This window comes from Lactuca virosa, chromosome 7 (assembly GCF_052849685.1).
Source record: "Lactuca virosa cultivar CGN04683 chromosome 7, Lactuca_virosa_CGN04683_v6, whole genome shotgun sequence".
Lineage (NCBI taxonomy): Eukaryota > Viridiplantae > Streptophyta > Magnoliopsida > Asterales > Asteraceae > Lactuca > Lactuca virosa.
The window spans coordinates 119,134,980-119,207,068 of NC_136432.1; the positions used below are offsets into that span (position 1 = coordinate 119,134,980).

Here is a 72,089-nt window from a genome sequence, read left to right on the forward strand (position 1 = left end):
GTGATCATTCTCTGGCTCTTCTCCGAGCCATCCAGCATTGCCTTGGTTAGGGTAGTACGGGTCGCCGTGGGGATGGAATCCAGCCATGATATCTACGCGAGAAAATGGATATAAGAAGAAATTAATAGACGTACTAACTAAGATAATTATAAGATGATCTTTATCAGTTACTTCAATACTTGTTTAGTGCATACCAGTTATATGTACTCAGGACAGGATAGACCTTCGAATAAGTGACCCTAACTCTAAGCCTACAACCAAACAAGGACAAGAAGTAAAGCAAAGATTTACAGATTCTAAGTCTATGACGTCCTAGATACATATAATCTTAGTGTATCCACTCAGCAACTATTGATCTACTGATAAAGACCTTTTAGTTCTCAAATAAGTAATTATAGTAACACTAAATACCCCTATGGTATTTCATTGTGGTAATGTTGGTAAGTTTTTAGACTGGTTGCCATATCACAACCGTTCTTGGGCATATGCTAATCATTCCTCGGACCAGCAGAGTTGATCAGGCTATGCCACTCCCAGGACTGACCATACATCCCCGAGCTTACCTGTGATATCCAACAATCGTAATACTTTTGTTCTTGTCATTGTGACACTGATTTTAGTATGAATGCAGGCATGTATACTTAGTAAAATATTTTACTATTTAAAAGTATAAACTCTTGGTCAGAGTATTTTTAATCCCAATGTATTTATAGTCTGTATATCTTTTATGGGTTGATATACTCAATTCACTATAAACAAAGCTCTGATACCAATATGTCACACCCCAAAACCAAGAACGGCGGAAACGTTCAGGGGTGGAGGACGTCATGTGAAGTATCATAACAGTGCAAAGTAGTAAACAAGTAACAACATCATCCATTGCATTAAAAGTAAAGTTTTAATACATGAGTGTTCTTTCATAGTAATAAGACACCAAAATATGTAATCAAAATAAAAGACGAGTCTTGTCTGTGCTCCGTCTTCTCAAAACCTGGTCATCGTACCTGTCTACTGGTGACCTGAGAATACAAGTTATTTTGAAAGCGTAGATCAGCATAAAGCTGGTGAATTCATAAGTATTATGGTGTCATTGATTTGAAAAGCTGTTATGAAAGACTTGTAAATATTTGATGAAACATTTAGTATAAGTGTGAAAACCCTAGAAAATCCCATATTTCCTACTAGTATAAAAGGTAGTCTTCTACCAAGACCTGAATGCTTTGAAAGTTTCATTTCTGTATCAATGAAAGTTTTTCCCTTGTGTGACTATTATAATAAATATATAGTCTACCTCATCGTTTATGTGAATGTGTCACAAAATAAAAGTAAAAGGGAAATTATATAATCATTTAAGTATTATCCTTTGGTACTAGGATAAACACGGCATAGTAATTGCCGAATAGTATTAACCGTAGACATCCGTCGATGTGCATTTTCCCTATGTAGCTAACAGCTGGGTGTATAATGGTTAGTCCCGTACATATATAATAGTATCTACACATATAATATGTAATAGTATCTCATCATATAGTATCTATGTAATAGAATCCATGTAAAAGTATCCATGTAATGATATCCATGTAATAGTATCTCTTCATATTGCATGTAATGTATTAGTATAGACTCATGAATGAACTGACTCTTATGCAATTCCTTGTAATAGGAATAGTAGTTTGTATCCCCTAAACTATACCTATAATAGTTTACTGGAATGTAAATTGAATGTCCAAGTAGGTTTATACACCCTTGCTACACAAGAGTCTTGGAACTGAAGAAAGAATGAAAGCTCTCATATCAATACATATGTATATGAAACATAAGTGTATAGATATGGTTTTTAACAATAAGTTGAAAGAGGTTTTGTAAAACATTTAAGAGTTTTGAACAATAAATAATGATGACTTGATGTCAGTTTATGAAAATATTCAAAAGTAAATCATTTGATAACCAAGTATAAAACAGCCGAACACTATTGTATTTATCACATTTTGAAGTATGTGAAATCAGTTGGTTGAAAACACAGTTATAAATCACATGTGATTGATTCTATAACTTCCTGTTTTCTACTTGTATTCCCCCCCCCCCATGAAAGCATTTAAAATCATTTAAAAGATTGATTAAGGGGTATGAACTCACCTGCAGTGGGTGGTTGCGGATGAACTGAATGATGTAGGATCCTAAGTGTCAAGTGAAGACTTGTACACACACAATGATCCTAGTTAACATATAATCCCATATATGTACCCAATTAGTCATAAAAAAACTAATTAACCAACTTAAGACATCCTAAGACATGTAAAACACTTGATTTAAGTGCTATAAGTCATAAGGATTGCATCTAAGGGTGGTAGGACCTTGCTATTGAGTTTGGGGTTCAAGGGTAAACTCCCTTGGAGTTTACGGTTTTGTGACCATAACTCCTTGAGTTTACGGTCGTAAACCCATGAGTTTACGGCCGTAAACTCATGTTTCTTGACCATTTTGTGTTTTGAAGCCTTAAAGATCACAAGAAGCATTCCTACTTCATGTTTAAGCCTTAGGAAGAGATTAGGGCACCATTTTACTCCTTTTTAGGAGTTTACGGTCCTTAGACCATTTCCCTTTGGGTTTACGGCCGTAAACCCAAATGTTTATGGTCTTTGGTTGTTTTGAGTCCTAAGCGCAACAAGGAAGGGGTCTAGACTAGTATTCCAAGGCTTAGAAGGTACTAGGGCACACTTTGGCACCCTTAATAGGGTTTACGGTCCAAGAACATCTTGGACCGTAAACACCTTGATCTTGTGTTTCTTGGTTTTTTTCTTGATGTTTAGAAGTGTAACAAGCTTTATAATACACTAGGGTAGGAGTACTTACTAGGTAGAAGCTTGAAAAGGTGCTAAAAGTCCAAGAACACTAGTGTGTGTTCTTGGTGTTCTTGGTGAAACTTGAAGATCTACACTTTTGGAATGATTTCACGGATGGAATCATGTTAGATCACTAGATTAAGGTAGATATCAACTTATTAGGGCTAGAAATACTTACAAGTTGAAGATCTTGAAGAAATGTTGGATGATACTTGAGAGAGAATTTGATTTTGGATCTTGAAAATGTGAAAAGTGGTAAAATATGACTAAGTGTCATATTTATACCCCCTTTTAGGGTTTACGGCCGTAAACACCCTTGTTTAGGCCGTAAACTCCAAACTCTTGGAGTTTTGGAATATTATTGTTGCACAATAAACCCTAGGGCATCCTCTCTCCTGATATCTCCTGAAGTACTAACTTAAAAACACTCAAACTTATTCCTAAAAGCTTGAAAGTTAGCAGAAACAGTTCTGACTTCTATTGAAGTGAATGGTTGTACAGAATAGAAATTTCGGGTTGTCACATAATAAAACCATATTCATCGAACATCATATACGAATCATAAACAATGTATCTCAAAATATCATAGCAACTGTCAAATATATCAGAGTATAAACATCCCAGGCTGAACAAATGGTGTGTGCACTGCAATCTTCCCGAGCTCCTCTTTTGAAAACTGAGTACCTGAAACCAATACTGAAAACTGTAAGCACAAAGCTTAGTGAGCTCCCCCAAACTACCACATACCATACAATAACACAAATAACACATACTGGGCCCCGCCCACTGTATCGGGCCCCGCCCGGCATTGGACCGAAGTCCGGCATGATCTGGGCCCCGCCCACTACATCGGGCCCCGCCCCGCATCAGACCGAAGTCTGGAATAACTTGGGCCCCGCCCAACATCAGACTGAAGTCCGGAATAACTTGGGCCCCGCCCACTGCATCGGGCCCCGCCCGGCATCAGCTCGAAGTCCGGAATAACTTGGGCCCCGCCCACTGTATCGGGGCCCGCTCGGCATCGGACCGAAGTCCGGAATAAACTGAACATAACATAACATGAACATATAGCATAATCACATACTGTATCGGGCTTGCCCGACATCGGACCGAAGTCCGGATCAGAATACACATATCACAACATGCATGAATCACGAAGACATCAAGCATACATACTACTGTATCGGGCCCCGCCCGGCATCGGACCGAAGTCCGGAACTACTATCATCTAAACGGGCCGGCATTGTGGCCGTAGACCCGTTTCTACTGGAAGGAAACTCACCTCACACTGCTGAAGTCCCGTAGACACAATCTCATACTGCTGAAGTCCCGCAGACTCAACCTTAGCTGCTGGATGACAGATTCCTGAACTGTCAACACCAAAATAACACCCAATTAATAATTGGGTTCTAACACATAACTATAAATACATACTTTGGGTAATTACTACATTACCCCTAGCTTGGCTTACCCAAGCCCAAGGCCCAATCCATAGACCCAAAGTCCAACTATGGCTCAAAGCTCAACCTTTGGCCCAATTTTCCAAATTGGGCCCAAACCTCTACATGGACTTCCCTTAAGGCCCAATTGTTTAGTCCGGTCCAACATGTCTCATTCTAAGGGCCCAATACCATACAACCATCTAGGCCCAACTATGGCCCATCTATGGCCCAATTTTCCAAATTGGGCCAACACCCTCCTATGGGTCTTACCCTAAAGCCCACTAAATTATTCTAGTCCATTTGCTTGTTCTTGGATGGCCCAACACAAAGCCCAAGTGAAATTAGGGTTTCACATAAAATGATAACTAGGGTTAAGTGTTTCTTACTTAACCCATTAAGGACTTAATTCATTAAGTCCTTTACTCTACTAGATAAGTGATATGGTGTAGTTGGGCTTGATACACCATCCAATCCCCATGGCCTAAACGTGGGTCCAATAAGTCTAAGGCCCAATTACTCACAATTAGGGTTTTCTAAACCCTAATTAGGGTTTCCTCTCAAACATGGCCCAATAGGCCCAAAATTAATCTTTAAGCCCATTAGGGTCTTGCTAGGTCCATTAGGGTTTGCCTGTGGGGCACCACCCACTACCACCTCGGGTAGTGGTGGTCAATGGCGGCTCACGGCGGCGGCCACCACCTTACGGTGGTGGTTTAGTTCATTTTCATTATTCCAAATTCAAATTACATTTTACAAGGCTAAATCTTAACTAACCACACACACACTAAACTAATCACACACACACACACACAGCCACCCTAGTGGTGGCCGGCGGTGGCTCGTGGCGGCAGTGGCTTTTCCGGCCAAATAAAACACACCACAAAAACTCAATGGAAAATACACACACACTATATGGTCACCAAACGACCCAACCACCCACCTGGTGGCGCAAGGCGGCGACAGAAGCGGCAGAACGGAAAGGCAACGACGACTGCCACCACCTCACGGTGGTGGCGGCGATTCCCTCGATCCCCAGCCGAGCAAACCCCTGCACACGCTTCGTGGTCACAATCTGAAGAGCGAAACGTCCCCAACTCAGCTACTACGGTTTGCAAGCGACGACCGGAAACCCAGCAACGGCGGCCAAAGCCCACCATCGGTTCCCGTCGACATACACGACGTCAGGCCACAGAAGAACGAGGAATAGGCGGTGGCGGTGTTCCTTCCTCGGCAGTTCCCGGCTTCACCGGCAGTGAAATCATAGCGGCAGTGCTCGACATCGGCTGGCAGCGGCGGCAGCAGCTTCGCTCGCCTAACCCCTCACGGCCCCGTCGCCAAAAGCTTGACTCATTGAACTCTCTCTCGCCGATAGAACACATGGTGGAAGTCCGGTGATGCTAGGCGGTCGGAAATGAGCGAGGTGGATGGTGGCGCCGGAGACGGAAGGAAGAGTGTGGCGGCTGCATTCTAACTCCTAGGGTTAGGGTTTGAAGCGGGAGGGGTGACGGGTTATATACTCCGATCCCCCAAACTTACCTCCATAATGACGAGTTTAGCCCCTTCCTTCCCTTTTTCTTTCAATCTTAATCCAATATTTACCCCTTTAGCCCTTGATCCCATAATTTCCTTTCATAATAAGTCCTGAAATTACCAACCAGCCCCTAAGCCTTCAAATCTTTTCAATTTAAGTCCATTAATTACCAAACGCACCCTAACTTCTGAATTCCTTCTCAAATTAAATCCAAAACTTACACTTTTAACCCCCAACTTCTAAAATTATGACAATTAGCCCTTCGAGACCATCCTTTGATATATAATTATTTATTTTAGGGCTATTAATCGTTCATTAATTAATTTATTTAACTTAATAAATAAACGGGTGTTACAGTGGTTATGAATGTTTACAATATGTTTTTACTAGTTCCATGGTTGGTACCCTAAAGCAACTCCAAGAGCTAATAATAGATAAATGTGGCCGGTAATTGCTAAGGATGCAAAGGTTGTTGTTGAAAAAGTATCTGATGGAAAAAAGAGTTAGGTTATGTTACCTTGTCTCAGGTCCTTAATACTTAGAAAACTTCCATATCTCAAGGGGTTTTGCTTTGCGAAGGAGGATTTTTCATTCCCATTATTGGAAACTTCGACTATGGAGCAGTGCTCGAAGTGTGAGGGTTTTGTAAAGAAGATGAAGATGTATGATTATATTGAGAATTGAGACAGAACGAGGAGGAGAACGAGGAGCAGGAAATTTGAGACTTTTCAAAGTCAACATTGGTTAAGGGAAAATGGGTCTATGTGGCAAAAGGGTAACCGGGTGACCCCTTCATTTTGGCCAAAATGACCAATTAAACCCGACAAAAATAAGTTTATTCCCTTCAAAAACATGAAAATAAGTTAAAGGACCGAATGGGCAAATGTGTAATACATAATAGGACCGTTGCGTCATTTTCCCTAAAATGATTAGCATTCCATTGTTGTTACTACTATTGATGTTCACTAAATTGTTCCTTTATGTTCTTGAGGTGGTGTTGGTGTTAACGTTTAAATTGACTCTATTCATGAATCATTGTAAGAAGTTCTCTTTCCTTCAAGATTTGACAACATATTGGATGAGAATCTTATGACCGTAGACAATCAATATCAATACGACATTTTATTTTATTTAACACAAGGAGTCAAGGACCAATATAACATTAAATACATTAACTACGGAGGGCTAATGTTTTTAATAATAATAACCAAAAGTTTTAATTATATACAAATTGATCACACTCAGGTCGGCTGACATTTTGGTCTTTGGATGGGTAGGAGGGAAACACGCTTGTGTTGATCTTACTAGGGTCTCTTCTCTCTTCGGTTTGAGGAGCGGGGGTTTCACAGCAGGGCATGCCGCTTTGAAAGCCGATGTGTGCAAAGTGGCAAAGCACGAGACGGCACGTATAGAAAATCAACATGTGTTTGTTCCTTTTGCATTTGATACATTTGGTTTTCTCGCACCAGAGGCGGTGGAGCTCCTCAACAGAGTCAAACGGGTCATGCATTCTAATGTTAGATCTCCTAGATCCACAGATGTTTTTAAAAGAATTAGTTTTGTCATCCAGAAAGGGCTAGCGGCGCAGCTTGTGGCCCGTTTGCCTTCCATCGATATGTATTAAACTATATGATATAAGTTTAATATGATTTTAAGCAATTGATCACATATGCTCACCTTTCATATTTACTAAAATTAAATTATATCTTATCGCATTGAGACCAAATTTTATAAACAAAAGATTATACGTGTATTAGTTTACGTTGTATTTTTGTTAATTTGTTCCAAATATCAATTAACTTATAGAAATTAACATATATTTAATAAACATCATATCATATATTGTTAATATAACAAAATAAATGCAATTAATTTGTTCTAACTTTTATTTTAGGCAATTTACTCTTTCAATTAAAAGTAATCAATCACCTACTTTTGATTTCCTCTATTTGGGTCCTATAACACTTTTTTGCAATAATAGAATTCGAACTATCTTGCAATTTTACCAAAATATAAGACGATGGTGCCTAAAATTAAAAAAAATATAGAAGTAAATTATTAACTTTCTTAATAATAAATAAATTTTCTACAACAGATATTTAATGGAATGGTTGATTAAGTTGAAGAGTTTTTAATGTCATCTAGTTGTTATTGATTTGAAGTGGAAAGTATATCCAAAATTTAGTTCGATTGTTATGGTTTCTACTTATCTTTGGTTTCAAATAGAATCGTGATAATTGAGATATTGGGTGTGAACATCCTTCCATTTGGCACAAGGTTTGATCAATACAAGTTAGAAGATCAATATCAAGTGTTACCATTCCATATGCAGCAACAATAAATAACTTGATTAGATATTAGATACCTTTGAGCAAAAAACAAAAAGACCAAGTGACAATGCAATTGATTGTGCTGTTAATGAAAAATATATTGTTACATGTGTAAACTTAAATAAACGATTTATCCTACTGAACAACAGAAGAAGCTTAATTGTTGTTCTTCAGGACGTTGAAATGGGTAGTGAAGTTGGAGTTGTTTATCGTTACTGAAAATTAAAGAGAGCAAGAAGATTCGGTATAGCTTAAGCATAATCATCATATACATCCTAATATAAACCTTTTTGACAGAGCTCTTTTCAATTTTGGGCCATTTGAGATTTGGACTGTTATAAACCTTTTTGGGCTCATTATTTAGGTACATATATGATGGAATTGATGGACTACAATATATCTTATACAATTTTTTTAACTTTAGGTTGCGCCATTGGTTGGAATTTTGCAAATCTGTTATGAACCTTTTTGACAGAATTTTGGGCCATTTATTTGAGATATGGACTAGATAAAATTACATAAGCCATTATGGTTTATCAAGTCCATGTGGTTTTCAAAATTTACTATCTTTTTTTGTTAATACGGTTGGTTTTCATCTGTTAGTAGGAAGGTAATTTGGTCTTTTTAGTAGCAATGATTGAGTTTGTAAACATAGGAACCATTTATGTAATTTTGTTTATATTTTATGTTTATGAGTTTGTGGCTTTTCCACCCTTTTACTTTTGAAAATGTCATTTTAACCCATTCACTTTGAACTTTATTAAAAAATGTTGCTTTTGCCTGTCAATTTTCTAAACTTTTGTTTTTATCCCCTGTATTATATAATTTGATTTTCCTTAATAAATTCAAGGTGGACAACATTTCGACGTGAATTTAGAACTTCCATTCATTTTTATTTTTTAACAAAAATTATTTATTTTTTTATGCAAGTGTCGTTTTAAAAACGAGTTTGTCTACATTTCGACGTAATTTTTTTTTACGTTTTCGTGTTTATTTTTATATGTTTTTCCTACAAATGAGTTGAGTCACATATAATAATTTTCGTTCGTTAACTTAAAAAAAACGTATTATTCGAGTTTGTTTATATTTCGACGTATTTTTTTATGTTTTTGTGCTTAAGTTTATGTACATTTCCTACATATGAGTTAGGTTACATATTATAAGTTCCGTTCGTTAACTAAAAAAAAACTAAATTTTTAAGTGCTTATTTTTATGTATGTATCAGTATAAATTCAAAACAGTCAACGTATTTAACGTAAATTTAAAACTTTCGTTTATTAATTTAAAAAAACAACTTACTTGCTTTTTTAGGGAAAAATGACACAAATTCCCTACGAATTTTCTAGAGTTTACCCGTTGAGTCCTTAAATTTTTTGTTGGGCTTTATGGGTCCCTAAACTAGGATATGACCTGTTTTTTTAGTCTCTGTCGACCTGTAATAGCCGGTTCAGTGACCTTTTAGACCAAAAAAACTCACATTGTGCCCCTATAAAGCCAAAAAAATAAGTTCGGGGATCAATTTGTACAAAAAAAACTCTCATTTTCTTCTAAAGCCGATTCACACTCAATTCGTACCCTCCTGAACCAAATGCTCACCAACATTTTATTCAACCATTACAGCCACCATAACCCACCTTAATCACCATCGAATCAATATCACAACAACCCAATCCAAACACCCTTATTCCTTTCCTTTGTCTCGTGAAATAAACCACCATTGGAGCACCCATAACCCACAAAAACCACCAGTCAGCCAACATAACCAATCACCTGCAAATCAAATAAAAAAAAGATAATTACTCTTGTTTTCTATGTGAACCTCATCAAACTCACACATCCTTCTCAACATCGCATCCATCAAACCTGCAACTCGGAGGGAGATGAGAGGTAGCTTGTGCGATTTTGAACTAGAGAAGAAAGAAAGAGGGGGTCAATTCATTGAAGAGCTGAAATCGAATCAAAGAAAATAGTGGAAGGGGGTTGTGATCGAGAATCGATTAGAAGGGAAAGAGGGTTGTGATCTTCAGTTAGTGTGTGTGACGATCGAGGGTGAAGACGAAAAGAAGAGCATCGATCGATTTCTTGTGAGGGTACGAACTGAGTGTGAATCGACTTTAGAAGAAAATGAGAGATTTTTTTGTACGAATTGATCCTTGAACTTATTTTTTTGGCTTTATAGGGACACAATATGAGTTTTTTTGGTCTAAAAGGTCACTGAACCGGCTATTACAGGTTGACAGGGACTAAAAGAGCAGATCATATCCTACTTTAGGGACCCATAAAGCCCGACAAAAACTTTAGGGACTCAACAGGTAAACCTTATAAAATTCGTAGGGCATTTGTGTCATTTTCCCGCTTTTTTATGTATATGTCGGCATAAATTCGAGTTCGTCTACGTTTTGACATAATTTTCTTTTAGGTTTTCATGCGTATTTTTATGTATGAAAAAATAAGAAGGTAGATAAAAATAAGCATGAAAACATTAAAAAAAATACATCGAAACGTAGACGCACTCGAATTTACACTGACGCATACATAAAAAAAGCAAGTAAGTTTTTTTTTTAAATTAATGAACGAAAGTTCTAAATTTACGTCGAAACGTTGACCTCCTTAAATTTATACTGACACATACATACAAATAAGCACGTAAAATAAATAGTTTTTTTAAGTTCATGAACGAAAGTTAATATATGTGACCCGACTCATACGTAGGAAATATGTATACAATTAAGCACAAAAATGTAAAAAAAAGGTTATGTTGAAACATACATAAACTCAAATGTCATACGTTTTTTTAAGTTAACGAACGGAAGTTATTATATGTGACCCGACTAATACGTAGGAAACATACAAAAATTAAGCACAAAAACATAAAATAAAAAAAATATATGTCGAAATGTAGACAAACTCGAATTAAACTGACACATGCATAAAAAAGTAGGTTTTAAAAAAAAAGAATAAATAAATAACGAACTAAAGTTCTAAATTTGCCTCGAAATGTTAACTACATTGAATTTATACCGACATATACATGAAAACATACATAAAATTAAGCACAAAAATATAAAAAATAAATAATTAAAAATAAAAATAAAATAAAAATTATATCGAAACTTAGACAAACTCGAATATAATATGTTGTTTTAAGTTAACAAATAAAAGTTATTATATGTAACCCAACTCATATATACAAAATGTACATAAAAATTAAGCACAAAAAACATTTAAAAAAATACGTCGAACCGTAGTCACACTCAAATTTAAACCAACACATACATAAAAAAACAAGTAAATTATATATATATATATATATATATATATATATATATATATATATATATATATATATATATATATATATATATATGAATAGAAGTTCTAGATTCATACCGAAACGTTAACCACTTTGAATTTATATCGATACATATATAACAAATAAGCATGTAAAAAATTAGTTTTTTTTTTGTTAACGGACGAAAGTTATTAAGAAAAATCAAATTATATATACTACTAGAGATAAACACGAAAGTTAAAAAATGAAGTAATGAAAATAACATTTTACACAATTTAAAGTGAAGTGTCAAAGTGACATTTTTAAAAGTAAAAGCGTGGAAAAGCCGCAAACCTATAAACATAAAATATAGACAAAATTACATAAATGATCTCAATGATTTACTCATAGTCACAAACTCTGTGTCTGTTACCTGAAAATACTAAATTATCCTCACAGTAACGGACAGAAACTAATGGTGTTATCAAAATGGTCATTCATGTAAGTTTTGGAAAACATATGGACATTAGTCATTGAGTTTGTGACCTAGAAGGTGATCCGCGCTTCGCAACGGTCCAGTTTTTTTTTCATGTTTACATATTTCGGTGTTTCTTTGGGTTTTTTTTCTCGTTTGTTGTTTCTATTTTATGTGTATATAATGTTTTGAGGAAAGTAGTGTCATATAGTAAAATATCGAAGGTGGTTGATTAAAAATGCTAACTCCACAAACTAATGTGGCAAAAACTTAAGGTGTCATATTTGGTACATGTTAGGAACTAAAAGTGTCAACTTCACAAACAAACTAATGTAGTAAAAAATTAAGAAGGGGCCAAACATAGCAAATCATGAAAATTTTATGGCAAAACTTTAAACAGTTCATAATAATAATAATAATAATAATAATAATAAAACATTGATAAAAAAAATAATAATAAAATTAAAAAAGAAAGACCTGAGGTGCAAATAGTAATTAGTTATTATGAGTAATATCAACCACAAATTTTCGAATGCCATGAATCGTTGTTATTATCTTATAATTGCAATTGCAAGTCTTGAAGTCTATGATTATATTTTATCTATAAGTATTATTTAAAAATAACAATCCGCTTTGTAGGTAACCTATGTTCACTTGCCCCACCTTCCTTGACATAAACATGTTGGACACTTTTTTTTCTTCCACAGTATAGTTTTTTCAACAGAAGAGACGACATGTCTAATAATAATTCGACAATGTTAAAGAATGTTATAAAGTAAGATACACTAGCTAGTTTTTATTTTGTTATTTTACTATTTATCTTTTATTTGTATTCGACTATGTTAAACAATGTTATGAAGTAAGATACACTAGCTAGTTTTTATTTTGTTATTTTAATTATTTATCTTTTAATCGTATTTACCAGATCATCAAATCTTTTTTTAGATTGTCATTATATAATCGATACAGATTCCGAGTAAATTGATACTGGTAGCTAAACTTACGTGGTGTCCATTATGGCATCCAATATAACATAAGTGTTGATTTATATCTATCTGGCGTTGCCTGACATCCAATATGACATAATTATCGAACTCATATTTACTCTAATGGTGTAACGAGAATCTAAAAAAAAATTAATGGCATATTGAATACAATTAAAATAAACAAATCGAGTAATGAAATTAAAGTAATAAACAAGTAAATATTGTAACCAAACCATAATAAATGTTTTCTAGTCATAAAAACCATGTATGATAGGTTTTTCAGTTTTAATTTAGATTTTTGAGTTAGATCAGTTTAGTTTCTTAATTTTAAACTTCTTGGTTTGAACTTTAATCAATATATTTATGTTTCGTATTTTTTTTACTAAATTTGAAAATTTTGGTTCTCTAAAAACGTAAAATGTAAACTGACGATTATTAGGATGAACGAAGTCAGATGCGGGTTAACGTAGACAGTCGGAGCTACTGTCGTGGTGATGATTCCGAACATGCATTGGTACTGCTAAGAGAAAATTTTGCGGATTGTACAATTCTTGTTCTCTCTTAATGTCTCTCTTCTTCCACTAAATTACATTACAATTCTCTTTAAATTCCATTCTCCTTTCAATCATTTTTATTTTAAAATGGATGTTATACATAGGCTAGTCGAAAGATGCATATAATGGCAAGTCAAAGTTGTTTTAAAATGGAGGTTATTCTTAGGCTAGTCGAAAAATGCATATAATGGTCCGAACAGAAAGAAGTGAATCATTTTAAACAGCAACTTGGAGGATCGGATCGTGCAAACGCATCAAATTGTTTCCAAATTGAAAGATAAGTAGACAAAAGTTAAAGAGTTTAATGTTATTTTTACCCACAAAATGAATACCTTAGAGCCTGGAGTTTCCGACGAAGAAGTTTTTGATGCAACCAAAAATGAGTATCACGAACACCATAACATGAAATATTTTTGTTACGAGGTGGCATAAAATATTTAAAAAACAATCATTTTTTTGAAAGAATTTAGTAATTGTGGTTGGATTTAATTTGTAATTTTGTTATTTTCATTTAGCTTTTGTAGTATTTAAAGTAGGTATTTTTCATTTTATATGTCGATTTAAGATTTAATTAACTTTTGTTGTAGTGTGTTTTTTAATTAAATTTTAGACAAAACTTCAAAAATGGTCCCTGTGGTTTTCGAAAATATCAAGTTTAATCCCTAAGTTCAAAAAACCTCACAGATGGTCCCTGTGGTTTCAAAACTTTTAACAAACAGTCCCTTGGCCACATAAAAAGACTAATATGCCCTTTCTATTTCTTTTTAGAATTAATTTTACCTAATCCTATTTAAAAAAAATAAAAAGACAAAATAAATAATTCATTGGGCCCACTTGCTCTCTCTCTCTCTCTCTCTCTCTCTCTCAACATAAAAAACACACATCGTCTTCTTCATATGTTTGGGGATTTGGAGGAACGAACAAATCGGAAGCGATGAGAAGTTCCGATGGTGGTCATTCAAATCGCGAGGAGAGACAGAGTCGTCGATCTCCGGCGACCCTCTGAGGCTTTAACTTGCATCATCTCCGATTGAGAGCTAAGGGAACAGGTCTCCGTCTTCGTCTGTTCGGAGAAGCTGAAATCACAAATGGAAGGCTGCGATCAGGAAGCTCCGATGGTGGAGTGTGGTTCTGCAGTAGTTAAGCAGTCACAAGGGGGGAAAAGGCGGAGGCGGCTATAATGGTGGAAGAGGGAAGAGCAGTCGGTTTTTCCGATGAGCTCCTTCTCGGTTGATAGCTCACTCATCCGAGCTGTGGCTTCAAATCACCAACAGTAGGCGGAGAGATAGGAGGTGCTGGAGGTGACGGAGAACCAAGTGAGGATGACTGGGGAGTTGTAACAGCTCGCTAGTTTATCGGTTCTTCTTCCTCTCACTTTATCGAAGCCAAAATTGAGGACCACTGCAAACGAGGGGATGTTTTGAGTTGTTGATCGATATGGAAGAATGTGGGAGGAAGGAGAGAAACTGAAACAGGGGCGGTAGCCTTGGTTCGTCGGATTCTTTCCTCACGAACACCCCCACCTACTGTTGTTTTCCATTCTTGCTTCTCCCTTCTCGATTAGACGAGGATCGAAGAACCTCCCTCGATTTCTGCCTTCGCTCGATTTCTGATGGTGTTATTGCTTTTAGGATTGATTGTCGGAGCAGGAGAGGGAAAAGGGGGGTTGTTGGTTGACAAACGGTGGCCAACGTTGGTGATTCACATTTGATACAGGTGGTTCTATGGCGGAGTAGTGGTGGAGCAGTGGTGATGTTTAAAAATCAAGATGCTGGGGCTATGAACTGATGTAAATGAAGTGCCCGTTTTTTTTATCAGTCAAAGGGTGTTGGGGATTGAGTAGAAGAAGATGACAAAGACTTTCACGAGAGAGAGAGAGAGAGAGAGAGAGAGGTGGGCCCAATGAATTATTTATTTTGTCTTTTTATTTTTTTTTAAATATGATTAGGTAAAATTAATTCTAAAAAGAAATAGAAAGGGCATATTAGTCTTTTTATGTGGCTAAGGGACTGTTTGTTAAAAGTTTTGAAACCACATGGACCATCTGTGAGATTTTTTGAACTTAGGGATTAAACTTGATATTTTCGAAAACCACAGGGACCATTTTTGAAGTTTTGTCTAAATTTTATTTTTGTTTTAAATTAGTAAAATTTGAATTTATAAAATAAAAAAATGAACGAAGTCGAGTGATGATAAAGATGAGTTTATGTTTTAGATTGCACAATGTCATGATGTTTTTGCCAATGTGGAGCTCTTTGTCGGCGACAAACAGCGCCCCCGTTTGGTTTTTTTGTCGACGACAACCTTCTGCAGATGGTTCTTGTCTCTGTAGTGCTTCTTTCTTTTCCTTTTACATTCTTTTAATTGGTAGGCACCTGTAAGTCTGTAACACCCGGTTTCATGATATTATAATTCTGACTTTAAATCGAACAAGTGAGGGTCTTGGGCCTTAAGGGATGGAATGTGGGCCTTAAAGGAAGGAGTTCGTTGGGCTAGGAGTTTAAGAAAATGGTTATGAAGATGGGTTTTTGGGTTGTATGGCGTTTGGGCCTTGTTGGGTTTGAGCTTTGTTGGACCAGGTAGCTCGCAGTGTGGTGTGTAGAAGGTCGCAACACAGCATCGGTTGCAGTCCAAACACAATATTTTAGGGTTTGCTTCATATTTAAAGACATTTACCTGGGATTTAGGTCATTTTGATCAGTTTCCTTCTTCTCCAAGCATCCTTTACCCTAAACCTTAGCCTCAATGTTGTCCATCCTTCATTTATTACAAGTCTTGTTGATCTTTGAAGCTTTCAATGGAAGATTGAGGAAGAGGAAGAATCTTGTGATGTTTGTGAGATGTTTTCTCTAAATTCCATCTCCTCTCATGCAACTTATAGACCTTGGGTATAATGCAAGTTTCCATCTTTACGCTTATAAGTTGCTAGATCTAGATTCTAAGATTGTTTTTACTCTAATGGATGAATTTGTGTTGTTAGATGTGATAGAGTTTGCAACTTTATTATCCCACGTTGCCCCAAAAGTATTTTGGTCCATAGATCTTGTCTTTCATGGTCTTTAGGTGCCATGCTTGGAGTTAGGATCTCAATTTGGTCGTTTTGACCTAGAATGGTATGATACATGCATGTCCATTAAGTTATGATTTTTATGAGCCTTGGGAGTGTATTAAGGCCTTATGGAATGTGGCATCCCCATTTTTACGGCCAGAAAAAACCAATTTCGTTTATGATTTTTAATAAAAATCAGAGTAACTTCGTAAGAAAAGTGTTGCGGAATTTGTTCCCAAAACAAAGTATGATAAAAATTTATCAAAACATTTCTTAAAGAAATGTATTTTCATTACATTACAAAAACCTGGGATGTCAATCATCGATACAAACCATAAGCATAAACCAAAAACATCATAGGCCACAAAACACAATCTGGCCTCAAAACAACATAGGCCTTACAATATTCCATTTATTATCTACTGGCCTAAGGTGCACAATCTCTCGTCAAGTCATCCAACTATGCTTTTGCCACTACCTGTAATACAAGAAACTGAGTGGGTCAGACTGGGGAGCCTGGTGAGCATATAGGGTTTTCAACCCACAATAAATAAGTTTATTATTTTCAACAATCATTAAACCCGATTACCCGTTCCCGTTATCCTCACCTTACGTCCCTAAAGCATCTCTCATAAGGGACCTATCCTAGGGAATTTCATCGGGATGGACACTACTGCTAAGGGGATTCCTCAGCCATATATGTCCTTAAGGCAACCATAGGGGGATGGAGTACACCGGTGAACACTTCGTTCACAAACACCTACAGGTTGCGAGTCTGCTAGCGTTCCACTGGACTTCCTAGAAAAGTTTGTGGTCGTCATCCATACTCCGCTAGATGACTGGAACAACGTCAACATTGAGGCCTCTCATCATTTTATTTCACCACACACCAACTATTTTATCTACCCATGTTCTACCCAACATATTTGTAGATATAAAATACATACATGGTCCAGATCTATAAAACAAAGTTTACATCTTTTATCCAGCATAACTTTCAAAGCATAGAATATATATACAGTCTAGATCTGAAGAAAAAGTCCAGATCTGAAGGAAAGAAGTTCAGATCTTTCATCCAACATAGATCTCAAAGTATACAGTTTAGATCTGAAGAAAAGTTTAGATCTGAGATGAGGAAGTGTAGATCTGAAGGAAAAAGTTTCAGATCTGAAAGAAAGAAGTATAGATCTTTCATCCAACAAACATCTCAAGTAAACAGATAACATATATATACACATAGCATATAATTTATATAAAATACTCCATATCTATGTGTAAGATGAAAGTGACTATACACTCACCTGATACAGAGTGATTCGGACAACACTTCGCTTCTTAAAATCACCTTCTTTGACGAAACCGGGAAGTTTGCTTGAAAACCAGGCTCCGCGCGGGCAGAGTTTCAAACCGAAAAACTCTTTTTCTTGGAGCCTTCGGGATCTCCGGGGCTTCCTTCGGGGGCTAGGGGGTTTTCCTAGGCTTTAGGGGGGGGGGGGTTAGGGGGCTTAGAGAGAGAAAGTAGTGAGAGAAATATGGGAGAAATGAGTGAAGAAGCCGGCTGCCTTCGCTCCCCTTTTATAGGCCGAACCTCGGACGTACGCTGGGCGTACCGAGGCCCTACGCGGGGCGTTCCCTTCGCTTCGTAGAACGCGTGTCACAAGGGTGCTGGGGCGACGTGGAGCTTCCGAGACCAAGCGATTCCGAACGTGGGGCGTACCTTCTACGCGGCGCGTATGCGAGGCCAGGTGTCTCCATCCGAAGTGAGTCCGTGATCAGCAAGCGACGGTCCAGATCGAGCCACGTCATCACCCCTCGCAGATTTCGCAATTTTCCTTTCCGACTTCTAAAATTCATAACTTTCGCATACGAGCTCCGTTTTCGACGTTCTTTATATCCACGCGTAGGTGAGATCGTACTCTACAACTTTCGTTTAGACTCCGTCGGCTAATTTTGACTTTATTTTTAAAGTTATATTTTTAACAGAACGAGACAGGATTGGTCCGTTAAAAATTCATAACTTCTTCATCCGACGTCCGTTTCCGTCTGTCTTTTTATCTTGCGCTACTATTAACGAGATCTTCGATTCTCGTTTGGGTTATGTCGGCCAACAATCGACCGATCTACTATTCAAACTTCGGGTTGTGCACTGCCGATCTGAAACTTGGAAAAATCATAACTTGCCCATACGAAGTCAGATTTGGGAGTTCTTTTTATGCACACTCTCGGTTTAACAAATACTACGACTTTCGTTTAGATCGCTAGAGCTAAAAAGTCTATCGTAAATTCACTATTTACGTCACGCAGTGTCGTGCCGGTTCTGTCGTGAAACTTCGACAGGCCATAACTTCTTTGTTATAACTCGGATTTCGACGCTCTTTATATGTCCGGAATCCTTGCCACGACCACTACAACTTTCTTTGTCGGTATCGGGCTTATCTAACATTTTATTTTTGACGCTTATTTTTATCCTTTATTTATTATATTATTATAAACAAGTAATAAGCACACAAAAGCACATAATTCACATAACATTCAAGTAATTCATCTTTATTACTTTAAAATGGTTTACAATGGTTGACCTAGACTATTACATCGTCGTATCAACGCTTAGCCTCGAAACACGGGCGTTACATGGAAAGTATGAGACTTTAACTTGTCCGATTAAGCCCTTAATAGATTAAGTGGTTCATTAGTGGGACCACACCGCGACATATGTCTAGTCGCGACGTGGTGGCAAGGAAGCCATCACGATCTAATGTCGGGACCACAACACGGTCAAGGGGCTTGGTCGCGACACGGTGGTCAGTGCTGGTTGACCTTTGGCCATTGACTTTTTTACCAATTTGACTTTTGGTCAAACCTTGGTAGAATTGAGTGTTTAGCTAAGGACTAGTTCTGGTTTGGCTTTATGTAGCTTGCGTTAGTTGTTTCTGTTGTTGAGGTTGTTGTTGAACTTCTGTTGTTTAGTTCAGGTGAGTATTCTCACTGTGTTACTTACATCATAAGTTGTATGTGAGTTGTTGATAGCTCGAGGTTGCAGATAACCCAAATTATTGTATGTGGGTTGTTGATAGCTCAAGGTTGCTAATAACCCAAATTATTGTACGTGAGCTACTAACAGCTCAGGGTTGTTGATAACCTAAATTGTTGTATTTGAGTTGTTGATAACTCGGGGTTGCTGATAGCACTAATATGTAGTATTTGAGCCGTTGATGACTCATGGTTGCTGATAACCCATAATTGTTATATATGTTTAGCTATGGTGTGTTGTATGTGATACTTTGAGGAACTCACTAATATTTGGATTACAGTTGTGGATTAAACATTTTTCAAGTACTTTAGATGATCGTGGGAAGGCGAAGGTGTGACTGTACACACATATACATCAACAGTTTTATGATTTGATATTTCACGCTACTTTTCATTATAACTCTAATTTAGGGATTTCAATTTATTGACAAATGGTTTTGTTTTGATTGTACTTTTGTAGAAATGAGTGTTTATGCTAGTTTAAAAATATAAAATTTACTCTGAAAATTAGGACGTTACAACATCACACACCATTAATAGGAAAAAATGACAAAAATGTGAAATGCTTATGTGTCACCAGATTTTGGTAGGCAAAAACATCACCATGCCATTTAGCCTTATGAAATTCAAAGGATGAAATAGAGAGGAGATTGAAAGCTCGTGTGGTAATTGACTTTAGGGACAGATTTAATATAGAGCCTGGGTAGCCCGAGATACCCCTCAAAAAAATTTCAATAGTGTAATTTTTTTTTGGAAAATTTCGTTTTATGTTGTGGTACGTTGATACACTAGAAAAATTTTTGGGGCTACCCTAAAAAAATTTAGGTTATTTCTAAATTGTAAATGCAAATGCAAACTAACCCAATAAGTGGTCCAAACTTGTTAAGCCCAGGTGGCCAAGTGCCTAACACACAAAAGAGTTTTATGAAACAAAAATTAGCTCAAATATTGCAAAATCAATAGAAAGAAATCAGAAACGCAATCAACGGACATACTCCCCTTCGACTGGACTGATCTCGTTGCCTTCCTTCCTTCTGTTATGTCGGCGATTTATTGTTGTCGTGGGTTTATTCCGGTGAAATCCTCCGATGGTGAATGATCAACGATCAAAGTGAACAATGAAACAAGTAAGTACAAAAAAAAAACTCAATCCTATTATTTATTGTTACGTTAATTTAAATTCATTTTTTTGGCATTGTGTTGAAAAATTAGAAATTACCAATTAGGTTTGTTAGATTAGGGACTTACATAATATAGTTAGTGGTTATTTGTTGTTGAAACATGAAATCAAGTTTATAGTTGTAATAATTTTGAATTTTTTATTGTAGGTTGCTATTTGCTGTTGAAACTTGAGTCTGGAAACCAATTTTATAGGTGATATACTTTGATAATTTGATTGTGGGTTGCTATTTGTTGTTCAAACTTGAAATCAAGTTTATAGTTGATATCTTTTGATAATTTGATTGTAGGTTGCTATTAACATTTTTTTCAAAAGACAATTACATGTTGGAGACAACAATAGTGAAGGAACTTCCAAAAAATAGGGTAATATTGAAAGTATACAAGTTCCACAACTTAATCAACCTACACCAAAACCACAAGAACCACAATCTAATAAACCTACTCCAAAACCACACGAACCACAATCTAATGAACATACTCAAAAACCAAAAGTGACACAATCTTTTGATTTGAATGATCTTCCTTCGGACCTAGGGGATAGGCCAAAGATTACATCTTATAATCCTAATCAAAGGGATGAAATAAGGAGGGCATATTTGATTAAATGATCATGTCAACCAAAGGGGTATAATTTTGAATTTATATTATTTGGTAAGAAACTAAGACGTTTTGTTATGGAATGGTTTACTGAATTTCCATGGTTAGAGTATAGCGTTAAAAAAGAAGAAGGCATATTGTTTGTGTTGCTACTTGTTTAGACATGGTAGGGGAACAAGGTGGAAGAGATGCATATATAATTGAAGGCTTTGACACTTTGAGTAAAAAAATCATTCTGGAAACCTATGGGTAATATTCAAAGTCATCACCATAAGGCACAAGAAAAGTGTGATTTTCTATTGATAAAAAAAATCAATCTATTGGTGAAGTCTTTCATAAGCAAACATAACTTGAGAAAAGTAATTATGAAATTCGATTACGTGCTACAACTCGTAGTTGTAGATTTTTACTGAAAAATATATTACAATTTTGTGGACATGATTAGACGGAAACTTCTAATAATAAAGGACTTTTCATTGAAATCTTATTATTGATTAGAGAAGATAATGAGAAGATTTTTAACGTTACTTTAGAAAATGCTCCAAAAAATGAAAAGTTGACTTCTCCAAAGATTTAAAAAGATATTGTCAATTGCTTTTCAATAGAGATAATCAAGTCTACTTGTGATGAAATTGGAAATACATGTTTGTTATATTAGTTGATGAGTCTAGTGATATTTCCAAAAAAGAACAGATGGCTATAGTTTTGAGATATGATGATAGACTTGGGATTGTCAAGGAAAGATTTATTGGAGTTGTTCAGGTGTTGGATACATCTTATTTGACTCTTAAACCTGCCATTGATACCGTATTTACCGACCACAATGTGAGTATGGCTCAGGTGAGAAAACATAAAATGTTTATTTCTTTAATACGTTATTAATTTTATTTTTATGTCTTATATCTTTTTATTAATTTTTTGAAATAAATAAGTGAGGGGGCAAGGTTATGATGGAGCAAGTAATATGGGTGATGCATTCAACAGTTTGAAATCTTTGATACTAAAATAAAATAGTTTTGCACATTATATACATTGTTTTGCATACCAACTTCAGTTAGTGGTTGTGGTGATAGTAAAGAAACATGATGATGTTGAAGAATTCTTTGAAAAACTAGCTTTGGTGGTTATTGTCATTTGTGGTTCTTGTAAGAGAAAAAATATGATACGAGAGATGCAAAAAGAAAGTGTTGAAGCCGAAATTGGTATTGGTGAAACTGAAACAGGAAGATGGTTGAATCAAGAGATTTCTCTTGTTCGAGTTGGAGATACTAGATGGGGTTCACATTATAGAACAATTGTAAGTTTGTTGAATTTGTTTGCAGAAGTTGTCGCGGTCCTTAAATATGTCAAAGATGAAGGGTCTACTTTATCTAATTGTAATCAAGAAATGATATTTTTGTCATATTTCAAGACACTTGATTTGTGTTTCTTTTACACTTGATGTTGGAAATTCTAGGTCTCGCGGATACCTTGTCAAAGCACCTTAAAAAAAGATTTGGAAGCGACTTTGTTAGTAAAAGGGACAAGGAAAGCATTGTCAGTCTTTAGAAAAGATGGGTTTCCACAAATTTGAAAAAATGTATGTGCTTTTTGTGAAAACATATTATTAGAATTGTGGACATGTCAGAATATTATGTTACCCCACGAAAGCGTAGGACCAATATGACCAATCAACATCATTTTGAAGTTGTGATTTTTAACATGGTTTTTGATATGCAAATTCGAGAATTCGGGGATTAATTTATTGAAGTTGGCACGAAATTAATGGAGAACATGGTGGCTTTGAGTCTCTGTGACTCATTTTCTAGTTTTGATAAAGCAAAGTTGTTGAAGTTAAGCGATATATACAAAAATGATTTTGACGATTCAGAAAGGGTGCATCTTAATGGACAACTTGATATCTATTATCACTATTTTCTCCATGATAAAATTTTCAACTTGGAGGGAATTGCAGACATTTCTCGTTTGTTGGTGGAAACTGGGAAACACCTCTCTTTTCCTTTGGTGTATAGATTATTAAAACTAACTTTGGTTTTGTCCGTCGCAACCGCAACCGTTGAACGGTGTTTTCTGCAATAAAGTTGTTGAAGACCGATTTACGTAATAGATTAGGTGATAATTTTATGAATGATGTTTTGATTTGTAGTGTAAAAAGGAAGCATTTGAGAATGTTAAAACTGAAAATGTACTTATTCATTTTCGGAAAATGAAAGAACGAAGAGATGAGCTTTTAAATGTAACTTCCTTATAGAAGTTGAACTTTATGTCTAATGAAATTATGATTTTTATTTTTTTTCTTATTGTATATCACACGATTTTTTTTTTATGTTACCATTACTTTGACAATGGCTCCACCACCAAGATCTTCACTCTTAGAAAAAAAATAGTTTTCAAATTTGAATAGTTTAGATATTTTTTTGGTTTTTTTTTTAAATCCAAATAATTATTATAGTTTATAACAAAAACAAAATGTGACATATACATATTTTTTTTTCCCTAAAAAGTATTTCAAGTAGATTGAGTTTGAGTGTTTTTTACTATATTTAAACGTAAAAACTTGAGATATAAAGAAGTGGTTGAGTGAATGCCATTGATTATATGAATTCCCATTTATAAACGAAAATTCTTTTTGAAAGTTTCTTGCTTGTCGTTTTCCACCCTTTTCTAGCATCATTCCCCCGGTTTCCCTTCACAAAATTACACAAACAGAGCCTACCAATCACCTCATTTTTCACCTTCTTTTACACCTTCAAATACCAAATACCAAATACAAAATATCAACTATCCAGCCCCACACTACTTCATTTTCAACTCACTTTTCTCTCGCTGATCACTCTTAATCATCATCATCAATACCTACTTGATAGAATCTAGGGTTTCAAGAACTTGGTATTCAGCTCTTTTAGACAAAACTCAGGTGAGAATCTTGTTTTCTTTCGATTTTTTCCCAAAATATATGAGTTTTTTCTTTTCTTTTCTTTTTTGTTTTAGGGTTCTGTCTAGTTGAAGTTATTAGCTTTTCAATACCCTTACTCAATAAAGACTCCACCCTTTTGTTTCTTTGCAATAAATATTCAAAGTACCGAATCTTTTTCATATGGGTTTTTGTTAATTTAAAGAATTCGAATTTGACAATCGTTGAAATTTAGTGTTGATTGTGTAATTGTGTTTGTTTGCGTATGGGTTTTGGTTAACTTGAAACGAAAACATGGTTATATGTGTGGGTTGAGTTTATTAATGGGAGTTATTGAAGTCGTCGGTATTTGTTTGTATACATGGAGATATGCTACGAAGGTTGATGATGTGTGGGAAAAGCTGAACTCATGTAAAGAAAAACAATAATCGTTCTGAAATTCCACAAGGTTTCATGTGTTTTCTTTTGTTATAATTTGTTCGTGTCTTGCAATCTGAAGTTTATAAACTCAAATTAAAAGTTATCTATAAGTAGAAATATCGTTACTGATTTCTAGTTGGTATATGATAGTTTACTTTTTATGTTTTATTAGGCCTATTTGTTGCATAGGACATGACATGACATAGTAAAACATTTGTACTGTGTTTGACATGCATTTGAAAGGGGTTGATATTGTCATGTCCAAAGTGAAAAAGACGTAATTACCCTCCTCATTCTTGCCATAGGAAATAGCCCTAAAAAGTTTGTTTGGTCCTATGTCTTGATTCACAATTTGGATGATTGTAAATGACCATTTTACCCTTGTGTCAAGAATTATGCTTTTTTTTCTTTCATCCCATTATAACAATCACTCTAATAATTGCAGTTATAGCTCTTTAACTTCCAACAAAAAATGAAGAACTTTTGATCTTTTACAACTCCAAGTTGTCAAAAAAACGTGTCAAAATGGCGACAGAAAGTCCGATTCGAATAATTGAAGCAAATAGAAAATGGGCTTCACACAATGATATAAATATGGGAATTGAGGACATGGGATTGGGATCAAAGGGCCAAAGATTTAATGAAAGAAAGACTAATATACCCCCAAATAGAAGTGGAAGTGCTCCTCCAAGTATTGAAGGTTCATTTGCAGCAATTGAGAACCTCATGTTTAGGCAACACTTTGTTACAGATGTTACTAATGTTCCTGAATCTGAAGAGCAACTTAGAGCTGATCCATCTTATTTTGCATATTATTGGGCTCATGTTAATTTGAATCCTAGGCTTCCTCCACCATTGGTTTCGGGTGAAAATCGAAATATTTTTCGGAATATAAGAAATACAGGAAATAATAGGAAATTGACTTCTTTTGATGATTCTTATAGTGGCTCATTGCAATTGGATCATAGTAATCTTTCTACTCATAAGGAAGAATCTGATGATGATGAGAGATCACCTAAACAGGTAATGTTCTTCCTCATGAAAAAAAAAAATCAAAATGAATGAAGCTTTCTATGGGTAAGATTTTTCAAAGTACATTATCCTAATAACAAAAAAATTGAATGTATAATGCTATAATTGAGTAATATTTTCAAAGTACATTATCTTAATTATAAAAGAATTGAAAGTACAATGTTGTAATATAAAGAAATGAAAGTAGACATAAAGCAATCTAGTTACTAAAAGTACATTTTCATACAGGAAGATCTTCCTCAACCTGAGTCACCTCAATACAATCAATCTCACTCATTTACACACAAACCAAATGAAGAAGAAGAAGAAGAAGATAACCACAATGACTCCAACCCTACAACTGCTACAATTTCAATTTCAAGTTCAGAAACCGATGTTTCCACTTTAAGAAACCGAATAGCATCTCTCAACATCTCCAACATTCCAAAATTAGAAACTGAAAGAAACCAAGAACATCCACACCACCAACAACAAAGAAACATGTCTCATGTTCATGCTCATGGGGCCCACCCTCAAATCGTCTCATTACCTCAAACATACATTGGAATGAATATGAATCAATTTCTTCAAAATCCCACCAATTTTGTGTCTGAAGTGCAACCGATTTTACAATCCTCCGGGTTCACCCCACCATATGCCCCTGATCCAGCATATATTTACCCGAATGTAATACCCACGGGTTACTTTCATGGATACGGGTTTAACCCATCACCATTTTCACCACATGCAACCGGATATCTTCCTAATAGTCCTCTTCCAACGCCTTTCAGTGGTCAAAGTCAAACCCCAGGGGTAAATTTGTCACATTTCAACAATTTTTATGGACATCTTGGGGTACCCTTTCAACTTCCGGTTCGTGGGGAGGATCCGAAACTACAATCTTTAGGGTTTGACTCGAGAAGGGTAGGGACAACGGGTTCTTATTATTTTGGTAGCCCTGGAAATTTGGATTTTTCACAATTTACGAATTCGCCCTTTGCAAGTCCGGTGATTCCGGGGTCTCCGATTGGTGGGGCTAGTTATTCTGGTCGGAGGAATGAAGGGATGTATCGGGGGTGGAAGGGTAATTTGGGAAATCAGGTTATTGATGATCCGAAAACGTATTCTTTTCTTGAAGAGTTGAAATCGGGTAAGGGTAGGAGGTTAGAGCTATCGGACATTTTTGGACATATTGTTGAGTTCAGGCAAGTTCTAATTCCCTTTTTCTTTTTCTCTTTTTAATTTCCCGAATTAGGTGTTGTTTCTTTTTGCATCAAGTCGATTAATAATAAACTCGAAGCAATTTGCTTTTTCTTATACAATTGTTACAGTGTTGATCAACATGGAAGTCGTTTCATTCAGCAGAAGTTGGAAATTTGTAGCAATGAGGAGAAAGAATCTGTATTTAAAGAAGTTCTTCCTCATGCTTCCAAACTAATGACAGATGTTTTCGGTAATTATGTTATTCAAAAGGTGAGATACCACTACCACACCTTATTGTATACTTTAATTTATGCAATAACGTTTTAGGTTTTTCCCAATTTATTCAATAAAGTTGGTTTTTAGACAGAATATACAAACAATATTTCATTTTAGCACAACAAATGCCATAAAATATGGTTGCATAATTCGTGTCTTCTTATATTTTTAGTTCTTTGAGTATGGAAGTGTTGAACAAAGAAGGGAGCTTGGAAACCAACTTGAAGGTCAAATATTGCCTTTAAGCCTCCAAATGTATGGTTGTCGTGTAATCCAAAAGGTATATATTTTAGACCTCTTCTTTCCACTATGGCCCACACAGAACATGACAGGACAGGTTGTACTGTGTTTGACATGCATTCGACTGTGTCTGAGACTAATGTCAATCTGACTAAAAGCTACTTTTTGTCCCACCTAAAAAAGTAAGACGAGATATGTTGTATGTGCAAAAGACATAATAAAAAATAGCCCCTCTAAAGCTTTTCGAGTCTTGTCTTGTGTAAAAAGACGTGAATGCCCTTCTCAACCTTTATTTTAACTCGTGTATTTTATCAAATTTCTTGTAGGCTCTTGATGCAATCGATCTAGAACAAAAAACGAAACTTGTCCATGAACTCAATGGGCATGTTTTAAAATGTGTTCGTGATCAAAATGGAAATCATGTGATACAAAAATGTATTGAAAGTATTCCAACCGATAAAATCAGGTTTGTGATCTCATCTTTTCGTGGTCAAGTTGCAGCCTTGTCAAAACATCCATACGGTTGCCGTGTCATACAGGTTAAAATTTGTCGCATTTTGATTTATTTATTTATAATCTTTTTTGATAATGTGGTAAATTCATTTTATATTGTTTTTTTTAATAGAGGGTACTAGAACACTCTACTGATGAACTTCACAGCCAATTTATAGTGGATGAAATTTTGGAATCGGTTTATGATCTTGCACAAGATCAGTATGGAAATTATGTAACTCAGGTTTGTTAACTCTAAATCACAAGATGCATCAACTTAAACTCAAAGACCCTTTTTTTGTGAAAAGTTGAGTCATTTTTTATTCGCAAACAGAAGGGTAAAATGGTCATTTTCTCACGGTTAAGATAGTTGATTTTTTCAATTATAATCACTTGTTTGCTTGTGGTGTTTGGTAGTATGTGTTGGAAGGTGGAAAACCGGAGGAAAGAAGACAAATTGTAGATAAGTTGGAAGGTCATATAGTACAACTAAGTCAACACAAATTTGCATCAAATGTTATTGAAAAATGTTTGGAATATGGTGACTCGGATACAAGAGAAATCATGATCCAAGAGATTATTGGATATGGTGAAGGCAACGATAATTTATTGGTGAGTCAAATCAAATCCTAATAATGAAACTCACTCTATGCAAAAGACATGAATGCCCTTTCTCAACTTACTGAAAGTAGTATCCCATGAAAGCAAGCTTTGGAATACTATTTTGACGTGTGGTTCTACGAGGGTATTTTGGTAATTGTGTATTATATTTTGATGTGTTAGGTGATGGTGAAGGACCAATTTGCAAATTATGTTGTCCAAAAGGTTCTTCAAACATGTAGTGGGCCCCAAAGGGAAGTGTTACTTGGTAGGATTAAAATCCATTTGAATTCATTGAAGAAGTATACGTATGGGAAACATATTGTTGCTCGTTTTGAACAACTCTATGGTGAAGGCAAGTGTAATTGAATCTCTTTCATGATCTCAAATTAGCAATCAAGATTGATAAATGATGCTTTTTTTTTTTTTGGTTTAATTTTATGACATGCAGAAATTGAGGCGTCGGGTTCATAATGATTGGGGTTATAAGAAGGATTATGCAGAATAGAATGTGAATAGATGAATTACAAGTTTAAGTGTGTTGTTGTTTAACTATTCTTTAGCAACAAGTTACCAAAATTAGGCTTCTATGTGGTGTTCCTTTGTGTGTTGTATATATGTATATGTGTTTCTTGTTGCCATGGGGTATGAAAGTGGATTGTTTGGGTAGTCACGGGTGGAAGTGCAATAGTGCTATATTGTTGGATATTTTAATGCAAATTTATAGTATCTAAACCAAGCTAGCAAACAAGCACAAACTGATAACCCTAATAGCGAATTATGAAACTACATTGGACCAAACTTTATACAATTTGTGACTTCAAGAATTTAACAATTTAGATATTTTGTCACTTTGGAAAAATAAAAAAGGAACAGAAGTTTCCGATAAGCTGGTCTCTACTTTACTAATTGTTCAAACTTTTATGATAGATGGGGGATTATATCACAATGGTGAACAAAACTTACACCTCAATCGGTAGATGTGTGTTTATTTAAAAGATTACTTAGATAGAGTGTAACACATACAACATATGGTATCACTTGAGGGTAAAAATGTATACTAGATAGAGAAATAACATGAAGATTATCAATGTCCCCTAGAGGGAGACAAAGAAGGCGACAACAATTCAATATATCAAAGACCAAACCAAACACAGATGGTGACAATTAAGTTTCTAAATCGAAAGACAGACCAAAGACGAAGACAATAACAAATACTTATTGTATTTTTATAAATAATTGGCGGATGACAGCATTGTCAACCCTAATGTTAATAATGTCAAATGTGTAAGAGTATATTAATTATATCTAGTAATTTTACTAGTATAAATATCACCATTATAAATACGAAAGACACCATTTTGAATACATTCTACTAAGTATTCAAAATCAAGTCTTCATCATTCTCTCCACAAAAGTTTTCGTTTAATTTTGTTAAATTTTATTTTAATTAAGTCGAACTTATAACATGTTATCAACACGAGAGCTCTAATCAAGATAGTTAAACAAGTGGAAATCACATTTATCCCAATCAAGTTAAGATATATCCAACATTGCAAAGCTCGAGTTTGTAACACTCGAAGTCAGTCAAAGAAATTATATGTCATGGATGATAGTTGTAAAAATGTATCTCGAGTCCATGGACATTCCTGATACAATAAATAAAATTAATGATTGTTTTGCGATAAAGCAAAAACATAAGTTTTCCTTTGTATGCATATCGATGAAATGTTCAGATTTAAATATTTTGATATTATTGATCCAAGCAATCTCTGGATATTTGAACATCAAAAGGAATTTATACTTCTAAATGTTAGAGATAAATGGAGAACTTTGAGGTTTCAGGACTTTAAGAAAGTGGATGCATACAAGTTTTGTTATAATATGTACACAACTCAAATATTGTGGATATGAGCTTATTGATGAAGATATGTTGGAGAAAACTTACTCCATATTTTATGCAACAAACATTACCTTGATGCAACAATATTGGCTGCAAAGGTTCACAAAATATTTTAAAATAAATGCATGTTTCCTTGTTGCAGAGCAAAATAATGAGGTCTTGCTGAAAAACCACCAATCCCGTCCAATAGGATAAGTAGCACTTCCTGAAGAAAATTCTACCAATAATGATGGTCCTAGAAACAATACATGTGGACGAGGATGTGGTCGTGGTGGTGGATGAGGTCGTGACTTTGGTCGTAGTCGTTTTAGCTTAAACCAAAACCACAATTTTAGGCGTGGAAGAGGTAATTCTTATAATCATGGTCATGGCCGGAAAATAATAATTACCATGTTCCGCAAATAAACAATGTTAAACCATAAGAGGGGGCCAAAGTGGCAAGACATAATGTTGAGACATCATATAACTTTCATGGTTTATGTTATAGATGTGGTAGCACCGGTCATTGGTCAAGGACTTGTTGTACACCTGCACATTTTTTTTAACTTTATCAAGAATTCATTAAAAGAAAATGAAAAGTAGTAAACGGCATTGATGATGTTGAATTTACTAATCTAAATGTTCTCTTTTTTTTTTTTGGCATTACACAAAAAAACAGACTAAAGATTTATGTTGTTTCTTGTAACCTCATTTTCTTCCTTTATTTTTCAATATCTTTCCTAAAATAAATGAACTTTATGATAATTAATTATGTTTATAGACTCATTATAATTAGAAAATGTTAGAGATCGTGAAGTTCAATATGAGTTCAACGGAAGCATAATAATTAGAAAATGTTAGAGATCTTTATATACCAGATAGTGGTACCATACAAATTATTCTAATATCTAAGATATACTTTTCAAAATTAGTACCAACAAAATCAATCATACATACAATATTAGGTCTTACAGACTTGGTAGAAAGAACAGAAAAAACTCATTTTACATTACTAAATGGTACAAGCTTTTGCTTAGATAATGCTTATTTTCTCCAAAGTCAAATAGAAACCTATTGAGTTTCAATGACATGTATGTAAATGGATATGACACTCAAAGTGTTACCATCGAAAATAAGAATCATATGTATATTATAGATAAGAACAAGAACTATGTGTTAAAACACTATCAATACTTGATTCTAGTCTACACTACACATATATACATGTGACTGAATCAAATATGGTAGTTACAGAAAAACATTATAATCCTAGGACATTTAGTTTATGGCATGACAGGTTGGGGCATCTAGATTAACAATGATGTTAAAGATAATTGAGGTTACACATAGACATCCATTAAAGTACCAAAAGTTCCCTAGGTAAGATAAGACCATGTACATATTGTTCCTTTGGAAAATTAATTACAAAATCTTCCCCAATGAAGGTTGATAAATAATGATTTTTTTTCTTGGTTTAATTTTATGACATGCAGAAATTGAGGTGTCAGGTTTATAAGGATTATACATAATAGAATGTAAATAGATGAAATACATTCGAATTGTTTGTTTCACCACGCATGTGCCATTTTGATGTTTATCTTGACAAATACAAAACCACTTCGATTATGTACGATCTTATACCATAATCCTCTTTTTTCTTTTTAAATAAAATTAATAATCAATGCATTAAATAAGATTAGAAATCCTATATCACAATAATACTCCAAACTCAAGTTTTTTACTCATAAAAACTTTACACCTTTCTTAAATAAAGCAAAAAATCCAGCAAGTTCAATGGTGCAATTTTTGTTCTCAACATAATAAGTTAAATTTTTTGAGGTATCTTATATTTCTAACAGAAAGTGAATATACGCTTATCTGACGTCACCATTCTTTTTGCCGGGGTGGTCCCCACAATCCTCTCCAGCTGAACAAAAAATTTTAATAAATAATTAAAAAAGATTAAAAAAGAAAAAGAAAAAAGTAAAGTAGCAAATAATAATGGTTACCCGAAGAAGATCAAAGCGTGAGAATAGCACTGTACAGTTCATGCTATGTGATCCTTCAAGCATATTCACAATCTGCATAAACAAAAAAAAGTCAAAACCCACATTATGAAACAAAAAAACTACAAAAGAGGGTATTTTCGTAAATTAAACAGAAAATTAGAGTTAGAAGAACATGCCTCGGGGTAAATCTCTTTCCTCTCGGGAAGCGAATAAATTATTAAATTCTGAATTCCACGAATCTGTTTTTCAATACAGATTAAGTTAGAAATTAATTCAATGGTTATTGGTTAAAAAAAAATATAGTGGTTTGTTTTTATTGAAATTGGGTTTATAAAAAAGGAGGTTAATTTAATTTACCTTATATCTGTGGTAAAAATGGGCTCTTTCAGTGTACAACATAATCTTGCGTTTTCCTTGAAAGAACCAAACTCGTGCACGTGATATATCACTTTGTTCTGTATACCTAAAATGTCATAAAATGATTAAATACTATATAACAATTTTATGATTTAAAAAAATAATAATAATAAATAAATAAATTCTCACTCTCCAAGTAGACACATGGATGCATCTTGAGACTTCAAGAAGTTTCGTACACGAACAAACTCAAAGTAAGAACTAATAAATATCATAACTCCACCCTGCAGATTATAAAAACATTTTACTTTTCTTTATTTTTTATTAAAATAAGAGCTGAATGCAAGAAATGTAATTGTATAATAAGCATTTACCCCATATAATTATAATACCTGGACAGAATCTTTAATCTTTGGGAAGACCTACAAAACAAGAAACATGAAAATTGTCAAATGTGATGAGAGGAGGGCATTTAAGTCTTTTGCACACATTGTTCTTTTGAAAAAAAGAAAAAAAAATAAAACCTTTTTCTTGAAGTATTCAAGGCGGGAGTCATCAGCATCCACTATTGATTCGGTATCAATACGCTCGTAGATCTGAATGATAAAATGTTGAATACAAATAAATATAAATATTTTTAGTAAAAAATGACACTTGGTAAATAAAATAAAAATAAATAGGATAAAGATTTGAAGAGAGTTTATATTAAAAAAAAAAAAAAAAAAAAATACAAACCTGCCTCACTTGAAGCAAAACTTTTGGAAGAACACCTTTGTGCTCACATGAAAGTTTCACCTGCCAAATAATTTTTACACAACTTTATATCGAGAAAATAAAAATATCCATCATTTATTATTTATAAGATAAAAATCAAAATAAAGACTTCCAAAAATATTTGCTCACCTTTCCTTTGTAGTTGAGGCAATGGTTGTTGAACATCGCGTTGATATCTAAGGAAAATTAAAAGAAGATAAATTTAAATGTCATAATATTATAGAAAATAAACAAAATAATTAACACTCAACAGATTTTACCTGGATTTACATGAGTTCCTAAAACGATTGTTTGCCTATAAAACCTAGCTTGTCCATCAAGGTACCTATAATGGGTATTTTGGTAATTTTAGCAGATAAGGGAAGAAACAGGGGTATTTTGGTAATTTTAGCAAATAAGGGGAGGAAGAGAATTAAGTTCTCTAAATACCATGGTCTTATTCGCATTATATCAGTTCCATGTTGCTTTGATGGAATGCGATTCAACTGCTCAACAACAGTATTCACATGGGACCAATTCTGGAAAAGAAATTTTAATTAAAAATATTAATCAAAAGAAAAAAATTCAATTTAATTTAATAGAAATTTTATTCGGATAATTTACCTGCATTGCTATAATATCTGAATGATCAACAATCAACACCTATCCACAAGATCCCATTCCATTATCACAAGTAATAAGCAAGAAACACGTGTCACTGTGTGTGTTTGTATGTGTGTGTGTGTTTCATTATAGTATAAAAGAAGGTTATGAATTACCTCAATAGAAGACAGATAATCCACATCCTTCTCCTTTTCCAATTCAGCCTCCCCGATTTTCTAGAAAAAAAATAAAATTATAATTATAATATAATACTAATTTGAATTGAGAAATGAATAGTATATTTGTAGGTTTGAGATTTTGACCACAAGAGTTTCATATGTTAGTAGGTTTAGTCCCTATGTAGAAAAAAAATTACAGAAACTATCCCTGTAATTTACTGAAAAGGTCCTTGTGCAGAATTTTTTTACAAAAATGGTCCGTGTGTTTAAGACTTTCGTATGTTGGCAGGTTTGGTCCTTGTGTTGAAAATAAATTACAAAAACTGTCCTTGTAACTTGCAGAAATGGTCCATGTGTCTTAAGACTTTCGGATGTTGGCAGGTTTGGTCCTTGTGTAGAAAATAAATTACAAAAACTGTCCTTGTAATCTACATAAATGGTCCATGTGTCTTAAGACTTTACTATGTTGGCAGGTTTGGTTCTTGTGTAGAAAATAAATTACAAAAACTGTTCTTGTAATTTACAGAAAAGGTCCCTGTGCAGGTTTTTTTGTAGAAACGGTCCATATGTTTAAAAACTTACAAAAATGATCCCTAGTTTATTTTAAAATTAAATAAACAGTAATTAAAAAGGAGAAACAGTTTTGAAATATACTACTCACTGTGATCAAACCAAGAGGAGAAGCAACAATCATGTCTGATGTATAAAAATCACTATACAACTTTATAGTCTTCCTACAAAATAAACAAAAATGTCAATGATTAAAACACAAATCACTGAGAAAAATCAAGAAAATTACAAGACATAATAAAAAAATTACTTGGTAAACTTGATGCCAATCATGAAATGATCATTGTTATTCCCTCCAAAAAGTGTTTGAAAATCTGATGGCTTTGATGTTTTCCAAGATTTTGAGTTTTTACCATCTTCATCTTCATCCTCCTGATCATCAGACTTTCCATGCCCAAACTCATCACAGAATCGACCAATATGCTCTACATTAACCTGTGGGACCCACCCAAAAGTAAGTATCTTTTCATAAGCTTTAAAAATCTATATGATAATATCAACATTGTAAAGATTTACACTTACTCTATGCCCTGAAGGAGTTAAGTGAATCAGCCTATTTATTACCCTGTATGCAATACTTGCCATTGGCAACAAGATCAACACCTGAAATTCATCACAAAACTTATAATCCAACACTAGATAATACATTAATAAGTGAAAATCGCATATGAAATAGTTCATATTCTATAGCAATGTACTTTCATTTATTTGTATATTAAAGAATCCTACTTTCATTTATTCTTATTAAAACATTGTACTTTGAAATATCTATCAGATTGTAGCGACTTCATCCAAATATAAGGCAACTTTCATTGATATATTTGAGTGTAATTTCAAAGTATAATGTCCTAATAAGAAAAAAAAACTGAAAGTAAAATGTTGAATTAGAGAGAAAAGTAAAAAGTTGGTATTTTTTTGAGCCCTAAAACAAGATTGTTAGATCAAGAATATGATACCTTGGGACGAGTAAATCCATGGTCAAGAAAGTTCTCAGTGTCTAGAACTTCCTCATGCTTAGACTCTTTGTTGTTTGACAACTTTTTGTCATTCTTTGTCACAAGATCTCTTGTTTTAAATACATGATTCAGCTGCACAAATTACAAAGATACCCCTTGAACATCCTTCCACTTTATAGAAGAAATTTTTTATATGTAAGCTTGTATTGAAAATGAATGTAAAAGATTACACACCGAGTGCAACAAATAGGCATCCATGATACTCAAGTCTTCTTCTCTACCTTTAAGATAAAATGGCTTTTTGTTGTGGTGCAATATATCCCGATAGGTGTTACCTATATAATAAAAGAAGATAACAAGTTAATTAATAAATAAATAAATAAATAAATAGTCCGAAAATACCCTTTTTATCATCACTTACAAAGGGAGAAGAATGATCTTTGTCTTGATGAATGAAGATCATGCCCTCCAGATGCATTGTAAGCATTCGACCAATGGTCATATAGCTTGGGATTTAAACCATAAGGAGAATCCATGTAGGAATCCTGCAAACACAATAAAGATTTACATGAATGATTGAGGACAAGATGGTAAAAAAGCATATATATATATATATATATATATATATATATATATATATATATATATATAATGTCAGAAATGTCATAAATATGAACAGAATACCTCTAAAAGGAGCTCTTTAGTTGCTACCCACTTGCAGTTAGCTGCATCAACCTCCCACTTATATTTCCCTTTTTTTCTTGAAAGATTTTCAGCCTCTTCTTTTGATAATTTGTAACCCAGGTGAGCAGAGTATGAACTTCATGAAGATGACAATAATATTAAAATAAATCTATACACAAAGTTGAAGCTTGTTACAATTGAACATAAAGAGCACTAAAAATATCACAATACCTTGTGCTTTCTGATTCTTTTGCAATAGATTGATCATCAGCTGTGAAATCTTCTTCTCCATCACTTTCAAATGTCTCATCTGCATCATCTTCACTATGTTCTTCAACTTCTGCCAAGCCTTGAAGATCAGTTGGGTCCAAGTCACCTCTAGGAGATCCAGTTTCAGTTTCTAATAATCAAAACCAAAAAATATAAAAGTTAGAATTATAAAGTGAATGATTCTCTTGGAATTAATGATGAAATTAAGTGTTTTTTACCATCTTCGCTTTGTTCAGAACCACTTAAAGATTCTAAATCATTATCCTCTTCTTCATCTGTGTCACTTTTGCCTTCTTCTGCACGTTGCCTAAGCATAGTAGAAACAAATGCTATGAGTTTCTTAACAGCAAAAAGGGCTTCATATTCTTGAACAAATAAAGATGTCAATAAAGAAGTGTAGAAAGTAAGAAGGATAATTAATTTTCAGTAGGAATGACTACCTCCTCTTGTAAGCATCAGCAATCGATTCACTAGCTGACCCAAGTGTCTTCAACAGGTTATCATACATTGATGGTTCCTTGTAAACAGCAACCTCTTCTTCTTCTTCCACTTCTGAAGCTATATCAGACTGTTCTTCAGATGAATTGCCTACAACACATAATGCAAGCAACTTAAGATGCAACCAATAACTAGTTTGAACGTTATAGCAAAATCTATAACAATTTCATATTCAGCTTGTGATAAGTTAAACCATCAAATCCCCAAATAAGATTAGGTAACTTCACTTGCCTGAATCGCTCGGAGAGGAGGGAGTATCTGGAATTTTCTCATCTTCGACATGATTTCTTCTAGCGCGCTTGTTTTTAATATTCTTTGTAAATTCATTTGCTTTAGGCCTGCTGCCTCCTACAACATGATTTTATAAATAATCAAATGAAAGCGAAAAGGAAACAAAAAGAAATAGAGGTTTGAGTCTTACCTCGTTTCTTGCCAAACCTAGGTTTAGCCATAAGAATTTAGATTGAAGCTTTCTGCAAAAAGAAAGAGTATAAAGTAAGAAGAATGAAGAGAAACAATTCAATTGCTAGAACACATACAGTAAACCGCCGGTTAGCTTTTCGATAGTTACCTGCGCTCTGTTCAGCGAAGAACCCTAACTCGCCGGGAAGAACGAGAGAAGAGGGCGGTGAAAGAGGAGAGACGTGAATGATAGTGCGGGAAGAAGCCAATGGTACTTGACGCACCAGGGGGAAAACTCTGGTGAGAGCCGGCAGGGGGACAACGGAAGCTCGCAAAAACCTGTTGGATTTAAACCCTTTATAAACCCTATGAAACGTTGTAGAATGAAAAAGGGTTTTAACCAACGAACTTAGGTTGGTTTAACTTTTAACACATCATTCAATTTTATTTTATTTTTATTTTTTTTGGGATAATGACTTTAAAAGGTAATTTATTTTTCGATTCGTATATATTTAGTCATTGAGTTTTTTTTTTTGTCCACATTTTCCTATTAAACTTATTCAACTGTTCAAAAAACATCATTATGATCTGCTATCGAAGGTTTAGCCGGTTTCCGACGTGTTTGACAACTCCGACGATGCTCCGGTTATCTTCTCCGGTGTTCATGATTTTTCCGGTGAACTCAAGAACTCGGGTCTATTATCTCCCGTCTCTTTCTTAGATCTGAACAAATTTCGAACATAAACTCATATGGGTGTTAGATTTTCAGACTCAAGAACTCAAACTCAAAAATCAATTCTTCATCTTCTTCTGTTCAAACTCAAGAACACACATAAGATCTTCTAATGTGTTTGTTCATCGTGTTCTTGAGATATATATCTAATTCATCAGTTGTTCATCGTGTGTGTGTGTGTGTTAGATCAAAACACGAAGAATACAAAGAACATGAAGAACACGAAGAATATGAAGAACACAGATAACACAAAGAACACAAGGGCTTCAGATTTGAGTGTGTTTGTTAGATCATAACACGAAAAACACGGACCAGATCGAAAAACGAACCTAGATCAGAACACAAACCCATATCTTCAAACTCGATTTGTGGGTTTGAAAACCCTAACTCGAGTTCATCTTCAAGCTCGATTTTGGAAAACCACCACATGTGAGTGTGTTCATCTTCAAGGAACCCAAACACACACAAAATCAATTTCTTCTTTGTTCTTGGAGATCATTTGATTTCAGATATGATGTTAAAGCATGAACACATACACACACACACACTTCTGGAGCTCGTTTGGTTTTTGGGAAGAAGATGAATATGATGAAGACGAACCCTCCTAAAATCGATGAACACACCAGGTCTAGGGATTTCAAGGGAAGCTTCGAGCATCAGATCTGGGTTGAAAACGATGAACATTAGATATGGGTTGGAGGTTGAAGACGATGAAGAGGTTGAAGATGATGAACATCAGATCTAGAACAACACTCTGATTTCAAAACCGATGGACCAACTTCGTGTTCTTAAAACGAAACTCAAAAATCCCAAAGCTCTATTTCTATTTTGAACTCTGTTTCATACCGCCGGAAAAATCATGAAAGTAGGAGTCTTGCCGGAGAAGATAACCGGAGCATCGTCGGAGTTGTCAAACACGTCGGAAACCGGCTAAACCTACGATTAAAGGTCATAAGGATGTTTTTTAAACGGTTCAACAAGTTCAATGGGAAAATGTGGACGAAAAAAACTCAGTGACTAAATATGTACAAATCGAAAAATAAGTTACCCTTTTAAGTCATTATCCCTTATTTTTTTTTACAAAAAGGGAAGGAAGTCCATCACCGTTTTAAAACTTCCTTTAACCTTTTACAATAGGTTAAAATGACTCGTCTGAAGGATGTGTACAATCCACGTAGGATATCGTTTGCATAGTTGGATGGACACGGAAGGTGAACACTTGACCAAGCTTGATTAGCTGGTTTGTGGTCCCTAATAAAATGATACAAACACCCTTTTTACGTTAAACATTCGTATGTTGTTAGCCGTTTAGAGCAATAGTTGTGCCCCTTTAATCTTCCTTCTTCTTTAAAGCTCGCAAGAAATTGAAATGGCGTCCTCTGGTAGCTTCTCATACGGTGGTTTCCATGCTTTTGATTTAGATATACCTACTGAAAACGAACTCCTTGCGATGGAGCTTCAAGTGGATATCGAAAATATGAGAAACAGTGTGAATCAGGAGCTGATGGCTAATAAGGGAGCAGATGGCGGCAATGTATAAGTTCACCTTCAGTTTGTGGATTGTGATTCTCGTGGTGGGTGTTGTTGTCAGCTGAATCCCCGTACGGATCATGTGCTTTCAGTAGTACGATCTCATACTACCTTCCACACCTATTCGTGTTTGACTCAGATTTTCCTCCCAAGACCCAAATCATTGAGCTACTCCACACTACGTGCATTAGCACACACATCTATATCCTCCACATAGCTATTTCTATATCCTAGGTTCCATTAACTACCTCCCGCACTACTAGAAGTCTCCACTAATCCCGCTAACTGCTTTGCGTATCCCAGTTATCCATAATCCATGATCTGATAGACAATCGAATAAATGATTCTACCCTAAGTCCACAACCAAACAAGGAACAGAAAATAAGGTTAAACCAGACATTTTCAGGCTATAAAATCCTAATCATGCACAATTATGTAGTATACTCATAGCAACTAACAATTTTAACTTCAACTTCTAGCATGACATCACAAGCATTCCCCTAGGCTACAACGCATCATGAAATCAAGCAACTCTATCATGCAACTCTTGATGGGATCCTTAGTCTACCATCTAGCATACATTTCAAACAGCTCTTATAACAACAACTCAGTTACAACATATATGAAAAGTATGAATATTTTAGGAAATCAGTTTTCGAGCTCTGGCTGACTGTACACTTCGCATCCTCCTTTTTGTTTTATAATTTATCTTTTCCGAAAAGTTTTTATGAAATTTCTCAGATCTTTAGTTTGAGTCTGGAATCACACGAGTGTTCATCCAAATCCCTCAAATCAGGGCTTTGATACCAACTTGTAACGTCCAAAAAATCACAACCAAAATTTTCATTTTTAAGTTGAATAAAAACATAGTTTCCAGGAAAACGAAGTCAAGAAAATCATAAGTATCAAAATACATTCATCTCAAAATCAGAGTATCACAAAATGCAGAATCATGAAAGCTGCCGAAGAGAGCGTACAGTCAAGCCTACCCCTTTCCATGACCATATGAAGTACCTGAAACACATTTAAATCCACAACTGTAAGCATGAAGCACAACAGTTCGGATGTACATGTTATGGCATAAGTAAGACAGTGAGAAGACTCACCTTGCAAACAATAGGCTAACACAACAGTTCCCTATCATAAGAGATCGGTACTACGAGACACCTAAACACAGCATAAGAGTACCCTCTCAATCCACACCCTAAAAATCCTAGGTTGACCCAAATCAACAATGGTCAAAAGTCAACAGTCAAAGTTAGCCCCAACTGATTGTCACATCGTGGCTACCTATTGGTCACGTCGTGACTGAGTCAGGAGAAAACAGTCTCGAAGTTGTCTGTCGCCACGTTGTGACGATCAATCCGTCACGTCGTGGGAACTGCTCTAGACAGCTTAATAAATTAAACTCTTAATCCTTTAAGCCAAGCACTCAAACTTTTCAGAAGTTTTTATCCATCCCAAAGCACCATAAAAATCATTGCTTTTTAGAAATGCATGTACAATGCATGTCTTGAGCAAAAGTTAGGTTAAAATGAAGAAAAATGAGATCAAATCTCATGCATGGAACCCATAACTCGCTAACTTTCCAGATCTGGGATAAGGGGTCACAAAGGAACCTCAAGAACTCATAAAGTTGCTAACTTTATGAAATCCCAACATTTAAACCTCCTCAAACATGGGAGAAAGGACAAAAATCTAGATCTAGCATGCTTCAACTAAAAAGGCAGGAACTTGAGGACTTACAAGAGTCCTAAAACAACACAAGATGATGAGAGGGGGGGGGGGGTTGTGTTGGATTAGGTGTCTAAGCCCATAACTATAATTGGTATGTACTTGAATTGATAGCAGCACAGTCCTTTTGGGTTGCCCTCAACCTAGCAACTGGACAAGGAAATTATGAAAGGAGAGATATTAATTTATAAGATTAATAAATTAATATATATATATATATGATTTATTAATATGTTAATGGATTAATATATTAATTAGAAATCATTATGTTTAATTAATTGTTAGCCAGAAATTAATCAGAATTGATTTTTGGGGTTAAAAGAATTAATTATAAGGTACAGGGACTAGTTTGCAATTATCTAAAAGTTGAGTGGAAGGCTCTAGAACCTCCTTGGAAGAGGGTGGACGAAATCTTTAGGGGAAACCCTAATAATTTCGTCCATAGGGGCTTGGATAAGGCCCTTGGGTTTGCTTAGGCCCTAAGCAAAGGATAACTAGGGTTTCCCTTAAACCCTAGATCCCTCAGCTATATAAGGAGCCTCCTGGTTCATGTTTTTGGTCACTCTTTCTTTTGAAGAAACCCTAAGGCCGAGATTTTGCATACTCCCTCTCCCCTCTCTCTTCTACTTTCCTTCTTGCTAGTTTGGGTGTGATTCCATTAGAGGCATTACACTTGTGGTGCTAAAGCTTCCAAGAAGATCAAGATCAAGATCAAGGGAATATCAATTGTTTGCTATAACAATTGAAAGGTATGTAAACTCTAAACCCTAGTTTGTTAATTTCGAAATTAGCCTCTCTCCTCTAGGGTTCTTGTTTTGCAATTCAAAGTTGTATGTTCAATAGTTAAAACATAGATCCAAAGTAGGTTGCATGTGAACTTAGGAATTGTTTTTCTAGTTTATTTATTGTACCTAAAACCCATCAGTGGTATCAGAGCCATTGTTGTTTTAAATTGAATTGCTACAATTGTTGAATTGCAAATTAGGGTTTATAGCTATTAAACCCTAAAGGCCAATTTTTCGATTTCTAGGGTTTTAGATCAAAGGGTTTTTTCGAAAACCCTAGCCTCCAAAGAACCCTAATCGAAATTAGGGTTAGGGTTTTGAAAACCCTAGCCTCCTCCCTTATGAATTTCGAAATATGCTAAGAGGATAACTAGGGTTTCTTGTTTTTGGATAATTGTTACTTAATTAGATTAATTGGATAATTATCCTTACCCTATTTTTCGAAATTAGAGGGATAAGGATTAGGATTAAATTAATTGATTACTTTAATTATATAATCCTTACAAGATTTAATAATTTGATTAATAGTTAATTAATAGATAAATATTAAATCTAGTTAATTGGTTTATTTAAATTTGAAATTAATAGCTTAAATTTCGAAATTTATATAAACCCTTGAAGTTTTAAAAAGTTTTAAAGCACACCTTATATATATATTATAATTAAAGGTTTAATATTATATGTATAAGAATATGGTCAGTCAAATCGCTAGTATGCATCATTCACGAAGCTAATCTATAAGGGGGGTATAAGGAAACTGCCTATAAAATGGTAGTTGAATGGGTGTCCACTCTCACCCACCGCTTCCTTGATTAGTGGAGGGTCGTTAGCAGAACGGATTTGATAGGACAACTACTTCTCATTAAAAGTATAATGATATTAAAAGTACTAGAACATTATTTTCAAAAATCCCAACTCTAGTTACTTTAGGAAAAATGTGAAAAATATGCTAATCCATGAAATTGCACATCATACTTTATTGGTCGTTAGTGGAGCGTGTGTGGTTAACCAGCACACTAAAAGGCACTAATAAAGAGTAGTAATGGGTATCTCATAATTGTCATTTTGATGGAGCGTGTGTGGTTTACCAGCACATCAATAGTGAATGATAAAGACAATGAGGTTACCAAGCACATTTGCATGGTTATTCACATCTTGTTTGTGATCCTCGGCATCACAGTCACAAATAGAAGAGCATAATCTGAGATTAAAACATGCCATTGAATAGTTTCAATGTATCTCAAAAGAATTAGGAATTTCACTTCGTTTGTTTCGTCTAATGGTGGAATTGGTGAATCGTCATTCGCCTACCTTTATGAAGTTTGCACTTGGATCTCGGCATCCCATTTCTAAGTTGTGAATCTTCATAGTTGGATCCTAACCTTGATATTATATCTTTGGGTTATTCTATTAAGGTATCTTGAAATCTAACTAAAACTTTCTTTCTTTTCAGATGTCTACTCCTGGAAATACTTCTGCTTCGTCCTCCTCCAACCAAAACTTCTCTTTGCTCAATATATGCTCCAAAGTCGTTATGGATGGCTCAAACTATAACGATTGGATGCGCAACATCAAGATGGCTCTTCGTTTCGAGAACAAAGAATATGTTCTTGAAAAGGAGCTCAAAGAGCTTGATGAGAATGAAGCTACTCCTGAAGATCTTACTGCCTACAAGAAACATTACGATGATGCTACCAAAGTGGCATGCATCATGGTGGCAACTATGTCCCCAGAACTGCAGAGGTACTATGAGGACTACTGGCCTTTCGAGATGAACAAGGACCTTATGGAAAAGTACCATAAGCGAGCTCGTCAAGAAAAGTTCGAAGTAGTCAAGTCACTCATGGCTTGCAAGATGAAAGATGGGGAGTCGGTAGTGTCACATGTGCAAAGAATGCAACGCTACATAGAGCGTTTGGTCAAGCTCAATATTCACTTTGATGAGGAATTGGCCATTGACATGGTCTTGAACTCACTTCCTGAATGTTATGGTCAGTTTATTCTAACTTACCATTTGAACAATACTGAGCAGACCTTGGCCCAATTGCACAACTTGTTGCAGACAGCTGAGGCAGGGATGAAGGGTAAAAGTATACCCTCCACACCTGCGAATGCCCCTGTTTTGGCTATTGGACAGGGAAAGGGGAAAAAGAGGAAAGGTCCTCCCAAACAAAACTGGAAGAGCAAGGCTCAAGCTGGGTCATCTAGTAATGGCCCAAAGGCTAAGCCCAATGGTTCCACTCCCCATGTTTCTGATCCAAAAGAGGCAGTTTGCTTTTACTGCAACCAAAAGGGGCATTGGAAAAGATCTTGCCCACAATATCTGCAAGATATCAAGGATGGCAAAGTAAAGCCATCTTCGGCAGGTATTTACACTATTTCTGCTAATAACTCATTATCTTCTCGTTCATGGGTCCTTGATACAGGATGTGGTTTTCATATCTGTTCTGATTTGCAGGGTCTAAAGGAAAGTGAGGAGATAGAGCGAGGAAGGATAAACCTGATCATGGGAAACAGAAAGTCTTCACCAGTAACCAAGATCGGAGTTTATCAGCTTCTGCTTAGTAATGATGTTAGATTAGATTTAATAAATTGTTGCTATTCGTCTGAGATGACGAGAAACATTATTTCATTTCATGCATTGTTCAGACAAGGTTTTACATATTCTTTTAATGATTTGAATGGTTCAATTTCTGTTTATAAGAATGGTGTTTTTATGTTTGAAGCTTTGCCTTGTAATGGTGTGTATGAAACAGTGACTTGTGTTGATAGCCTAGGAAATAGTGTACTTAATATTGACTTGTCTAATAGTGTAGACAAGGCATGCTTGTGGCATTGTCGTCTTGGACACATTAACAAGAAACGCATAGCCCAACTCCAAAAGGATGGAGTGTTGGAATCATTTGACCTAAAGTCAGATGATATGTGTGAATCTTGTCTTTTGGGAAAGATGACAAAATCACCATTCACAGGGTCTTGTGAAAGAGGTGAAGGTCTGTTGGATCTCATACACACAGATGTGTGTGGGCCCTTCAGATCAACTACAAGAGATGCTAATCGATTCTATGTGACTTTCACTAACGATTATAGCAGATATGGATATATCTACTTGATCAAGCATAAGTCAGAAACTTTTGAAAAGTTCAAAGAGTTTAAGCATGAAGTCGAAAATCAATTGGGCAGAAAGATAAAGATACTTAGATCCGATAGAGGCGGGGAGTATCTTAGTATCGAGTTTAACGACTATCTGAAAGAATGTGGGATAGTCTCACAATTGACTCCTCCTAGGACACCACAGTTAAATGGTGTAGCTGAGAGGCGCAATCGAACCTTGTTAGACATGGTTTGTTCTATGATGAGTCGGGCTTCGCTTCCTATTCACTTCTGGGGGTATGCCTTAGAGACAGCCGCCCACATCCTCAATCTTGTCCCTACAAAGAAGGTTGCCAAAACACCTCACGAAATGTGGACAGGGAAAGTTCCCTCGTTAGCACATATTAAAGTCTGGGGTTGTGAAGCTTTCGTAAGACGAGAGACTCACGACAAGCTAGCAGCTAGAAGTGAGAAATGTGTTTTCATTGGTTACCCAAAGCAGTCTTTTGGATATTTGTTCTACAGGCCTAGTGAAAACGTGGTCTTTGTAGCACGAAGAGGAGTCTTTCTTGAAAGAGAGCTCATATTCAAAGAGGACAGTGGGAGCACTATTGACCTTGAAGAAATTCAAGATTCAGCCAATGAAGGAACCTTAGATGACACTAGCACTCAACCAGAGGAAACAGTTCCTGTTGAACCAATCGATAACTCATTACCTCTTAGAAGATCCACTAGGGTGAGTGTGCCACCTGAGTTGTATGGTTTTCATATTACTTCAGATGGTGACACATTCATAAGTGACAGAACACTGGTAAACTTAGATGAACCAGTCACTTATAAGGAAGCAATGGCAGGCCCAGAGGCTTCCAAGTGGAAAGAGGCAATGGACAGCGAGATTAAGTCCATGTATGACAACCAAGTTTGGAATATGGTTGATAGTGCACCAGGTCGTAAGACAGTTGGGTGCAAATGGATCTTCAAGAAGAAGACAGACATGGATGGAAATGTGCACACATTCAAGGCTCGACTGGTTGCAAAAGGTTTCACTCAAACCCCAGGGGTTGACTATGATGAGACCTTCTCGCCAGTGGCTAAGATTAAATCTATTAGGATATTGCTCGCCATAGCTGCCTTTCATGATTATGAAATCTGGCAGATGGATGTCAAAACTGCTTTCCTTAATGGGAAGTTGGCTGAAGATGTTTACATGAGTCAGCCAGAGGTTTTGTTGATGCAAAGTTCCCCAATAGAGTGTGCAAGCTTGAGAAATCCATTTATGGATTGAAACAAGCATCTCGCAGTTGGAATCTTTGCTTCCATGAGAAAGTCAAAGAGTTTGGTTTCTCTAGAAGTGAAGATGAGTTCTGTGTGTATATCAAGGCTAGTGGGAGTATAGTAACTTTTCTGGTGTTGTATGTCGATGACATATTACTCATTGGTAACGACGTTCCAACCTTGAAAGAAGTTAAGTCTTGGCTTGGAAAGTGTTTTGCCATGAAAGACCTTGGAGAAGCTGCCTATATTCTTGGGATTAGAATATTGAGAGATAGAAAGAAGAGACTAATTGGACTTAGTCAGAGCACATACTTGGATAAGGTACTAAAGAGGTTTAGTATGGAAAATTCCAAGAAGGGAGAGCTACCTATCCAGAGCAATACCAAATTGAGTAAGACTCAATGCCCGAGTACAGATGTTGAAATAGATGACATGAGTCGTGTACCTTATGCTTCCGCTGTCGGATCGATCATGTACGCTATGACATGTACTCGTCCTGATGTGGCATTTGCTTTGAGCATGGTCAGTCGCTATCAGGGAAACCCAGGTAGAACTCATTGGATAGCAGTTAAGAATATACTCAAGTATTTGCGAAGGACAAAGGACTGGGTCCTTGTGCTTGGTGGCAGTGACACTTTGAGAGTAGATGGTTACAGTGATGCCAGCTTTCAGACGGATAGAGATAACTTCCGTTCTCAGTCGGGCTGGGTGTTTTTACTGAATGGAGGAGCAGTTACTTGGAAGAGTTCCAAGCAAAATACGGTGGCTGATTCTACTTGTGAATCATAGTACATAGCAGCAAGTGAAGCGTCGAAAGAAGCAGCTTGGTTGAGGAACTTCATCGGGGATCTCGCAGTTGTTCCAACCATCCAGGAGCCTATGGAACTGTTCTGCGATAATGAAGGAGCGGTTGCCTTGACAAAGGAACCGAGAGATCATGGTAAGACCAGACATATCGACAGAAAGTACCATTTCATCAGACATAGAGTAGAAGAAGGCCATCTTATAGTAAAGAGGGTGTCATCTGAAGATAACCCAGCATATCCTCTCACAAAGGGTCTGAGTAGGGCTAAGCATATTCAGCATGCTCGGAGCATAGGACTGAAAGATGATATTAGTTTTAGTAGTTAGATTAGTTTTTGAAACTTGTAACAAAGTAAATGTAATTGACTTTTGGTGATTAAATAATAAAGTATTATTTATAAGTTTGGTTTCTGCCTTTTGTCAATTGTTTATTATTGTGTTTCATTTTTGCATGTTTTACTTCCCGAATAATAAGATTATTCAAACTCCACAGTTACTCATACTTTTGGAAGTAAGTAGTGAATTAAGACTGTCATGAACTGGATTGTAGATTGTCTAAGGATAGACATGGCAATAGAATTGCTGCAACGTTCATGAGTACTCAGAAATTGAGATTTGAGTACTGGATAAACCCTCGCTCAGAGTATCACTTCATGGAATTCATCACGAGTAATACTGAGACGGTAATATCTTATAATCTTGAAACGAAGATATATGAGTTGTAATTTACAAGTCGGTTGTGCATTGGTGATACGAAAACGCATTAGTAACTTGGTGTTATAAAACGTATTGTCATGCATAATTTGATGAGTAAAAGATACAAGCATATGAGTCAACGTTTATTTGTTCCTTTTGCCCTAACAGGAAAAGCGATATCTGTAGGCCCCTCGATGATTTGGTGTTGACTTATGTGATGGGCCCAGCCAGGACTAAATTGATGTGTTCGATTAGAAGTCCTTCATCATCACAAATCAGGAATCGGGAAACATAGATTCTGGACAAAGAGATTGATTACATTCCATGTCTTTTGTCTGGGGATATCAAGCAGAACGAAGGGTTATATGATCACTTATCTTAGGACACATAACTGACTGGGTCAGAGTTCGGCAGCAGCTTTTTGGAAGCTACAATTTGCTGGTCAAATTTAGAAGGCATACTAGCAATTATAGTTACAGACTTATCCAAGTGGGAGACTGTTGGATTAGGTGTCTAAGCCCATAACTATAATTGGTATGTACTTGAATTGATAGCAGCACAGTCCTTTTGGGTTGCCCTCAACCTAGCAACTGGACAAGGAAATTATGAAAGGAGAGATATTAATTTATAAGATTAATAAATTAATATATATATATATATATATATATATATATATATATATGATTTATTAATATGTTAATGGATTAATATATTAATTAGAAATCATTATGTTTAATTAATTGTTAGCCATAAATTAATCAGAATTGATTTTTGGGGTTAAAAGAATTAATTATAAGGTACAGGGACTAGTTTGCAATTATCTAATAGTTGAGTGGAAGGCTCTAGAACCCCCTTGGAAGAGGGTGGACGAAATCTTTAGGGGAAACCCTAATAATTTCGTCCATAGGGGCTTGGATAAGGCCCTTGGGTTTGCTTAGGCCCTAAGCAAAGGATAACTAGGGTTTCCCTTAAACCCTAGATCCCTCAGCTATATAAGGAGCCTCCTGGTTCATGTTTTTGGTCACTCTTTCTTTTGAAGAAACCCTATGGCCGAGATTTTGCATACTCCCTCTCCCCTCTCTCTTCTACTTTCCTTCTTGCTAGTTTGGGTGTGATTCCATTAGAGGCATTACACTTGTGGTGCTAAAGCTTCCAAGAAGATCAAGATCAAGATCAAGGGAATATCAATTGTTTGCTATAACAATTGAAAGGTATGTAAACCCTAAACCCTAGTTTGTTAATTTCGAAATTAGCCTCTCTCCTCTAGGGTTCTTGTTTTGCAATTCAAAGTTGTATGTTCAATAGTTAAAACATAGATCCAAAGTAGGTTGCATGTGAACTTAGGAATTGTTTTTCTAGTTTATTTATTGTACCTAAAACCCATCAGGTTGCTAGCTGAGAAAATGCACCAAAACGCCTTCTTCTTCTTCTTCTTCTTCTTCTTCTTCGTCTTCTTCAAGGGATAAGATCACCAAAAAGGAGCTTACAAGATCAAAATGGGGCTAGGGTTTCTTGGAGGGTAAAGGGGAGGTGATGGAGGCTAAGGGTGTGCAAACCATAGCCCTCACTTCCTTTAATATATGGGCACAAATCTCATAATTATGGTTACACACCCAAGCGTCCATCACGTCGTGACCATATGCTCGTCACGTCGTGATGCACAAAATGGATACACGTTGTATACATTGATAGCCACGTCGTGGTGTATCCTTCACCATGTCGTGATCATCACAAAATCCACATTTTTACATCTTAGATGCCTAGAAACATAAAGGAATCATTTACCTGAAATAGGTGTTACAATCCCCCCACTAGAACTAGATTTCGCCCTCGAAATCCTCAACTGAAAACAGAACCGGGTAGTGCTCGCGCATCTCTGCCTCGGGCTCCCAAATCCACTCCGAGCCTTTCCGGTGATGCCATTGCACCTTGACCAAGGGTCCTACCTTGTTGCGTAAGGCCTTCGTCTTCCTATCAATAATTGCTACCGGTCGCTCAATATAATTCAAACGATCATCCACCTGAATATCATCCAATGGAACAACAACAGACTCATCAATCATACATTTCCTCAACTGGGAAACGTGAAAAGTATTGTGAATCTGACTGAGCTCCTCCGGTAAATCCAATCAGTAGCCTACCTTGCCTACTTTAGCCATAACTAAGAGCGGGTCGATAAATTTTCTCGCTTCCTGAAGCGAATAATACCCTTCCAAGGGGATACTTTTAGAAGTACCATATCCCTAACTTGAAACTCCAACTCTGAACGACGTCGGTCCGTACAGGTCTTGTAACGACCCAAAAATCATAAGGTAAAAATTCCAATTTTAATTCAACCATAAATACCATTTATCCTTTTTAATCATTCAAAAACGTATTAAAGTAAGAATAGTTATCAGAGTACAATCCCAAAATCACAAATTGCGGAAACATGGGTGGATGCACTACGATCAAGTTGGACCCTTCCCTTTTGAAACGAAAGTACCTGAAACCATAACAAAAAAAAAACCGTAAGCACAAAGCTTAGTGAGTTCCCCAAAATACCACATACCATACATATTAAACATACACCGGGCCCTGTCTGACATTCATTAGCCCCTCGCCCGGCATCGGGCCTCGCCCTATATTCATCGGGCCCCTCCAGGTATCGGGCCTCGCCTGGTATTCATCAGGCCCCGCCCAACACACTCATCACAACACATGCAAGAGTTACATAGACAGATAGCATACAAATAACAATAATCCATGGGCCCGCATTGGTGCCTTTGACCCACCAAACACTGGGAGGAGAATCACCTCAATCCAACATAACCGAACACACGCGTTGCTGCTACCAGAATCCTCATACTGAACATAACCAAATTATCCTTGATCGATAATTAAGGTAATTTCCCAAAAGTCAAGGTCCAATCTATATTCTATCATTCCAATGAGCAAATGAACATTTTACCCTTCCCACAGCTGATCTAACATCTCATGGCCCAATTCCCAAAAGACCCAAGGCCCCAAAAGGCCTAAAAAGGGAATATTGTGACTACGTCTCACATACTAGACTCGTACGCCCCGCATACTACCTGATGATGCCAAAAGTACAAGTCGTCACAACATGAATATCGGGGAATCTATGTGTTACGCTGAGCGTAAGCATACGTACGCCCAACGTACTCACCAGGGGACCAAAACTTCACATTAAGCACTTAATGCTTAAGACCAAAACGTCTGAACTTAGATCTAACCTCTAAATAAGGTCTTAATCCATAAAGTTGCCAACTTTACTTCTTTGCATGTATTAATGGGACTCAAACCACAATCCAAGCTTCATAACTTCATAAAAAAGTAACTAATTCTTGCATGAAAGAATAATACTCCTTAAGATCCAAACTTTATGACTTAATGACCTCAACAAGGACCAAATATGAGGCTCAAAGGTCATGGAGTAACTTATAATCACAAGAACTACAACCATGGGACCAAAACATTACAAATTACCACCCAACTAGATCTATAAGAAAAAGTCATCAAGATTAAAACATTATACCTCCAGAAGATAGATGGGGATGAACAAAGTCTGGATCTACAAGTTCCAAGCTAACCAACGCTTCTCCAACGAGCTCCTTCCTCTTCAATGTGCACCAAGAACACTCCAAATCACTCAAAAGGCTCAAGAATACTTAAAAGAAGGCTAGGTTTTCGAGATTACAGGTTGAGGGGGATGGAGGCTGAATATGGGGAGGGTTCCAAGAGTTAATGATGCTTAAATAGGGTCCAAAGGCCCAATATTAGGGTTTGCACCTGACTGGAGTACGCCCAACGTACTTCATGGTCAAATTGTGATCTAGTCCAGTACGCCCAACGTACACCTATGTATGTCCATTGTACTGGATTAACCCAAAATCCTCTTAACTTCCGAAAGCCATAACTTCATCGTCCTAACTTCGATTTCGATGATCCTTATATCCACAGAAAGGTAATGAGAAGCTCTACAATCCTATCAACTCTCATTTTCCTTAAAATCTTCCAAAATTAAATCCAAAATTCATTAAAGACTTGACCAATTTCCTTTTTACCAATATACCCTTTGGCTCCAATGCACAAGCCAAACTATTGGATCACATAATCTACATTACCCATATCCAAATGGGTCTAAAACTCTCTTTACCCAAAGCCCAAAGCCTTATGATAATTGAAATTCCGGTCACGACCCTGAATTATGGAACGATTTGAAACAGGGTGTTACAACTCTCCCCCACTTAAATTAGATTTCGTCCTCGAAATCACTCCTTACCACCCTCCTAGAAACCTGACGATCTGAACAATTCCTTTTAAATCCCCGATTTGCTGAAAAGGTTGACTTACACTCATAACGACCTTCTAATGCTACCATCGAATCTCATCCTTACCAAAACTCATACACCCTAATGGTGAACAAATTATTGATCCACTAACTGAAACCAACACTTCACTGCTGTAATTCTGAAACCCCCAAAACTTTACTTGACCTCCACACAGGTAGGGCCATCCTGAAACACCATCACTAGGACCTCTTACTGGAATTTGAACTGAAAAAATTCTTTTGACCCTAAATTATCCAACTGATACCTTTAGCAGACAGATTCCTTCACCATAACTTCATGATGAAAAGATCTTTTATATATACGAGTACGATTCCCAACACGAGTCTTGTATATTTGCGAACCCGATACATAACTCCTATCCTAAAATCCAAAGATTTTACACTTGCATTCTATCCAAAAATATTTGATTCCAAGGTAACCTTCCACTAAAGCGAGATATCAAATCCCCAACCGACCGCTGAGTCTGACAGTCTCACACCTGGTCTCACCACCAGGCTCCCACTAAGAATCTAATTGATAAGGGCCACCCTAGCCTAACCACCACACGGATATCAACTTCTGACCACAGAGTCATCTCACTCTAAACATGATCTAATACCTTGCTCCAACCATTTTCCACTGGGTCTCACCCATACTATCATAACCATACGGGCCTCACTGATAGGTCTCACCCAGTCTGCACAATCGAACGGGCCTCACCCATAGGTCTCACCCTATCGAATGTTGTACAGGCCTAGCCTTGCCTCAGATCAAATGATCCTCATCCCAAACAAAGAGTAATCCTCTGACAATATTGTCCGCCTCGACCCAGGCATGCGTTGATCCTCTTTTATCTCAACGACCACTCCTACCATTGCCTACCTCAATCTGGTGAATGATACGACTACATTGCAGAGTTACATCACTTCCCTGATAGTCTATCATCCTTGTGTATGCTACGGCTACCCGTAGTCTTACAAAAGTCCCAGAAGTACTTGTCAACCTTATGAATGCTACAACTACCCCGTAGTCTTTTAACACTTCCATACTGCCATAAACCCACCCCATTGTCTTACTGTCTAGCTACCAAGCCAACCATAATCACCATGAGTTGAACCCGCATCCGACTGTACCCAAATCAGGTGTTCGGGTCATGCTTCGAACCCCAAAGACTTCATCAAACAAGAACAGGCAGAGAGGCTCTGACACAACCCTCAATCCGGATCTAATCACACGTATGCCACGCATTACGACGAATGCGCCAACCTATCGCTGGAAGTTTATGAATCCCCAACCTTGTGCAACCTCTATCCAAACTTCCACTTGGATTGGCTTCCCACTCGACTAGGATGTGGAACTCCTCCTGGTTCTGCACCTGATTCTATACTTGTAATCCAGAAGGTTCTCCCCCCACTTAGATTTATCTACACTTTTCCAACCTTACTAAAGACAACAAATCATTACTAGAAAACAACCCTTTAATGACATGCGAGCAATGACACACACTGATTTACGATACACATTTTTTGTGTGCCCTAAAAATAATGTCAGTTTTCCAAAATATGAAGGATAGAGGACACATATTTGTGCGTGTCCTAAAATTGGTGTCCAATAAAAAAAATTACAAACACAGAGGGCACCAATCTTAAACGGGTGTCGTGTAGATAGATGTCACCTTATTATTTTTTTAAACGTGCGTTCGACCATGTAATAAATTCCACAATCCATTCCAACTAAGGCTTTTTCAAGAACGAACGGTGCTCTCTGGTCTCTGCAACAATCGACGATCTCACCTGATGACCTCGCCTCACCTTGCCGGCAACCTCAGGTCCATCGACCTTTGGTTCATTTCTCCTCCGACGATCTTAGGCTCACTTCTCTTTATCATCAGGTCGTAAAAGGGTTTTATTTTTCTTCTAATATTCAACGTCTCTTATTTTCTCCCAGCCTAGTACGTGCAAGATTTTTTTGGTGGTGATCGACCCTTAGTTAAATGATTAAGTCGTTACTTTTTCTCCATTCTCTCGCTTTTCATCAAAATTGAATGGTGTTGTGATTACAGCGCGAGAATGACCAGATTTGCCTCATAGTGTGTAGAAGGGTCGAATCATGAAGTCCTACCACAACTCAGCGTGAAAAAGGAAGCGACTCTCTGTTCTCTCGCTTCTCAAACGATTTCTCGCTTCCCATATAATTTTATGATTTCTGATTTTGAAATATTAACTTTGGATGCTTAATTTCATAAAAAATTTCTTCTTCTCTGGCACCCCATCCACATCAATATTGTATTTTTTAGGGTTTCTGAAAACAAAAGCTTATGGGTGTTTGAGTTGTTAATAGTTTCTTCACCTTTTGAGAAAATTAACTTATGGGAGTTGAATTCATTCATTGTTCTTGATTTTTTTTTCTAAAAAGGTGTTTAATTCCACATTAATTTGTGCAGGTGGCGGTTGTTTATGTGTTTATAGCACTAGGTGTAACACCCGGTTTTGAAAGTGCTCGTTTGTGTCTTCGGAGGCCAAGGGTATAAGCGTAATCTGGCAATTCGGTCATTTATGGGTCTCGGGTTTTATCCGAAAGGTTTTAAGGCTTGGGGTGTAGCTTGGAGCGTAGGGCTTCATGCCACCTTTTCGTAGATATAAAGTTCTTCGGAAACGGACTTAGAACGAAGAAGTTATAGTAGTTTGAAGTTGTTGGAAGAATCGGTCCATGAATGGAAAAGTTTTCATGCAAGGTGGCAGCCAGGTGACTACGCCCAGCGTAGGGGTGTAAGGTGGACGCGAGTGTTGGAGGCGTACACCCAACGTACGAGAAGTACGCCTAGCGTACGCTCAGAGTTTCTAAACCCTAATTTTAGGGCTATGCCACTATAAAAAAATAATATGCCTCTTTGTTCAACCTCCATTTCATCTTTAGACAGCCACCACGAAACCCTAATCCTCCCATGAGTGTTCTTGGAGCTTTGGAGGCCATTAGAGAGCATTATGGTGTTGTGAACCTATTTTCCAAGCAAGTGAAGAGCAATGCATGGTGGTGGTTCAAAGGAGAGGTTGCAGATCTGGGATTGTTGCTTCATTTCTAACCATTTCAAGGTATAAGGATCTAAACTTGGTGATTATCTTCTTAGATCTCTTAGATTGAGTTTTTGGACCATTTTGGTCCAAAGGTTGAAGCTTTGTGATTCAATCCGATTTCTAGGACTTGGAGTTGCTACTCTCAGTTCTAAATGGGTCCCTAAGGCAGAAAGTTGTCATCTTGGAGGTCTTAATGGGTTCATGCTTGAGTTAATACCATTTCCATGGAAGTAGGTTATCATTTTTGGAGTTTGAGCTTATGTGGGTCATGCAAAGCCATCAAGTAAGCAACTTTATGGTTTTAGACGTTGAAGAGGACTTGGATCTGAAATTTGTAGCTTATGGAGTAGAGTATTAAGCACTTAATGGAAAAGTGGCTTAACAGAGGAGTACGATGGGCGTACATGCAGGTACGCGCAGCGTACACCGCCCTCAGCCAGTACGCTTAGTGTACAAGGGAGTACGCCCCGCGTACTCATCAGTTATGGGCTTGGAGTGTTTTGGGCCTCGGGTTGGGCCAGGCAGTGGACTTTGGGCCTTAGTGGATCATCAGAAGTCAGATGTTTGGGCTTAAGGTAAGGCCTATTGGAGGGGTTGGGCCCAATTTGGCAAATTGGGCCATTAGTGGGCCACTAGTGGGCTTGGAAAGCCCACCTAGTGTTGGGCTTTTGTTTTGGCATTAGGCCTTAATGATTATATGATATTGGGCCATTAGTAATGAAAAATGTTGGACTGGAATTTGTGGTTGGGCCTTAGAATAAGGCCATGTAAATGTTCGGGCCGAATTTGGAAAATTGGGCCATATGTTGGGCTTTGAGCCATAGTTGGACTTTTGGGCCTTTGGATTGGGCCTTGGGCTTCAATCAAGCCAAGTTAGGGGTAGAGTAGTCTTTTACCCCTAAACATGGACTTATGATTATGAGTTGGAAACCAATTATTAATTGGGTATTGTTTGATGTTGACAGTTCGGGAACCTGTCAACCAACACTGGAGTTTTATCTGCGGGACTTCAGCAATGCCAGGTGAGTCTCCTCACCATACCAATGGGTCTAAGGCACCAAGGCCGACCCATCTTATGATATGTGGTATACTAGCTGAAGTTGTATTATGTGACATGTTAGCTGGTTATGTGCTAGGAAGTATGCTAGTGGTATATGTGGTATGTTTGTATGGAAGACCATGGGAGAGCCCATGACACCTGGATGTAAGACCATGTGAAGAGCCCATGGCTTTCCTACTATGTTGTAGTATTAATGTAGATTCGCTACTGATATGTCTGGTATGCATGTATAGGTGGTATGCTAGTGATTATGTGGTATGCTAGTTGTGTTTGTGATACTTGTATGGAAGACCATGGGAGAGCCCATGGCACCTGGATGTAAGACCATGTGGAGAGCCCATGGCTTTCCTATCAAAGACCATGGGAGAGCCCATGGAACTTAGGTGTAAGACCATGTGGAGAGCCCATGACATCCTGGAGTAAGACCCTGGGGACGAGCCCACGACATCCGTATATGTTGATATGTATGGATATGTGATTGATATGGTTTATGTAGCTTTTATAGCTAATATGGATTATGTGATTATGTGGACTGTGTGGGGTATGCTCTGGGGAACTCACTAAGCTTCGTGCTTACAGTTTTGTTTATTGGTTTCAGGTATCATCGATTTGGAAAAGAAGGGCTTGGATTGATCGCAGTGCACACACCTATGTTTTCCGCGTTGAATGATTTTGGGATGAACTCTGATAAATGTTTTTAATTAACGATGTTTTAGATGTTTGGAATAAATGATATCTATATTTTGACTATATTAAAAATGAAATTTTTACCCATGATTTTTGGGTCGTTACAAGTTGCTATCAGAGCCTTGGTTTGAGGGATTCAGACATACTTTTGGGTGTGTCTGAACTCAGACTGAGGATCTGTTAAGTTTTCAAAAGGAAAAAAATGTTTTAAGTAAAGAATTTTTAAGACAAGAAAGGGTGTGGTACATGCAATCAGCCGAGCTTGAGTAAGTTTCCCCAGAATACCCATATTTGTTATCTGATATGATTTGATTATGAATCTGTAAATCGCATGCTAGTTAGGGCTAGGGGAGATGCCTGTCTATGTTGTATGAGCTGGTAGACTTGCATGCTAGTGCTGAGTAGTGAGTGGTAGATTGACCTGATATGGTATGCCATGCTAGAATGAGAGTGATTATTGGTATTTGTAACTGTAACGTGTATGTGTTTAAAATTGTATACGGTTAGGATCTTATAGCCTTAGAATAATTGATTTGGCCTTATTTTCTGTTCCTCATATGGTTGTAGTCCTAGGGTAGAGTCTATTATTCGACAGTCTATTGGATCCTGTTCTGTGTATAATTTGCATGCATAAGGCAGTCGGCAGTGAGGATGGATGGATGGATGTGGATAACACGAGTTGTGGTTTGTGGGCTGAACGTTCTATGATAGTTCTTTGGATCAGAGTGCTACTGCCCGAATGCTGCTTGCTTTGTGCTTTGTGGAACTCTTAAGTGATGGGAGTCAGCCGCTAAGTGGATATGACGATACCCAGGAGGTGGATGGCTGGCATCATGGGGAGTTCTTCAGCAGCTGATGGCAGGGCGAGGTTGGGAACCTAGGAAAGCCTAGGATATGCTCCAGCGAGTTAGTGGGGTGGTTCGGTGAGATTGGGGACCTAGGGGGAGCCTAGAAGTTGCTTCGGTAGAGATAGTCTTGCTTTTTAGCAGACATTTAGTGCATCATGGGAGTAGGTGACTTAGAGGATTCGGGATGATTTCGAAGGAAAGTATGGATAGGTGTGGAAGGTAGTATTGGGCCCGTACTACTGAAAGCACAGGATCCATACTCGAAACGGGGAGAGTCTTGGAGAATCTAAGAAGCATGGGAAAGAGAATTCTTGGTTATGATTGGACCGAGGGGATAGCTGCGGTGCAGAATGCGGATGAGCACGCAAGGGGAAGGACCAGGGTTTGGTCCCGGCTCCGGTGGTGAGTCAGTTAGCGGAAGGACTGCCAAGATTTCGAGTTCGCCTTGGATCTCTTGTATCAGGCGGAAAGGGTTAATTATGTGATTTATTGTGCTTGGGGATTTGAAACTATGTCTTGGGAATAGTTTATAGTCGGTTTAGAGCATAGGATGCTCCAACTATTGTAGTTCAGCCATTGGCGATTGAGCTGGTGTGGGTGTCAGGGTGCGAGACCCTGAATGATATGGATATCAGAGCTGAGGACGGAAGAGTCATTAGAAGCACCTCAATGAGAGAGGTTCAGGTCAGGTGAATTTATTGGAGGGTCTTGGGTAGAGACCCAAGAGTTTGGATCAACTTTTGAGAGGCCAGTAGGGTCAGATTTAGTGCAATGCTTGCAGAAACTGCGCGATGAAGTTTTGTTTCAAGGGTTTGGATTTTCATTGGGATCGGAATGAGGTGTTATATCATGTTCTCAGGGTGGTCGAGGTATCACAGGAGGAGGTGGTCAGGATTCCTTCAGATGTTTATGGATATGCTATATTCGACCATTTCCGGGGGATATCGGGTATTTGTATCGCTTGGAAATTGTGATAAGATGGATGTCGGGTCGGTTTTCTGCTATTTTCTGGGTTAGCAAGGGTTGTCAGATTCCATTCATCATGTCGAGGAATCTTTGAGAGATTTTCAGACGGATGTATCTTGCGGAGCGGATTCCGCGTGTACCGTGATTCCTCTGAGTCGTTGTCGGAATCTGTTCAGTGATCTGGGTTGCTATGGGTGTAGCAGGTTTGGCCACTTCTTTAGGGATTGCCCATAGGGAGCAAGCCGTTATATTTTCGTTGTGTTCAGGTGGACGACAAGGAGGTCGACTGTCTGACGACCAGGGAGGAGCAGTGAGTGCACCTGCTCCAGTAATTTTCGGGGTTGGTTTAAGGGTTTGTACAAGGGAATTATGACTAGGTTCCAGTAACCTTAGTAATTATGCTTGGAAGAGCCATCGGGATTGCCGAGGGAAGAGAGAGTTGTCGCTGAGGTTTGGTTAGACTATCCGTTCGTTGGACTCCGAGATCTGAGCGTGATATCGCTTTTTAAACGTTTGAAGTCATTAATGTTGTTGGGATTCAAGAAGTGTTAGTTGAATATCAGGTAGTGTGTTGTTTGGGCATTGATATTTTTGGTATGCTAGCTTTGTTAAACACTGGTCGTCAGCAGATTGATCATTGGAACGAGAGGGGGTTTGGGAATCCTTCAAGTCTCATATGTTGAGCGGACTTAGTTGAATCTAAGTGGGGAGAGTTATTCATATATCCAGGATAGAAGCGAGTGTGAGACGAGGATGAGTCTCACATTCCCCTTTGGAGGAGGAAATGCGGCCTTAGGGGATGACTGTATATAGGATATCGTGGATGGGAGTTCGGGAGACTCCCCAACATTTCGATCGTGTCGTCTGATGTCATATAGTAGGCTTTGGGGGAGGGAACCAGGTAGAGTTACAGTCAGTGTTTGAGTTCAGTTGGGAGGATAGACCGCGTGGGCGCTCAACGTTGAGATGTGTTTGGATTGATGGATGAGCGATAGGGCTATGGTCCGTGATCATGTGAGGGTGAAAGTGTTGTAAGACTACGGGGGAGCCGTAGCATTCACTAGCAGTCGGATAGTGTGGAAAGTGTTGTAAGACTACGGGGGAGTCGTAGCATTCACTATCGTTCAGATAGTGTGGGAAGTGTTGTAAGACTACGGGGGAGCCGTAGCATTCACTATCGGTCAGATAGTGTGGGAAGTGTTGTAATACTGTGCGGGAGCCGTAGCATTCACAAATTCATTTAGATGATTGAGGCTAGGATAGACCAGTTCGCAAGATTGTGGGGAAGCCATAACTTTATAGAATCAGGGCCGGAGGTGGTTATTCGATTGGTTATCCGTGGCGTCCGGACGGTCATGGGAATTCGGAATGGAACTGGTAGAGACTGTTGAGTCAATGGTTTGTACCTTGAGTTGCAGGATCTTATGGATAAGTGGTACGTGACACAGTAGGGCTACGGCTGGGTAGTCCTGATATTTGATCTCTTGGGAACCTGGTGGTTGGACCGGGTGCGAGACTGGTAGTCTCGGGGATTGGTTAAGGGTATCTATTTATCGATAAGGTAAGGGATGACGGGAGTTATGGAGCATTACGCAAATGCCAATTCGAGGATCTCTGGATAGGAGCGGAGTAACAATGCGGATTTGGATAGGAACCCGAATCGGAATTCGTGCAGGATTTTGTTTAAGTGAGATGGGATGTGGAGCATCGAGGGCAGAATTCCAGGGTGGTGAACGGGTTGGATTGATGGTAGTTTAAGCCATTGTGATGTGCCTCGGGTGTCTCTATCCGTAATAGAGCCACGACGTGTCAGAATCCGGAAGCGGTAGGTTGAAGGAGACCGGGTATGAGGAAAGACTACAATTATTCTGGTAGTATTCACCTTTTGCGTCAGATTCAGTGGTGACAGGTTGCCAGCCTATCTCGATCAGATGGATCAATGGATTGAAAGAGATAGGGCAGGTTTGGTTAGACGAGGTATTCTTCGGAGGTCACAGGGGACTGTGGAGTATGTTTTTGGCTCAGCAATCAGGTAGGTGTACGGTGTTCCGGATAGTTGGCAGGCAGGTTGGAATCAGGGAGGTCCCCGGGTGTTCTCCAGGAAAGCATCCATGTGGCAGCAAGAGGAGTAGGAGCGAATTCAGTAATTTGGGGGTCTGTGTGTGGAATTGCTTGTTTTTTGGTAGTCGCAGTTGATCAGTGATTTTGTTCATTAGGAAGCCTCAAGGTATTACGAGTGGGAAGTATTCTATCTAAACTGGTTTCTTGTGAAATCAGTTCGATGATGATTCGATGTGGGTATTTCTGTCAAGGAGACAGACCATCTCGAGCTTCAGATTCCGGATGAAGCAGATGTGATCAAGTTGCAAGGGATTCGTTCATCTTCGGGTTCTAGAACCCTATGAGGGTTGGTTTCGGTGGCCTTGGAAAGGCTATGGTATGCTCGGGGTTGTGGCCTTGGCGTGAGGAATGGTAAGGAATGATTTCGAGGACAAAATCTAATTTAAGTGGGGGAGAGTTGTAACACCCGGTTTTGAAAGTGCTCGTTTGTGTCTTCGGAGGCCAAGGGTATAAGCGTAATCTGGCAATTCGGTCATTTATGGGTCTCGGGTTTTATCCGAAAGGTTTTAAGGCTTGGGGTGTAGCTTGGAGCGTAGGGCTTCATGCCACCTTTTCGTAGATATAAAGTTCTTCGGAAATGGACTTAGAACGAAGAAGTTATAGTAGTTTGAAGTTGTTGGAAGAATCGGTCCATGAATGGAAAAGTTTTCATGCAAGGTGGCAGCCAGGTGACTACGCCCAGCGTAAGCTGGGGTACGCCCAGCGTAGGGGTGTAAGGTGGACGCGGGTGTTGGAGGTGTACACCCAACGTACGAGAAGTACGCCTAGCGTACGCTCAGAGTTTCTAAACCCTAATTTTAGGGCTATGCCACTATAAAAAAATAATATGCCTCTTTGTTCAACCTCCATTTCATCTTTAGACAGCCACCACGAAACCCTAATCCTCCCATGAGTGTTCTTGGAGCTTTGGAGGCCATTAGAGAGCATTATGGTGTTGTGAACCTATTTTCCAAGCAAGTGAAGAGCAATGCATGGTGGTGGTTCAAAGGAGAGGTTGCAGATCTGGGATTGTTGCTTCATTTCTAACCATTTCAAGGTATAAGGATCTAAACTTGGTGATTATCTTCTTAGATCTCTTAGATTGAGTTTTTGGACCATTTTGGTCCAAAGGTTGAAGCTTTGTGATTCAATCCGATTTCTAGGACTTGGAGTTGCTACTCTCAGTTCTAAATGGGTCCCTAAGGCAGAAAGTTGTCATCTTGGAGGTCTTAATGGGTTCATGCTTGAGTTAATACCATTTCCATGGAAGTAGGTTATCATTTTTGGAGTTTGAGCTTATGTGGGTCATGCAAAGCCATCAAGTAAGCAACTTTATGGTTTTAGACGTTGAAGAGGACTTGGATCTGAAATTTGTAGCTTATGGAGTAGAGTATTAAGCACTTAATGGAAAAGTGGCTTAACAGAGGAGTAAGCTGGGCGTACATGCAGGTACGCGCAGCGTACACCGCCCTCAGCCAGTACGCTAAGCGTACAAGGGAGTACGCCCCGCGTACTCATCCGTTATGGGCTTGGAGTGTTTTGGGCCTCGGGTTGGGCTAGGTAGTGGACTTTGGGCCTTAGTGGATCATCATAAGTCAGATGTTTGGGCTTAAGGTAAGGCCCATTGGAGGGGTTGGGCCCAAGTTGGCAAATTGGGCCATTAGTGGGCTTGGAAAGCCTACCTAGTGTTGGGCTTTTGTTTTGGCATTGGGCCTTAATGATTATATGATATTGGGCCATTAGAAATGCAAAATGTTGGACTGGACTTTTTGGTTGGGCCTTAGAATAAGGCCATGTAAAGGTTCGGGCCCAATTTGGAAAGTTGGGCCATATGTTGGGCTTTGAGCCATAGTTGGACTTTTGGGCCTTTGGATTGGGCCTTGGTCTTGAATCAAGCCAAGTTAGGGGTAGAGTAGTCTTTTACCCCCAAGCATGGACTTATGATTATGAGTTGGAACCCAATATTTAATTGGGTATTGTTTGATGTTGACAGTTCGGGAACCTGTCAACAAGCACTGGGGTTTTATCTGTGGGACTTCAGCAATGCCAGGTGAGTCTCCTCATGTTAGGTGCAATTTGTGCACCTTTTTGCACACCTTTTTGCACACCTTTCGGAAACGGACTTAGAACGAAGAAGTTATAGTAGTTTGAAGTTGTTGGAAGAATCGGTCCATGAATGGAAAAGTTTTCATGCAAGGTGGCAGCCAGGTGACTACGCCCAGCGTAGGGGTGTAAGGTGGACGCGGGTGTTGGAGGTGTACACCCAACGTACGAGAAGTACGCCTAGCGTACGCTCAGAGTTTCTAAACCCTAATTTTAGGGCTATGCCACTATAAAAAAATAATATGCCTCTTTGTTCAACCTCCATTTCATCTTTAGACAGCCACCACGAAACCCTAATCCTCCCATGAGTGTTCTTGGAGCTTTGGAGGCCATTAGAGAGCATTATGGTGTTGTGAACCTATTTTCCAAGCAAGTGAAGAGCAATGCATGGTGGTGGTTCAAAGGAGAGGTTGCAGATCTGGGATTGTTGCTTCATTTCTAACCATTTCAAGGTATAAGGATCTAAACTTGGTGATTATCTTCTTAGATCTCTTAGATTGAGTTTTTGGACCATTTTGGTCCAAAGGTTGAAGCTTTGTGATTCAATCCGATTTCTAGGACTTGGAGTTGCTACTCTCAGTTCTAAATGGGTCCCTAAGGCAGAAAGTTGTCATCTTGGAGGTCTTAATGGGTTCATGCTTGAGTTAATACCATTTCCATGGAAGTAGGTTATCATTTTTGGAGTTTGAGCTTATGTGGGTCATGCAAAGCCATCAAGTAAGCAACTTTATGGTTTTAGACGTTGAAGAGGACTTGGATCTGAAATTTGTAGCTTATGGAGTAGAGTATTAAGCACTTAATGGAAAAGTGGCTTAACAGAGGAGTAAGCTGGGCGTACATGCAGGTACGCGCAGCGTACACCGCCCTCAGCCAGTACGCTAAGCGTACAAGGGAGTACGCCCCGCGTACTCATCCGTTATGGGCTTGGAGTGTTTTGGGCCTCGGGTTGGGCTAGGTAGTGGACTTTGGGCCTTAGTGGATCATCATAAGTCAGATGTTTGGGCTTAAGGTAAGGCCCATTGGAGGGGTTGGGCCCAAGTTGGCAAATTGGGCCATTAGTGGGCTTGGAAAGCCTACCTAGTGTTGGGCTTTTGTTTTGGCATTGGGCCTTAATGATTATATGATATTGGGCCATTAGAAATGCAAAATGTTGGACTGGACTTTTTGGTTGGGCCTTAGAATAAGGCCATGTAAAGGTTCGGGCCCAATTTGGAAAGTTGGGCCATATGTTGGGCTTTGAGCCATAGTTGGACTTTTGGGCCTTTGGATTGGGCCTTGGTCTTGAATCAAGCCAAGTTAGGGGTAGAGTAGTCTTTTACCCCCAAGCATGGACTTATGATTATGAGTTGGAACCCAATATTTAATTGGGTATTGTTTGATGTTGACAGTTCGGGAACCTGTCAACAAGCACTGGGGTTTTATCTGTGGGACTTCAGCAATGCCAGGTGAGTCTCCTCATGTTAGGTGCAATTTGTGCACCTTTTTGCACACCTTTTAGTCCCATTTAATGCATCTATTTAGCATAATTGTTCTTCCTTTTTCTTGTATTTCATCATATTCATGTTAGTCTCTAGAACAACCTTATTTGCACACTTTCATGTCTTTTCAGGTAAACCGGAGCTTGGAATGCGCTTTAGGAGGTGCCGGGAAGCGTTGGTGAAGATTTCGGGATGATCCGGCGAAGAACGAAAAAGTTGGAAAAATCAAGTTTGGATTCGGAGTCAGAGGGGTACACGGGCCGTGTTGGATTTACACTGCAAAATCAACACGGGCCGTGTTGACCAAAATGGGAGCTGTTGACCATGCTGAACACGGGTCGTGTCAGTTTAGTGAAAATCAACACGTGCCGTGTTGGCTGCTGAACACGGGCCGTGTCAGTTTAGCCTATTTTAACACGGGCCGTGTTCGACCCAAAAACCAACTTTTGGCAGTTTTTCCTATCTTTCATATTATGGGTTGAGGGCCATTTTGAGATACACAAAACATATCAGAGCACATTTTAAGAGGGGATTTCGAAGGTTATTGCAAGGGATTGATCAGTAATCATTTGGAAACATTATTTCTAGTATTTGTAAGTTGTAATTGCACATTATTTCCATCTTTTATTCTTGTGATCTTGTTCTAGCCATGTGTGGCTAGAACCCTAGTTTCTCCAATTTCATGTTTTGACTTCTTGGTAGTGACTTCAATCATATGACATGATGTTTGTTCTTAATTTCTATCTAGTGAATTTGATTTAGCTTTAATCGAATGTTTGATTCTAATTGTGATTTTTATTGGCCATTTGAATTAGGGTTAGGTCATTCAAGTTATCTCTTTTACAAAATCCGTAATTGTTTTGTGAAATTGAGCAAGTAACAAGCATTAAATTGATCTCTATTGAATGAATTTAGTGTAAATCTTATTCATACACTTTTACACTCCCGAGCTTGTGAGGAGTATTGAGTGTTGTTGGGAACACTCACATAAAGCTTCATGCAATCTTTTAATCTAATTCTAAGAGCTTATTTAGATTAGGTTAGTAAGGTTAGGGTTAATCAAAGAGCTTGTTTTGGTTAATTAATGTGGTGAATGGGAAGTGTTAGAGCTTGTTAACACTTTCAAGTACCAACTTAGATAGAACTGAACAAATATTGTGTCATCTTTGAATCACATTGCTAAGTTGTCATACATGAAGTTGGAGTCCTTACAAAATCTGAATTTAATTCACTCATTTAGCTGATTACTCGTGTTTTTAATTTGTTTGTTTAATCATTGAATTCAAAACCTCCCCTCTTTAATATTTTGTGAACAAGTACCTTGCGCAAAGAGGTATTATACCGATTGTCCCGTGTCTCTGTGGATCGACCCTACTTGCCTTGTACTACCTTTTTAGTGCAATATAGTGGGATTCTTTTAGAGTATATCGTACTCCTTTATTTGTTGGGTCTGACATGCCTAACAAATTGGCGCCGTTGCCGGGGACAAGGTGTTACTAATTGTTTATGCCAAGATCTTTCCGTACAGGTACACCACTGCCAATTGATTCGGAGATAGAGAAAACTGCAAAGAAGTTAAGGAAGCAAGCCAAGCTTCGTAACAAGCAACCGGGCTCCGGGACTTCTTCATCATCTAACCCTCCGGTAATCAACATTTTGGAGGACGTACCCCTCTCAAGTGTATCCGCATCAGAAACAGAAAGCCTATCACTCTCATCTCAACCATCCTCACCCAAAAATACCACTGCACCATCTTCACCTACTTATAATATCCCAAACACTACACCCACAGAAACTTCAACCACTACTCACACCATGGGAGATAACCATGGAGGGAATCCACCTGCAAATCCACCACCCGAGCAAACTCTCTGTCAATGGTCGAGGCAAGAGGTTACTCAACAACCTCTTTGCATCACATATCCGACAGCCACCAACCTAGAACTGAAATCCAGGCTCATCCACTTACTTCCAACCTTTAGAGGTCTGGAAAATGAAGATCCTCACAAGTTCCTCACTGAGTTCCATGTTGTGTGTGTGGGCATGAAACCACACAATGTTACAGAGGATCAAATCAAGCTTAGGGCATTCCCCTTTGCGGTGCAAGACGCAGCAAAAGACTGGCTCTATGACCTCCCACCGGGGACGGTTACTACTTGGGTAGATCTTGCACGCCTCTTTTTGGACAAATACTTCCTAGAGATGAAAGCTTCAGCCCTACGGAGGGAAATCATTGGGATCAAGCAGCATAAGAGAGAAGCTTTTCACATATATTGGGAGAGATTCAAGAAACTTTGTGCCCGTTGTCCTAAGCACGGAATTACCGAGTACCAACTCCTCCAATATTTCATTGAAGGAATGAATCCAATGTAAAGAAGGCTTCTTAATGCTTCAAGTGGCGGATCTTTACCCGACAAGACTCCAACCGAAATCTGTAACTTAATCAAGAACATGGCTGAAGATTCTAAGCATTCAAGGCATGATGAAGAATGGTACACGGATGCACCCCGAGGTGTAAAGGAAGTCCAAACTCCTCAAATTGAAGCTCAATTGTACGAGCTTACAAAAATGGTCATGATGCTAGCTAAATACAAGGGTGTGCAACCCACACCCCGCCCTTGTGGTATTTGCACTCAAGTGGGGCACCCAACCGACATGTGCCCTCAACTTCAAGATGAGGATTATGAAGAAGCAAAAGCCATGGGAGGCTTTTCTGGGTCAAATCAAAAGGGATATGAGCAGCCACGGGGTGATCAAAGATGGAACAACAATCAAGGTTGGGGAGGATATCAACATGGAAGTTATCAACCAAGTCAACCACATCAATACCAACAAAGACCACCTTTTCCACCACAGAAATTCCAGCCAAGGCAGCCACAACACCCTCCTCAACAAGTGGGTTCATCAAATATGTCCTTAGAGGACATAGTGAAGAGTTTGGCAACTAATACACAAACTTTCCAACAAGAGACAAAAGCAAGTATAAAGAACTTAGAGCAACAAGTTTCACAGCTTGCTATTTCTGTAAGCAAACTAGAATCTCAAGGAAAGTTGCCCGCCCAAACTGAAACGAACCCAAGGCACAACGTGTGTGCCATCACTTTGAGAGGCGGAAAGAGCTACGATGGTCCAAAAGTGTCGGTTGATCAAGAAGAAGAAGAAATAATGGTCGAAGAGGCAAAAAAAGAAGAAAAGAAGGAAGATAAAACAACCGCAAAGAAGCCCTTCGTCACTGAGCCTAAAGCCACACCTGCTCCATTCCCCGAACGACTAAAGAGCACGAAGAAAGAACGGAAGGAGAGTGAGATTATGCAAATGTTCCAAAAAGTTCACATTAACATCCCACTCCTCGAGGCCATCAAGCAGGTACCTAGACATGCAAGGTTCCTTAAGAATCTTTGTGTATCTAAAAAGAAATTGAAAGGAAACCAAATTGTAAAGGTCGGGGAAAATGTATCTGCGGTTTTGCAAAAGAGGATTCCCCCGAAGTGCAATGATCCCGGTGTCTTTACCGTGCCATGCAAATTGGGGAATCTTTATGTACCGCGAGCCATGCTCGATCTAGGTGCATCCATAAATGTCCTACCATATTCTATTTTTAAATCAATTAGTGTAGGAACATTGAGCAAAACCGGTGTGATCATCCAACTTGCCGACCGGTCTTTGGTACATCCAAAAGGTGTATTGGAGGACGTGTTAGTGCAATTTGATGAATTTGTTTTCCCAGCCGATTTTTATGTCTTAGATATGGGAGATTATGACTCTCCAAGTTCAAGTTCCATACTTTTGGGTAGACCTTTTCTTAAAACTTCTAAAACAAAAATTGATGTCTACAACGGAACTTTAAGTATGGAATTTGATGGTAAAGTTATCAACTTCAATGTTCATGAAGCAAAAAAGGTTCCTTCTGATGTTCAATCTGTTAATTTTGTGAATATGATCCAGCCATTGGCTGAAAAGAGCTTAAACTCGACTAACCATGATTTTATGGAGTTAGTCTTTTCACAAAAATTAGACAGGGACAAAGCCAAAGAACTTGCAAAGGAGTGCGGTATAAACGAGGAGGTGCTGGAGATTTTGAAGTTCAAGGATGATAAGCACATGTGGATTGATGGAAGAGAAGTAGAATTACCTACTACCAAAGCCAAATTTCTTCCACCGGTGGAACAAGCACAAGATTCGGGAGCAAAAACTCCACCGGACCCTTTAAAGAATATACATGTCAATAAGGAGAGCACTCAACCAGTCATCAACTCAAATAAATTATCGAAGAAGGAAAAGAAGGAGTTGATAACCCTGCTGTATAAATACCAAAAAAGGACTGAGTGGACAATCTCCGATATTAAGGGTTTAAGTCCTTTTTGGTTTGTGCGTAAAAAGAAAGCCAAAGGAAGGTTGAATGTTCCATTGAAGGAGGTGGCGAGAAGGTTGATGTGTTGGAGAGGCCCACATACTTAGAACGAAGCATATTAAGGGGCCAAGTCGAGCCAACGACTTAAAACAAGGGCGGCTAACCGGGAGGCAACCCGGGGGTATTTTTGTCTTTTTCTTTAAAAACATTTCTATTTCTTTGAAGTTTTTGGTTTTTAATGTTCCAAATGCATTTAAGCATGTTTTTAAATCACCAAGCGGACCTCGGGATGCAAAACCATTTTGTTTGAATGAGAGGGGATTTTTTGGGTTCAAAAAGTGGGTACACGGCCCGTGTTCATTTTTGCCTTATATTGAACACGGGTCGTGTTCAAGCAAGGCAAGCACTTCGACAGTTAGAGGGGTACACGGCCCGTGTCATTTTTCCCTTATGCCCAACACGGGCCGTGTTCAGCCATTTTCATAATTTTAAACGCCCAACACGGGCCGTGTGATTTTACACTAAAAGAACACGGGCCGTGTTCGTGCTGCAGAACAAATGTGTTTTAAGTCTAAAAATCGGTTTTTATCATCCCATACACCCATAACTCACCCCCAAAACAATTTCTCTCTTCCAAGAACCCCTAGGTCCGAAATTTTCACAATTTGTTTTGTGCTTTTGGGCTTGATACTTCATGTAGGCAAGCTTCGGGAGGTTGAAGAGGAGGTTCTCACCACCAACTGCAAGACTCCAAGAACGATTCGGTAAATTCTTTCCATATCTTTCATCGTCCATATTTTGCTTAAAAATTCAATTTGTGTGCACTTGTGATTGTTTGGACTCTTACCCAACCGGGCACCACCCGTCTCCTCCTCCGTAATAGGTTGTTCCCCCTCTCCGAGCATCGGGGACGATGCTTATCTTTAAGCTTGAGGAGGGGTAGAGTTGTACACTAGGTTCACTCATTCATTAGGTTCATTCATGCATTTTCAAAAAAAAAAAGATTTTTATTCCATGTTTGTTTTGATCCAACCCAAGGCAGCCTAATCTTTTAAAAACAGTTGAATTGGTAAGTGAGTCGTATGCCTTAAGATTAGACTTGTTTTTTTTATTGAAAAATCTCAAAGCAAGCTAATTGCACATGAACACACCTCCCGAAGCTACTCGTGCAAAACAGAAAATGAAAAGGTTGTCAACACCGGAGCATAACGACAGGTATGAGTCAATCTTTGGGACATGTGACCGGTCTTATGAGTAGTAAGTGCTCAATTGGTCCCAAAATGCCAAATTCAAGAAAACATAAAAAGAATATAAAATCATAGTGTCCCGAACCTTCCAGCGCTCTAAAAAGTCCTTTCTACTAATTCCCTTTTATATACCTTGCTTGGGGACATAGTTTCCAACTATACTTACGGGTCTTTGCATGTTAACTTCAGTTCCCCGAAAAATGTCTTAGAAGCCCCTCACGGTAATAGACCGTGAGATGTCCCCATAATAGAAAAGTCAAGGACGGAAATATAAAGAAATAAGCCTAGAAAAAAAATAATAATAAATATATAAATAAATAAAAATAAAAAAAATTATTAAGTTAATCTGTGACCTTTGGAACTCGAATAATTAAACTCCGAGGGGTGTTCTACATCTAATCGCCTAAAGCTGAATTGTTTGGGACTGATTGGGTTGAAAGTTCGCTACACGGGTTCCATAGAAAGTCATGAACTTAATAATAACAAAAAAAATAGATATGTATAGGTATCCAAATAAAGCTAATTTGTGGCCTTTGAGGTTCGGGCGAGTAAACCCGCAGGATCTCTTTAAATCTAGCACACTAAGGTCATATGGTCTGGATGTGTTGGTTGGAAGTCCGTTACATGGATTTCAAAGAAAGCCATGAGCTTTATTTGTAGGAAAAACATAATTAGATAGTTTGTATATATTTATTTTTATAGTTTAATTGAATGATATATTTAGGAAAAATGCTTGGCTGCAAAAAGATTCCCTTGGACTTGGACTTGAACTTATGACATTGGGACTGACTGTTAATTACTTTGACTAGTGTAAGTGGTTTGAAATTTGTAACCAATCTGGGTAAATTTTAGGGAATTCTTAGAAAATATTTTTTAGAAAAGGATTGTTGTTAATCAACAAATAGCTGGAGTCGGTCATTGTTACATTTTGTAAAACAAAGATGATTGAGCATACTTTTGTCACATACATTTTCATGAGAGTAAGACCATAATGTGTTCCATGAATTGACTTGATGCTATTGAAAGGGAACAAGTGTTGTGATCTTTTATTCTGTTGAGTTGCGTTAGGGAGTGGCCAAAGTCTTATTTCTATTGTCATATAATATTTTGAGACCAATGCCAAGTTGACTCAAGGCACGACAGATACATTCTCAACTATGCTACAAAAACGAGGTTAATTGGGTTGAATCTTTTTCATGATTGTTTTGATTTTTGCATTAAGTTTCAAAAGGTTCTTGATTTTGATTTTTGTTTCTTTTCTTTTCTTTTATTTTCCCCGGTCTAGATCTTTCTTCTTCTTTCTTGAGGACAAGAAAGGTCTAAGCTTGGGGATATTTGTTAGGTGCAATTTGTGCACCTTTTTGCACACCTTTTAGTCTCATTTCATGCATCTATTTAGCACAATTGTTCTTCCTTTTTCTTGCATTTCATCATATTCATGTTAGTCTCTAGAACAACCTTATTTGCACACTTTCATGTCTTTTTCAGGTAAACCGGAGCTTGAAATGCGCTTTGGGAGGTGCCGGGAAGCATTGGTGAAGATTTCGGGATGATTGGGCGAAGAACGAAAAAGTTGGAAAAA

General features: G+C 37.7%; 3 protein-coding genes across 4 annotated transcripts; 2 read left to right on the forward strand and 1 right to left on the reverse strand.

Annotated features, from left to right (window-relative positions):
* Positions 1–21,983: 21,983 nt before the first annotated feature.
* LOC145127078 (uncharacterized) lies at positions 21,984–23,030 on the forward strand. The gene is made up of 4 exons (XM_079062325.1): positions 21,984–22,130; positions 22,345–22,587; positions 22,747–22,826; positions 22,901–23,030. Exons 1-4 carry the CDS (start codon positions 21,984–21,986, stop codon positions 23,028–23,030), a joined length of 600 nt encoding a protein of 199 aa, XP_078918451.1.
* Positions 23,031–23,979: 949 nt separating this feature from the next.
* Positions 23,980–29,115, forward strand: LOC145123872 (pumilio homolog 5-like). 2 transcript variants are annotated; one of them, XM_079059070.1, is made up of 10 exons: positions 23,980–24,207; positions 25,070–25,647; positions 25,885–26,840; positions 26,967–27,108; positions 27,287–27,394; positions 27,681–27,893; positions 27,980–28,090; positions 28,264–28,458; positions 28,630–28,801; positions 28,898–29,115. In XM_079059070.1, the coding sequence occupies exons 2-10, from the start codon at positions 25,150–25,152 to the stop codon at positions 28,918–28,920; spliced, it is 2,418 nt and encodes an 805-aa protein (XP_078915196.1). In that variant the 5' UTR covers positions 23,980–24,207; positions 25,070–25,149; the 3' UTR covers positions 28,921–29,115. The 2 variants fall into 2 exon arrangements, with proteins under 2 accessions (XP_078915196.1, XP_078915197.1); XM_079059071.1 differs by lacking the exon at positions 23,980–24,207 and adding an exon at positions 24,441–24,652.
* Positions 29,116–32,047: 2,932 nt separating this feature from the next.
* On the reverse strand, positions 32,048–37,971 carry NOF1 (U3 small nucleolar RNA-associated protein). The gene is made up of 26 exons (XM_079061397.1): positions 37,779–37,971; positions 37,629–37,680; positions 37,439–37,555; positions 37,150–37,297; positions 36,928–37,016; positions 36,671–36,839; positions 36,440–36,575; positions 36,177–36,300; positions 35,990–36,090; positions 35,756–35,887; positions 35,322–35,402; positions 35,050–35,234; positions 34,891–34,963; positions 34,227–34,286; positions 34,072–34,110; positions 33,898–33,986; positions 33,729–33,793; positions 33,598–33,644; positions 33,430–33,489; positions 33,219–33,290; positions 33,087–33,116; positions 32,884–32,978; positions 32,695–32,800; positions 32,514–32,576; positions 32,338–32,409; positions 32,048–32,255 (listed from the first exon to the last, which is right to left on the reverse strand). The coding sequence occupies exons 2-26, from the start codon at positions 37,657–37,659 to the stop codon at positions 32,181–32,183; spliced, it is 2,259 nt and encodes a 752-aa protein (XP_078917523.1). The 5' UTR covers positions 37,660–37,680; positions 37,779–37,971; the 3' UTR covers positions 32,048–32,180.
* Positions 37,972–72,089: the final 34,118 nt, after the last annotated feature.

Excerpts from the sequence above, each read along its gene's own strand:
- NOF1 (XM_079061397.1), bottom strand. The coding sequence starts at position 37,659 with ATGGCTAAACCTAGGTTTGGCAAGAAACGAG. Across the intron at positions 37,556-37,628 it reads TAGGTTTGGCAAGAAACGAG|GAGGCAGCAGGCCTAAAGCA; the intron begins GTAAGACTCAAA and ends ATCATGTTGTAG. Across the intron at positions 33,987-34,071 it reads CAGATATTATAGCAATGCAG|AATTGGTCCCATGTGAATAC; the intron begins GTAAATTATCCG and ends TTTCTTTTCCAG.
- LOC145123872 (XM_079059070.1), top strand. The coding sequence starts at position 25,150 with ATGGCGACAGAAAGTCCGATTCGAATAATTGAAGCAAATAGAAAATGG. Across the intron at positions 27,109-27,286 it reads GTAATTATGTTATTCAAAAG|TTCTTTGAGTATGGAAGTGT; the intron begins GTGAGATACCAC and ends TTATATTTTTAG. Across the intron at positions 27,395-27,680 it reads GTTGTCGTGTAATCCAAAAG|GCTCTTGATGCAATCGATCT; the intron begins GTATATATTTTA and ends AATTTCTTGTAG.
- LOC145127078 (XM_079062325.1), top strand. The coding sequence starts at position 21,984 with ATGGCTATAGTTTTGAGATATGATGATAGACTTGGGATTGTCAAGGAA. Across the intron at positions 22,131-22,344 it reads ACAATGTGAGTATGGCTCAG|TTAGTGGTTGTGGTGATAGT; the intron begins GTGAGAAAACAT and ends TACCAACTTCAG. Across the intron at positions 22,588-22,746 it reads GTTCACATTATAGAACAATT|GTCTCGCGGATACCTTGTCA; the intron begins GTAAGTTTGTTG and ends TGGAAATTCTAG.